The sequence below is a fragment of the Excalfactoria chinensis genome, chromosome Z, assembly GCF_039878825.1.
Source record: "Excalfactoria chinensis isolate bCotChi1 chromosome Z, bCotChi1.hap2, whole genome shotgun sequence".
Classification (NCBI taxonomy): domain Eukaryota; kingdom Metazoa; phylum Chordata; class Aves; order Galliformes; family Phasianidae; genus Excalfactoria; species Excalfactoria chinensis.
This window is the reverse complement of record NC_092857.1, coordinates 40,324,645-40,396,267: the sequence shown is the minus strand read 5'-3', so window position 1 is coordinate 40,396,267 and position 71,623 is coordinate 40,324,645. Positions and strand designations below refer to the sequence as shown.

Here is a 71,623-nt window from a genome sequence, read left to right as displayed (position 1 = left end):
CTTGCATCATATGTCATTTCTGGGAGATGCAATATACAGTTTCACATTCAAATAGTACTGACTGCTAAAAAAAGTTTGGATTTGCTTTTTTTTCTGCCTTTCTTCTTTTGTTTTTAGCTCACAATGGGCTAAAATACAAGAAAACCAAAGCAAACGTAAGTAAAGTATATTATTGATGATAATGCAGGTACAGGACTTTGATTCTATATAGAGTTCCTCATCAAGTCAAAGGTGCAGGTCTTCAGTGTTTATATGACTAAGAGGCCTTCACCGAGAAAAGAAAGGTGCTTCCAGGAAAGTCAGATAGCTTTCAGCATCAGAGACACAGCTGGAAATGCCACACTTGCAGCATGCATACACACACAGCAGTGCACAGGGCCCACCTCCCACATCCAACAAGAAAGGTCATCCTCACCAGAGTGCTGTGCACTTAACATCTGAATGTACACACTAGAATTTGACACATGGCTGTGACCCATGCTGGGGAAAACTCCTTTTATTTAAATGACTGCCAACCCTTGTCTATCAGTACCTAAGCATTACCTGAACGGGTGAGGCGCCGGTGAGCTCTGCCCACACCCGGTCTGCTCACGTGGCAACACAGCCCCTTGCCCCATAGTGGGCCGGTATTGTCACTTCAACGAAGTACTGCCTGTGAAAGTGTGATACTCACTTCCTAAATTTTAATCCAATTTCCTCAAGGGAAAGGAAGATTTCTGTATGAGCAGATAGGAAGTCCAGTGTCTTAGAAGCACACACTCTCAGACTGAAACGTTAAAAGCAGCCAAACACAGCTGTGAATCACCACAGTCCAGATGGTTAAGCTGCTCCAGCCTCTAGCCTGTCTGCTTGGTTGTTGGGGGCTGCCTCAACACAATAGACCTGGGCTTTGTTTTCAAAAATTCTCAATATTTTGTCAAGTGAGAGGAAGAGGGAATGGAGGGCAGGACAAGTAGGGATGGAGGGGACTCAGAACATGCTCTAGGTGGTGAGTACATGCAAAAATTTCAACAAACCACCTCTGTTCTGTGACATGTCGGGCTAGTAGTAATGAAGGGAAAACAGAAAAACTAAAGCAGTACACACATTGACTACACCTGAAAATTAAACCAAACTTTTATTCAAAGCAAGTATTGAAGTGACAGCACTGTTTTGTTAACACCAAACAGTAATCTTCGAGAGTTCTTCAATCACTTCTTAAAATATAAAGCAGTCTTCCACATCTCAATTTTTTAACTTGATATTTTACTAGTAACTTGTCACAACACAAAACAGCTTGAAATGTCTGAATTTTGTCTACATCTAAGTAGAATTCAGCATACTTATCATACTGAAAGAAATACTCTCCAAGTTGACCAAAGCACTACAGCTGACTGAAGGAGAAAAAAAAAAAAAAAAAAAAAAGAAGAAAAGTAATCTATTGAAGTTTTGACATGATTCTGCAACTGACTGGCAATTACAACAATTGAATGTACTATGAAATACCACAATTTTGAGTTACAAATCAGAAATCCAGGTTAACGCTGAGGGTTCATTTGGGATCAGGCTCTTTGCCGACTGAGCAATGAATATCACATTATTTAAAGAATTATAAGTCCGTATCCTGAGTTACCCATTTTACATAGGCTCAGGCACCAGGAATGACTGTGAAAAGTTACATATTTTTCAGCTCAAAAGACTTAAAATGAGCCTGATGACAGCTGAGTTTAGGAGTTGAAAATAGAAGTTAAACCATACAACTAGTATAAAACTAATTATATTCCATATGCTTTTTTAAAAAATATCCAATGACTTTTTAAGTCAAGTGAATCAACATACAATGATAAACAAACTCGGTTAAAAGGATTTTCTATCAAGAGATGAACAAAGACCATAATTCAACAGTAGCAGTTTCCCGATGTAAAGAGACCATTCTGGAAAACCTGTAGGCATCTAGTCAGTTTGTTCCTAGTGCTTGGTAACATTTTTCTCTCATTTAAACAAGAGGGAAAGTGGCTTCCCTTCTCCTCTGAATTTTCTAACCTTCAGAGGGAAGGAAGGGTTAAGAGCAAGCAGGACAGTAAATGTTTCATATCCCCTAAAGCAGTAGCTCAACTGCAAAAAGAAAAAACAAGTTCACTTTCAAAACAATACACTATTAGCATATCATGATTCTCTGGTTGTCTTCCAAGCAGAATACAGAAAAGGATTACCATGACACAATGGTATTCCCAAGTATACAACATTCAACAAGTAACAAAATATTTCACTAAACATTTTATATCAGCATTTGAGTTTACTAAGCAGCGTTCCATAACTTCATTTATTTGGGAAATATATGAAATCACACTGATAACACACTTGTAACTATCTTTGGAAGCCTATTTTCTAGTTGTATAGTGAATATTTTTATGCAGTGTTTAACTGATAGCTGTGCTAAAGTTAGTGAACACAAAATCGGCATGTTATCCTTAAGTAAAGCAATAAGGTGGCTTTATGCACAAAAGTACAGGGGCTCCTATGTGCTAATAAACATGTAAAAGCAAGACTTTAAACTTAGTGTTTGCTAATGAGAGATTTAAAATAGTTTACTACAAATCCACAACACCCTGTAAATACCCCCTTATTAACGAAAACAAGTGCCAAATCACTACAGGGTTCAAAGACATCTGAAAAAATATCACCAGTTCTTTTCCTTTGTCTAGACTTTGCAAGACTAATCATTTTCAGATAAAACCAACAATGTGCAAAAGTTCCTAACATCGTGGGTTAGGAATAACAAGTGCTACCAAGAGATTCTGCTGAGATCAAATCAGAAAATGTAAAATAACAAAGTCAAGCCTCATTCCTTGAGCAGTCACAGTGAAGACTGTGAACTATCCTACAGTTTATCTGCATGAAGCAGTTTCTTCCCCTCTACAGGTCACAGTAACTAAGCTTTGCATCCTACTTCGTGACACAAGGTTAAAAAAAATTTTTAAAATTTAAAAAAAGCACTGATATTAGAAAAATATTTTTCATTGGTGCTTACAGTATCTTCAGACCTATCACTTAATATAAATTTGCTTAAATAGTTCAGATAAATACTTTTCTTTTTGTCAGCCTTCTTTGGCCACACGTACCATACCATCCTGCTAATCATAAACACTGTTCAGAAAGTGCTTCCTGTGAAAACTGCTTCAAATGACTTAACCTTGCAAAATCTAGCTTCCCACATGAACTTTGTTAACCCTGCATTATGCAGTCTCCTATTTACAAAAATACTCAGAAACTTTACAACTATCTTTAACCTTACAAAAAGTGCAATTCTCTTACCCCATGTTATGGAGCAACAACATTCTTCATAAATTCTACAGAATAGCAGCCTATAACAAGCAAATAAGGTGCTTAGCTTATGCCCAGGATCTAACTGGTTAAGTGCCACCAGGAAATACATTTTGTATAGGCAAAATCCATTCACATCTACTGTCGCAGAGGTGCCACAGCTAGGTTGGCAAGCTCAATTAGAGCCAAGGCACCATGCATTCGTTCACGCTGTTCCTGGAGGCGGCGACGGTGAGCAGCTGAGTGAGCACTATTTTTCTCTTCATCATCTTCTTCATCGGACTGAAGATATTCCATTGGGTCCTGCTGTTCCTGATCAGCCTTCTGGATTGTTTTACTTTTCAAAGCAGGAGCACGCTGTTCTCTAGTCTCCCAGTACCTACAAAGTCAAACACAAAAAATGCTTTCTAAAATATGTTCAGCACATGCAACAACCATTCAAAACTGGCAAAACACTTGATTTTTTATTTTTATTTTTTACCTTGTATATGACAGAACAGTGCATTTAGTTTTATCTCTCAGATCTTATAATGGTAGTATTTAAGCTGTCAGAAACCTTTATTAGGCATTTTAAATGTGAAGTGTCCAAGCAACATCCGTGATATATTACGCTTTCACATGGTATCCTCAGCAGGCTACTCATGCATACCCTGTTCTTGATCCTCATATAAATGCTAGGAAGACTATAGCCACTAACTAACAACGTATTAACCCGTGTTCAAACAAAGAAACAATGAAGCAAAGAAAAAAGTCTTCTGACGAATCTTGCTTTAAACTAGATTTCACAAGTCTTAGAGGCAAGGCTGGACTGAATAACACAAGAGCAATACCAGTTCTGGTTTGTTCTTTGCTAGCTGGTTTTGTGCACGCATGTTTTTGTGTGTGTTTGGTATGTTTTTCTGCCCCTAAGAATAGAGTGCTTTCTCAAACCACTTTTGTGGTTGTCTAAAGAAACTTACTTTGCTAGCCACTCAGCCACAGCTTTATTGTCAGCAGTCTGTTTTTTATTCAGTCTGTCAGTAAGCTCTTCCCTCTTCAGTCGGGCATATGGATGTTTGGGGCAGTGGCGGTTTGCATGTGTGAATCGGCTCAAACAGCCTTAGAAAACACAAAATGACAATAAAAACGTTACAGAAAGCAGTCAACCACCATATAAGCATAGCATCTATACCATCCAGGTGCTACTGAATCCAGCCTTCTTCACTATAGAAAAAGCAAGATTTAGAAAACAGCAACTTTTATATACAAGAGTAATAAAACATGCCCAATAATTTCACATTTTATTAACAACTGACAAGAGTACTGGCAACTTATCTTAGATACATATTTGCATCATTATGCAGATTATTCTAGCTCCTCTCTTCCTTAGAATCTACCCCAAGTTAAGATCCAAAGATTTGACAGATTTCTGCAATGTGAATGTGCTTACATTTTCAGTACTAGATGGCTCTCAGTTCTGAAAGCCACAAGTTATTATCTGATGGCTCACCATTCTCTGAGCAGACAAAAGGTTTCTCCCCCGTGTGGAGACGCTGGTGAGTTTTGAGCTGCCCACTCTGAACAAAAGCTTTCCCGCAATCTGGGTAGTCACACAAATAAGGTCTTTCACCTTAAAAATAACAACAGAACAGATTTGTGAAAGCTGAATTAAAAAAGCAGAATCAATCTGAATAGAAAAGCAGAGTCAAAGTACAGTTATCACCTTCAGCTTGAGGTTTATACAACTAAGTTCTCCATTAACACACTCAGACATTGGTGTGTATTCAAAGAGCCTCAGTGCATCTGACAGCAGAACTCAGCTTTTCCCCCCACGTAGATATTCAGCACTGCTGGATAATACCTTTCCCCCAAACCCAAGGGAAAAACTGAAATGACTTCTTGTGTTGTTGTTTTGTGAGTTTTTTTTCACTCAAGCTTCTTACACAGTATTACATAAACTTTGTCCTGTGTAAACGCATGCCTACAGAGCAAGAAACATCAAGTTGTAACCACAGAAGTATTACCATTAACATGGACTTAAGCAACTGAGATTAAGAAGTTGCAGAAATATAAATAAACTACTGAGTTTAAGTAGACCACTTGAAAAAAGTTTTAATGATAAAGTGGAGGTAACACAAAAAACTTAATCCAGCTACAGAAGTTTTCTACCATGTATTAAAAATGATTTCCCCGTGCAAACTCTGATGAGAAGAACTGAGGTAAATAACAAGCATCTTCTACCTGACTGAAGAGAATATGATTGCATTCTACTATGCAAAGGAGCTCCATGCCAACACTGCTCAAAACGGATGACAAAACAAAGGTAACAATGACTAAGTCAAAAGAGTAACATCAGGGCAAGTTCAGCTCAATTAAGTCATTCATATTTAACATACAAGTTCAACAACTAATTCCAGCACGTGAAATGAAAGCCTCAAGAGGATAAGGAATCTTGCGCTTAACTTTGTAACTAGATTAGCCTTACACGCTTGAGTCAGCAAAAAAACAACAAAATAAACAAAATCCGTAGGAGCCAAGATTTTTTCTTTTTCCATTCAACTACTGATTATGTTGCTACACAGTATCATAGCTCACATTTCTTTGCAAAAGTGAAAAATTATAGCATGAAGGGGAAACAAGTACTTGCTAGATATAAAAACATTTATCTTTTGCTGCTACTTTGCCTGGGTATTGAATGAGATGATACCAGATCTTAATTTAATCACATTACTTTTAGAACATCTCTGTATGCACAGATCTGTAAATTAACAGTAATTACCTGTGCTCCAGAAAGTAGATACTAGCAGAGACAACTGTAGAGTCATTTTTCTCCAACCTTAAGCTACCCAGTACTACCCTGTAAAAGTTACCTGCCATTTTTAAATAATTCCTCCTCTTCCACTTCAGCTGACCAGTACTTGAAAAGCACACAAGCAAGAAAGAAACAGAAATCTCAGCAGAGAGAATAAGAGTAAAATAAATCCTACCAAGAACAGCATGCCAAGCATAAGAAGTGTTTTCCCTCTAAGAGAATCCGTGGAAGGAGAAGATAAAAAAATTCACAGTATGTGTTTACAGTACTATTGCCAAACTGCTGCTATACTCATCTGTCACAAAGGAAGGATTCAAAGACTTTCCCTTGCTTTCACAAACATGGAAGAGAAGCATAATTGGTTTAACCATTACACTCGCAAGCTGATGACTGAGGTGTTTATTATTTTTCCTCCCCAGCTTCTTGGTCATCTGTCCATGCCACCTGTTAACCTCCTCACTTACCAGTGTGAGTGCGCTTGTGTGCCTGCAGCGACTTCTCTCTGGGAAACACCCTGTTGCAGATGTTACATCGGATCCTGCTAGAGGAGTGCTCTCCTTCATTTATCAGCTCACGGACCGTGTCCGCTCTTGGTCGGCCACGCCGTAAGCCATCCTGTGAGAAGAGAAGCAGGATGTTGAAGGGCTGTGCTTCCCCAGAAGCCAGAAGCAAATCTAAGCGAGAAGTCGCCCTCACAGACAGCGCCTTTCTCGTAGCTATCTTAAGTTAGTGACATTGGGTAACTTAGGGACTTTATAGTTCCAACAGTTTAACTCTTAGCCACGCCCTATAAAGAACCCCATGAGGCGCCCCCAGCCCTAAGAAGTACTCTGCCTTCAGCAGAGCGGTTCCGAGAGGACAAGCACAGAAGCAAGGCCCCGCCACCCACAGCACAGGGGCTCTTCCGCAGCCCATTGGAGCACCGGTCAGGGAAGGTGGAACCAGCAATTCAGGGCAGCTCCCGCCGCGCCCGGCGCTGCGGCCGTTACTCCCGTAAGAGCGACCGTTGTGGGCGGCCCCGCCGGGCCGCGATGACCCCGCCCCCACGGGTGGCGCCCCCGCAGCGCGCGCGATGCTGCCGGAAGTGATCTCATTTTAAATCTCCGGGAGTCGGGGCGGCGGGGGAGGGGCGGCGGCCCGGGGCCACCCTTTAATTCCGCCGGCGCCCTCCCGCCTCCCGCGCCTTCTTCGTCGTCGCGGCCCTTACCTTCAGGTGCCGGTGCCGTCCACCGCCGTTCGGGCTGCCGGACTCCTCGTCGTCCCGGGTGGGATCCCCCGCCACAGCGCCGCGGGGCTGCTGGACGGGCGAGAGGACGGGGGCGGCGGCAGACCCTCCGGGGCTGAGAGTGACGTTGTGCGCGTTCTCGCCCCAGCGCCACGGGTATACCATGAAGTCGCTGAAGCCGGGACTAGTGGGGACGGCCGGGGAGGGCGCTGGCTCCTCGCCACCCCGCCGCGGGGGCGGCTTGATCGGAGTGGTCTTGATCACCGACACCAGGATGCGCTTGGGTGAGTCCTGGCAAAGGACTACTGGCGGGCCCAGCGGCCGCTCCGACATGGCCGCACGGACTGCTGCGGGAAAGGGATCGTGGGCGCGGAGAACTCTGCTCGCCCACGCCGCAGGGAAGAACGGAGAGAAACGGAGCTCCCTGCCTGGCACCGCCCGGCGGCGCCTCAGCCGCACATCGCCAACTTTCGGCACCTTCTCCCTTTCCGCGGCCACCCCCGAGCGGACCCGCGCAGTCAGCGGCGGCCCCCAGCCATCGCGAGAACCACGGCACCCCCGCACCTTTTCAAAGCGGCGCCGACCCCAATCTCAGATCGGTCCCAGCGACGCGCAAATTGGTACCGCTGCCTCCAGCGCCGCAACCCCTCCGCATCCGCAGAGCCCGGGATTTTCCCGCGTTTCATTTCGCGCCTGGGCGTAGCCAATCACGGAGCCCTTCTCCGGCGTCACCGAGCAGCAGCTCGCACCAGCCAATCGCACTGCGAGAAGCTCAACGACCCGCCCCTGGAAGGCGCGGCCCGGGCGGGACTCGGCCTCTCCTCTGTATCCTCATTGGGCCGGCGCCCGGCCCACCGGCAGAATTCGAAACTGAGTGGGCTCGCGGGCCGCTCGTCTGCCCCGCGGCGCCGCGGCTCTCTCCCTCGCTGATTGGCCCGCGGTGAGAGAGTGGGTGTGACGAAGAGTAGAAGGCGTGGCCAATCGCCGCCTTCAGTTTGGCGCGCGCTGTTGTTGTTGAGCTGCCCGCGCCGCAGCGTGCGTGCCGTTTAAAGGGGCCGCATCGCGCGGGAGTGGGGAGAGGCGCGCGCGGCGGGCGGTGCCAGCAGGGCCGGGCAGGCAGGGTAGCGCTATGTGAAAGGCGGCCGTTATGGCGGTTGGGTGCTGGCCTTTGAGGGCCGCCAGGAGCACCCTGATCCGTGGGGGTCACTTTTTTTTTTTTCTTCTTTTTTTTTTTTTTTTAATGTATTTTGTGCTTAGAGTTTCAGCAGGTTACTCGTGTTAGCACGTTAGTGTTTGTGGGTCTGTCTTGTTTCTAGTTTAATACAGCTGTTTAGGTACATTTATACCCTGTATCCCAAGACCTTTGACAGTTTTGCAACCATACACAGATAGCAGTGCCCAGACTGCAGCTGCCGGGCTGCTCCTGGCACAGCAAGCAAAGATTTGTATCCATGTGAGTAAAGAGAGTGTGTCTGAACAGTGAAAGATGTGATGATGAGGAGGAATAACCTGAAAAGTAGTGTCATGTATGCATTTTGCCTTATCTGGTAAAAGCATGTCATACAGTGTGGAGCTGTGAGATCTGAAAGCCACTATACTTCGTGTACTCAGTTCTTGACAAATCTGAATATTTGGAATAGAAAAAGGTCTTGTTTTCCCACAACAGAGTGGGTGTGTTGCACCCACAACAGAGATGACCAAAAGGGGTGTCAGGTAACCTACCAAGATCTACTCTGTTCCCCCTGAGCAGAAATAATAGCAGAACAACAAACAGTCCTCTGGGGAATGTAGTAGTTATTCTCTTCTGGGACTGGTATCCAGACCTGGAGCATTAACGCTTCAGCTTTTAATGCACTACATGATGTTATGAGGTGGAATACTGATAACCAAAAATCATAAAACCATGACATAGTCTTATGTGGCTGGGTTGTAAGTGGAAGCTGAGGATCTCCACTCAGTATTTCTGCTGAACGGAACAAATCTCTCAGTTGGAGGAGACCAACTTAAGGATTATCCAGTTACAACCCCTTACAATGGATGGGTTTACAGTTCACTAGATCAGGCTGCTCAGGGCCTCATCCAACCTAGCTTTGAATGCCTCCAGATATGGGGTACCCACCACAGTCTCTCCAGGCAGCCTGTGCCAGTGCCTTACCACTCTCAAAGCTGTGTATCTCCCTGCAGTGCTGCATCTGCAAGCTGCCCAGTGTTACTGCACACATTTGTTGAGGTGCAAGAACTGTATTGCCACTGTAGTTCCAAGTAGACGGAAGGAAGTTAGAGCCTCTACAGCACTTCTGGTCCATCATTTGCCCGCTGCTGGGGAGCACTCACTCTTCCTCCCACTCTGGAACATCCTCAAATCACAAAATACTTTCATAAAGCAATTAGCTGTGTCTTTCAGCCTCTCAAACTGCTCTGTGTAATGCTGTGCCTGCATTTCAGCCTCCTGACCTGGAAGGTTGAGATGGGTAGCAGAATAAACTCCCCAAAATTCTGGGTGGAGACAGCTAAGTGACTTACCCCATCCAAACTGCCACAAGTCCTTGGGCCAGATAAGTCCCAAGGATGCTGATGGAGCTGTTGGGGGTGACTGCCAATCCACTTCCTATCAGTGATTCTGTGAACTGGAGAGGTCCCAGATGATGGGAGATTTGCCAGTTTGACTCTTATCTACAAGAAGGGTCATAAGGAGGAACTAGAGACCTACAGGCCTGTCAGCCTGACCCTGGTGCTAGGGAAAGCTGTGAAACAGATCGTTTTGAGTGCAATGACATGGTATGTGTGGGACAACCAGGGGAGCCACCTTTCCTTGTGCCCTCTTTTTGTTCCATCTGTGTTCATTCAGAAGTGTTAATGTTGTTTTTAAGGGATCAGGGAAAAAAACAACATAAACAGTTGTTTTTTTGTTATTATTTGCTAACTTGGATCAATGTGGCAACCTCATTTGCGGTGACTTTATTTTATAAAAGTTTGTTTTTGTATTTCATGTAACAGTCAAAATTTTTACTGCTAAAAATGAAATGATCCCAGTGTGGGTTCATGAAAGGCAGGTCCTGTTTGACCAGCAAGATCTCCTTCTGTGACTGGGTGATCTATCACCTGGTGGATGAGGTAAAGATGGTGACTTAGACTTCAGTAAAGCTTTTAACACTGTCTTTCACAAAATCCTCCTAGGAAGGCTGGCAGCTCATGGCTTGGACAGATAGATACTTTTCTGGGTAGAGGGCTGGGCCCAGGGAGTGATGGTGAATGGATATATGTCCAGCTGGTGGCTGGTCATGAGTGGTACTCCCAAGGGGTCGATACCGATGCCCATCCTGTTCAGTATCTTTATTGGTGACCTGGATGAGGGGTTCGAATGCACCCCCAGTAAGTTTTCAGGTGACACCAAGCTGAGAAGAAATGTTCATCTGCTTGGGGGTAGAAGGCCCTACAGAGGGGGCTGGGCAATTTGAATCAGTGGGTTGAGGCCAATTGTACAAGGTTCAACAAGACCCAGCGCTGGATTCTGTGCTTGTGTCACAACAACTTCATGCAATGCTACAGGCTTGGGGCAGGATGGCTGGAAAGCTGTGTGGAAGTAAAGGATTCCAGACCATCAGCTGATAGCTGGCTCAACAACCAGCATTATGTCCAGGTAGCCAAGGTGGCTAATGGCATCCTGTCTTGTCTCAGAAACAGTATTGCCAGCAAGAGCAGGGAGGTGACTGTTGCTCTGTATTCAGCTCTGGTGAGGCCACACCTTGAGTGCTGCATTTTGGGCCACTCACAAAAAGAAAGACATTGAGGAGCTGGAGCTTGTCCAGAGAAGGGCAGCAAAGCAGTGAAGGATCTGGAGCACAAGTCTTATGGGGAACAGCTGAGGGAACTGGGATTGCTTAGTCTAAGGAAGAGGAGGCTCGGGGAAGACCTTATTACTGCCTACCTGAAAGGTAGTTACAGTGCAGGGCTGACCTCTTCTCCCATTTAGCAGTGATAGGACAAGAAGGAATGGTGTCATGCTTCTCAGGGGGAGGTTCAGATTGGATGTTAGAAAACATTTCTTCTCTGAAAGAGTGGTGAGGTATTGCAAAGGGCTAGCCAGGGAGGGGGTGGAGTCATTGTCCCTGGAGGTGTTCAAGAAACATATATGTATGGGACATAAACGTGTACATGAGGGACGTAGTTTAGTGGGGAAATATTAGTGCCATAGGATGGTTGGAGTAGGCATTTTTAAGCGCCTTTCCCAACCTGAATCATTCTACAATTCACCCTTCGCGCCACCTGGTCAGCGGGCAATTATTGGCTCTGCAGGTCGCTGCATTCTAATTGGCTGCAGCAGCTAACCGGATGGGGCAAGGCCGCGCAGGGATTGGTTGATCACCCTTATCATTGTCTAAGATTGGCGGCGGGCGGGGTCGGCAGCGCCGATAGGAGGCGGCTGCAAACAGCCGGTTGTTTGTTTTGTGATTGGCTGGCGGGGCTTGAAAAGGGGATGGGGAGGGCGTGCCGTAATGCTGCGGCTGTGAGGGTGGGGGGTGCGGAGCTGGCGCGGTGTCGGCGGCAGCGGCCGTGTTTACGATGAAAAGGGCGATGGGATGCGGTGCCGTTATGGAGAAGAGCTTCTACCAGCTGCTGGACGACGAGTCGACAACCTCCGCGAGGCCGACCGCTGCCAGCAGCGACGCAAAAGCCTCAACAAAGCGGTGACCCGGCGGGGCGGCCCCGGTGGCAGAGGGTGTGCCACGGGGTGGGAGCCCCAGAAGCAGCGCACGGGGCACTGCGCTGCGCAAGAGTGGCGGCCTCTCAGCGGCATGGGAACGGGTTCGAGGGGCGCCGCCTTTGCTGGTGGCGGCGGGCAGGGTGCGATCCGGATGATGCGGGCTGCGGGATCCAAGAGAGCGCTGACGGAGCGAGAGGCGTCGTGCTGCTCCGATGTGGGTCCGGACCTCTGTGCATCGGGCAGTAGGTCCCGAAGCAGGAACTTCAGAAAGAACGCGGGGGAGGAGCAGGAGGCAGCTGGCTGCCCCGGTTCTGGTTCCTCCACTCTAACACTGCAGATCTCTGGCTGCCTTAGTGTATCTCTTAGTACAGTTTCTTACTTTGTCCATTTCTCTCCAGCTTTTGATGCATCCAAGTTTGCTCTCAGCACCTGTGAGAAGTGCGGTAGTGCCGAGCCCAACCTGCTCCTGTGTTCCATCCAGTGCCTGGTGGAGCAATCTGCTGCTCAGAGCCCCACGGTCCATCTTATGCAGACAGCTCTATGGGGTGATTGTTACTGCCTGGCTGCTTGATGCAAGGTACTTTTTGGGGCATCTGAGAGCTAGCTGGTGGCTTCCCAGTACCAAGAGCCTCTGCGCTAAAGACTATGGCTTTATTCTTATAAATTCTCATTCTCCATTTTGCAGCAGATAATGAAACTTAGCATGTTAACTATTCCTAAGTTATTATTTTGTTCTTATAACAACAGCAGCCTCCCTGCACCTTAGGAGTGGGTTATCAGAACATTAATTAAATTCTTTATTAGGGAGTGTATTGACAGGACAAGGGGGCTTTAAACTAAAAGAGGGGAGACCTAGGTTGGATATTAAGAGGAAATTTTTTACTCAGAGGGCAGTGGCGCACTGGCACAGGCTGCCCAGAGAAGCTGTGGATGTTCCTTCCCTGAAAGCAGGTTGGATGGGGCCAAATGGCAGCCTGATGGCGAGTGGCAGCCCTACCCACTGTGGGGAGTTAGAGCTGAGTGGGCTTTGAGATCCCTTCCAGCCCAAACCACGATGTGAGTTTTAAACATTAGGGAAATGCATATTAATGGCATAAGAATTATTATTGCTCTATCAAGTTGTTGTTAGCATTACCACCTCTATTCCTTAAGTTTAGTCTTATGCTACTCCAGCAGCAATTATTTGCTTTTAGTGAAAAGCAGAGCAAAGCTTTGATGAAAAAGTTATTGCGTAAGTACTGTCAGGTGTCCATAGCCTGCCAGGACTGAGAAGTATGTGAAAGCCATCAGGCTTTTCTGAAGGCAGTAACAGTGCTTTGCCTGTGCTGGGGAGCTGTCAGCTGTAGGCAGGTTCCCGAGTCATCGGGGTGGAGCTGACACAGCCGGGCCGTTTAAACAGCCTGCAAACGTGTTGTTGTTGCTGGCCATTAACGTCAGCACCTGACAACAAGCTTTAAAGAGCCTCAAGGAGGGCAGAAGCCGACTTCAGCCCACAGCTTATCCCAGCTTGGTAGCCACTGTTTTTGCTCATAGTAAGCTGAGTTGTTCAGTGAGTGAGCATTGCACCTGCTGCCTGCTGGGTTGTAGGCAGTGGCTGAAGTGGTGAGGGCTATCTGCTCTTACTTGGGCTTTGTAGAACCTGTAAAGGAGTCTGAAGAGTGACAAATCAAAGTAAGCTTCAGAAATACAGTGAAAAAGAATAATCTTGCAGTGCACAACATTGCCAAAATTTTAGCCTGGGCCACTGTTCAGCTGCTTCCTGTACGGTGTTTTGGTCCTTTGCCCTTCCCTATCCAGTGCATGCGCTATGCTTACATCTCTACATAAGGATTAGTGGTGTTTTGCTGTGGAGGTCACATGCGAACACAGACATTGCCCAGGCAGAGCCTTTTCTTCACTCTTCAGCAGGCAACTAGCAAAGGAAGAAGTGGTTTAAACACTTACACAGAACTATTACATTACTAACCTGTCTCACAACGGTCTAATCCCAGCTCACATTCCCTATTAGTGAGTAAACAATCCAGTATAGAAAGGGCCACTTTACAACTGATAAACATGAAATTTTTCCAAACAAATATGAACATCCCTTTCTGGAGCAAGTGAGAGTTTACTCATCTGTCACATAGTTCTACCCCAGGTGCACACACTTTGCTTTTTCTTAAATATGTAAGGTAGGAATAAATGTTGGAGTGAAGAATATGTACCTCTCCTCCTCCTCCTTCTCTCTCTTCTCCTTCCCCTTCTCCTCCCTTCCCTTTTCATGGACTAAAATAAACTCATATAACTTAGGTACAAATAAATGATTCTAAAAAATTCTGTTTTCAGAAATTTTCATTTTCATGTCATATGTGGTATTTCATACCGATTTCCAAAAAATGAGTGCTACACAATCATACATGAAAGCAAAATAACTTAGAAGCCAGTTGTTCCAGTTTAACCATGTAGGTTTTTACTGGTTAAGAGGTCCCAACCTTCTGAATACAATTACTGTTATGTTCTGAAGTCAGTCCCCTCAAATGTAGAGCCAAAAATTGGTTTTAAAATGCAGTATTTTGAGATTTGTGCTTTCAAATTAAGAACATTTCTTAGGCGAGTGAGATTTTCATTATTTCTAAGAGCACAAAGTGGTCTGAACTATACAGTCTTGCTCTGAGTTCCTTCAGAACGCTGGAAATAAAAGCGAAGACACAAACTTCTGATTATTATTTTTAATTTTACATAATTCATGTTTACAATTCTCACTATTCAATATTTTGTATAAAACCAAATACAATATGCACTATTTTCCAATGAGCCACAAATGCATATTGAGCTATTCGATATTACAAGATAATATGAAGCTTTATCTTAAAAATACCTCCAGCAAAATAAACTCCCATTCTGTCAATCCAAGTTAAAAAAATATGATTAGAAATATACAATTTAAAAATAATCAGGATGAACAGTACAGATTAGTCGAAGACTTCTAGATCTTGATAGTCTGTACACGAGTTTACATAAGACAGTCTGCAAACTATTAATATAAAAACTGCAGTGCAACAAACTGGCAAATGTAACTTTTTCCTCCCCCCATTTTAATGCATGAGTCTCTACAAATATTGTTTTTCTTTGTTATTATTAAAGTAGCACTTATTCTGTTGTCCTGGGGCAAAAGGACGTGGTCTGATTTAACTTCTTTAACTCCCACCCCCGCCCCAACCCCCTTCATCTAAAAGTGAATTGCCTTTTTGTTTTCATTAATTATACTGATGCTGTAATGGAAGCTAGCAGTTTGACCTAAGATACCACAGCTACTGAATATGTTGCAGAGATCACAGAAGAATCCATATCATGTGTTGAAAGAGTGGAAATAATTTAACCAAAACTGCTAGTTGGTAACAGCAGAAGTAAGTTCCTTCAGCAGTTCTGTTGCACTGCCGTCATACAGCTGCTCCTTTTTGGCACGCAATACTTCACATTTCAAACAAGATTTGGAAACCAAGGATTCCCTCATCCATGGCTACTCTTCCTAATTGTACTTAAGACAGCTTTGGTATGGTGCAATAAAGATAGAAGACAAAATACTAAAAACTTGGACAGACAAAGCAAAACAATTAGATGAGACACAATGAGGTAATGGGTTAATTCACCATCTAAGATTGCTTGGAGAGTCTTCATGTTAATGTCTGAAACTCTGACACTTTGGTGCTTCCCAGCAAGATACTCAGCATTGGGTATTCATGCCAAATACAGTTTTGGTTTAGGTTGAGTTGACGTGTAGTGTGCAAATTTAAGCAAATTTGCTTCTGATTAACTTCTAAGTACTAATTACTTTGCTGATTACTTAAAAAAAAAGGAAATTCCAACTCAGAACTTTTCTGCCTGTTAAGACTTGCAAGGAAGTTCACTGATAAAATTTTCGAGATGAAAATTTTCTTCAAAAATAAAGAGATTCATATTTGCGCAACACATCACCTGTTGCAGTTTTGGCAAAGGAGGTAAAAAAAAAAAAGGAAGTACAATTTTTATCACTATCAGGTTGAGTTCTGTCCTGTTTTTTGGGTGGTTCTCACCAGGAAGAGTGGAAGAGATAGTGAAGATTAAGTGGAAAACAAGAACAAACAAACAAGACATGGTATAAGCCTCAGCGCTCCTTTTCTTGTACCATACAAACCTTTAATATTTTGTGTTCATATTCGCAAATCTGGAATATACAAACATATGTATATACTTATACACACTCATAGATGCTATCATTGTACATTTTACATCCTGCCTCCTCTCCAACTCTCAGTGCTCTTCTTTGGCCACAAAAACGTATTCAAACACAGGTGCGGTTATTCATAGAGGCACTGAGAAACCACTAGTGTAACTTCCTTTCATTTGAAAATAATTCTTTCTTCATAGAAAGAAAATCCTCCACTTTGCAAATATAATCTGGGTCTTTGAAATAAAAGTTATTATGTTGCTACAATTCCCAGCCAAATATGACTTGGAGGTACTAGTGGGTGGCAAGCTGAACATGAGCCAACACTGTGCCAATCATATCGAACTACATCGAAAAAGTGTGGCTGGCAGGGTGAATGAGGCAATCCTACCACTCTGTGCTCTGCTGGAGAGACCTCAACCTCATCCAGATGCAAAGTCCTCAGTGCAGGAGAGACACAGACCAGTTGGAACACATCCAGAGGAGGGCCACAAAAATGATCCAATGAACTGCAACACCTTCAAGTGTCTAAAGAGTAGCTACAAGAAAGAAGTGGACTGACTTTTTAGCAGGGTCTGTGGTGACAGGACAAGAGGAAATGATTTAAAACTTAAAGAGGGTAGATTTAGGTTGGATATAAGGAAAAAGTCTTTTACAGTGGGGGTAGTGAGGCACTGAGCAGGTTGCCCTGAAATGTGGTGGATGCCCCATCCCTGGAGACACTCAAGGCCAGGCTAGACCAGGCAGATCTAGCTGTGGCAACCAGATCTAGCTGTGGGTGTCCCTATTCACTGCTGGGGAGCTGGACTACATTACCTTTAAAGGTCCCTTCCACCTCTAAGGATTCTATGATCCTATGATTCCAGGACTCCTTTTCTATTCCTTTCTTCTGTAAGAGTTACAAAATGAAGAGAGAACTGTATTCTAAGTCTGCATGGCAGTAGTTCTCACCTGTGGAAAATGCAGCTATTCCAGGCAGCAAGAATGCCTCACTTCAAAGCAAGCTTTTGTACTTCATAACGTGAATACAGAAGGGAAAGAAGGTTGCCAGTGTTTGAAGACTTGTAGTGGATGAAAATTTCACTCTCTAAAAACTTCACTGCCTTTAACTGAGGTAAGCAGTAGTTTTTTAATCACTGTAATTAGATATTCCCAACTGTATCTGCTCCTGAGTTCTATTATCAATTTCAGTTGTACAGAAAGTGTATATTTCCTTTTTTAAAAAAAAATAAAAATAAAAATAAATGTGCTACACTCATTAAGTATTTTCAAGCAAAAAAAAAGCCAACAAGAACAAAAACCCAGTAACATTCATAAATTATTAAATCTACCAATGGATCCTGGGGAAAAAAGTCTTACCTTTCAGATATGGTAGTATAAAGATTTATCTAAAAGACATCTAAAAGACCTGAAGATATGAAGACACTCCACTGCTTTAAATGTTTTTCCTCCTCCTTACAATCACACCAGATTTAAAGCAATTACAAATAGGTAAAAGAGCTAGTGGTTGGGAACAACTGAAAATCTATCACAATTATAAAAAAAAAAAATCACTGAAAATAAAGCACTCTTTGGTGGACAATAATTACTTTGTATTCTCAACACTGGGACTTCATAAATAAAAAAAGTCATATAAAGCCAATTAACACAAGAGAGTACCAATTCTATAAGCACAAAGCCTCTGGTTGGGTTTCAGTCTCAAGTGGAGACCTGAGCCAAGTCTCAATGAACAACACAGATTTATATATTAAAATCTCCCACCATTTTTTCACATCTGGTGGTCAGCAGCTCTAAGTGATTGCCATCACATTTTATACACATGCATCAAATGTACAAGGGAGCCCTCTTCAAAATAGAGAGCTCAAGTATTTACACCTGAGTCTGAATTTACACATATTTTGTTGGTTTTGCTTGAGGAAGCATTAGCAATTAAGAAATTGTACACCAAGCATGTAGCCAGTTTTATTTTACGACTATGAGTAAGTTTCTTCTGTTTAAATGGAGCTGAAGATACCTTCCTAGAATTGCAATCAAGCGTCTTCAGGCTGTATCCCCTTCATGCCTGGATATCCCCTTTCAACATTGCTTGCCGATTTGGAATTTTAACGCAATACTGTTCTAGTTCTCGTGATGGACTGGCTGCTGAAATAGAACATATTTGAAGAAAAAGAAAATAAATGCGTACTCAAAAAATTATCTGAAGCTGACACTGTTGGCAAGATAAAACAACCGAACTATATTTCAAAGAAAGAAACAAGAGAAAAGTTACAGCATTTAAAAACATAGCAATATCAGGTGTAAAGAAAGCTCAGACCAGTGTGTTTGCAGACAATATGAAGAAGGCTCAGTTTCAGACAAAAAAGCAACAGAAGATTAAAAGTACCATAATTTCATTAAGTACAATTGCTGTAAAGTATTCATTTTCCTTCTCTCCCTCTGAGGTATCAGACTGCAGGAAAAGTAGAAAGAATAGTAAAGAAACATTAATATTTTTTAAGCTAGACTTAAGATTACATAGATAAGCTCTAAAATGCAGCAGGCAATTTTCAGTATATGAACGAGGGTGCAGACGGCTCCTTTTACAATTTCCAATGAAGCAAAAGCAAATGAGATTGTAAAAGCAATAATCATCTCTTGTTAAAAGAAGTAAAAGAATCTATATCAGTCTTCATACATTTTCTCCTGTCCTTCCACTTGTCTTCTTCTGTGATAACTTCACCTCCATACTCTGTTAAGCAGCTCTACCTACCAAAATTCTTTGACCTTTCATGATTTCACTTCTAACCAACTACTAGTTAGGTACATAATTCTAAGTCTCTCGTAAAACAGAGGAAACTATTTCACTTGGGCCTCACTACATTTCACTTGGTCTGAGATTTTCTTTAGTATCAATATGTTGGCCAGAATGCACAGGGTTCTTTATCCTGGAGTCAGTACAGGTTTGTTATGCATTTCTGCTAGTCCAGATATCTGTCCAAGAAGAATGCTCCTCCAGTCCTTCATGTACTCAGGGATCAAGCCTAGATAATGATTATATGTTAAGAGTTAAGATTTTGAGATTCCTCTTCCATTTCACTCACCTTTCAGCTGATATAGCACATTGTTCTATCAAAAGTGATTTGACAAGAAGAAAGTGAGGAGGGAAAAAGGAGAGGAAAATGACCTGTCTTTCCTTAAAATGATCTGGACAATGCATCCTGTTAAGATACAAACACAGACAGACTTCGTTTCCAGTAACTCGCAAATTTACACAGGATACATCCTCAGTGGAGTAAAAAAGATTAGAGCAAAGACACCCACAGAAAAAAAGGCTGTGGAGAATGCTTTAGTAATGCAGTGTCTTGCAGTTACACAACAGTGTTATTTCAGTCACAAGTTACAGTGTGTTATGTCCACCAGTACTGGTCTTTTGGCAGCTGACATCTCTAAACCTTCCACAATGGAAATGCAATGAATAATATGAGCAATATACTGAAATTCTCTTAAGATCACTATGCAAAACCAGAATAGAATATTTTAACTGCAAACAGCTATTTTGGCCGAAATATCATTCTCTCTACATTGCATTCAATTTATCTGCAAAAGGTCAGTCAATCTATTTGTGTACTGTGAGGTAATAAAACTTCATAGACTTAGCTGGGTTGTGGCAATACTTATCAATACAAGCTAGGGTATTCAAAGATAGAGCACAGTCCCACTGAAAAGGACTTGGGGATACTGGTGGATGGTAAGCAGGACACAAGCCATCAATGTATCCTTGAAGCCAAGAAAGCCAAACATATCCTGGGCTGCATCAACAGAAATGTGACCAGCAGGTCAAGGAAAAGTGATCCTGCCCCTCTACTTCGCACTGGTGAGGCCCCACTTGGAGTACTCTGCCCAAATGTGCGGTTCTCAATGCAGAAAAGACATGGCCTTGTTGGAGAGTATCCAGAGGAAGGCCACAAAAACTATCCAAGGGATGGAAAACCTTCCCTACGAAGACAGGTGGAGAGAGCTGGGGCTGTTTGACATGGAATTGCTGGAGCAGGTGCAGAGGAGGGCCACAGAAATGATCAAAGGGCTGGAGCACCTCCCCTGTTTGGAAAGCTGGGGCTCTTCAGACTGGATAAAAGATGGCTCCGTGGAGACCTTACGGCAGCCTTCCAGTACCTGAAGAGGGCCTACAGGAAAGCTGGGGATGGACTTTTTGTAAGGGCAGGTAGCAAGGGAAAATGGCTTTAAACTGGAAGAAGGAAGATTTAGTCTAGATACTAGGAAGAAATTCCTTACTGTGAGGGTGGTGAGACACTGGAACAGGTTGCCCAGTGAGGTTGAGGATACCCCCTCCCTGGAAGCATTCAAGACAAGGCTGGACGGGACTCTGAGCAACATGGTCTGGAGGGAGGTGTCTCTGCCTTTAGTAGTTGGGGTTGGAACTACATGATCTTAAAGGTCCTTCCAACCCAAACTACTTGATTGTTGTACCATTCTGTGATTAAACCCAGAGAAGATTAGGCTTCAGGGGGGCTTGACAGCAGCTTAACAATATCTACAAGAAAGAAGGGACTTTCTAGTGGGGTTTGCTCTGACAGAACAAGGGGAAATGGCTGTAAATTAAAGGAGGGAATATTTACATTGGATACAAGGAATAAGATTTTATAATAAGGATGGTTAGGCACTGGAACAGGTTGCTCAGAGAGGGTTTGCATGCTCCATTCTTGGAGACATTTGAGGCCAAGCTGGAACGGACTCTAAGCAATGTGTCCTAGCTGCAGATGTCTCTGAGAAAGCATGAAAAAAGAAAGCAAAGCTTAAAAAAAATTGAGTGAGGTTTTGCCAAACACTCTAATAAAAGTACACCTACAGGATTAATAGCAAGGTACTAAGGTAGAAATCCAGGATATGTACAGCCTTACTGAAATAGCCTTTAGAGGGATGAGTACCCAATTAATTCTCTAAGATAAAAAGATAATTAAGAACTCCAGAGCTGTGACAATAAATATTTAGGGCAACTTTGACTACACAGTCCAAACATAAACTCACTGACATTCTTCTATCTCAAATGTTAGAAGAAATAGTATATGGAATGAAGTATTTGGGGTAGAATTTTTAGAAAATAGGAAATACTTTATGAAATCTGAGATAATTTGAAACCTGATCCTTGGTCCTCTAAGTCATAAATCTGTCAACACATGTATAGCATTTCTTTCAAAATAACTGAAATCTTCATTGCTTTTAAGTCTAGGGATGCTGTTTTCTCCTATGGATAAGTAGTCTTATCTCCCACAACACAAACATCTACTAAAAGTGTGTTTTCCAGGAACTGAATATGCCTGCTCAATTACACAACTGCAAGTATATACCTATGAAAAGTTGCAAGTAAATTAAAACTCATGAAGAATAAAAACAGCTGTAGGAATTCTGTCAGTCTACTGGAGCAAAACTGACATGGCGAAAACAACATAGAATGGAGTTTCTCAGTAGAGCTGAGAAAGACTTGAGGTTTTTAGGAAAACAGATATTTCAGGAAAAATGAAGTATTCTGTTATATGAATCAAAGTATAATCCATCAAATTCATATCACTGCTGATGAAAATTCTGACTAGCACATTCCTGCAGACTGGTATTAATTAGACTACTTCCCTCACCCAGTAGAGTGGATTTTTCGTAATATCTTCAGTAAAGGGTGAGGTTGTGGAACCAAAAGCTATGTAGGGAAAAAAAACTGCACAAAATCTGGGAATTTTCAGCAAAATTTATTAAGCAACCCACATAAACTAGAATTTGTGGGTTGTGGATTTGTTGTTGTTGTTGTTATTTGCCACCTTTTTCTCTTCCTAACAAAAAAATATCTTCATCACCCAGTAGACCCATTCAAAAGTTGTTCCTTGTAAGCCCAAGACAGATTCTGTTCATCTGCAGCCACTGAATATTACTTGAAAATTCTATCCAGTTATATTCTAAAGTTCATCTTTGGTAATGTCTTGGAGAGCTACCACAGAGAGGCATGAACACATATGCCTGTAGAAGAAACATATTAGTACTGCGGCCATAGCCATATTCTTCTGCATCAAAAAACACTTTCACTCTTGCATACGTTCCTTCTAATTAAGATCTCCCTAAGCTTTTGGAACAAATTCAGGCCAGATAATCAGTGACATTCTCATTATGAAATCTCACACCAGAATACATACACATTTTATATACTTCACCTACCCATCGCTGGATTTGCCCTACAACTGCATTTCAGTCATCCACAACAAATTTACTTAGCATGCTAAATCTAACCCTTCATGCTGTGAACAACTTTTCCTCTTTTACTCCATATTAGGTTTCGTAATGACAAGATTTTTTTAAATACCAGAATCCCTTAATTCCCCCCTCTTTATCTAGTAAGGATGTATCAAGCTGTAGCCCAATATGTAGTATGAATTTGCCACCTTTTTCTCTTCCTAACAGACATTAGGAATAATAATAAAAAATTCTGTAAGTTGAAAGAGTCAGCAGCATAAACTGATCATGTAAGATGCCAAGTTCTGGATAACATAAGGCAAAAAATTGCTTCTCATTTCTCATTTTCAGAAGGAGGAATTAAATTGTGGCAAAAGCCTCTAACAGCAATGGATGCACCAGCTCAAAAGTATTTGTCTACAGAACAGTTACTGGATCTTTAAAGAGGGTAACTCTCACCTTTTTACACTTTTGTTTCTTGCTGCAGACCTGGTAGTTCTTTTAGTAATGTTTGTACTGTCAGAAATGCTAGGTTCAGAGGTTTTATTTTTCTGAACACTGGACTGCAGAATTACTCTGAAAAGAGTAGGAAAAAAGAAGAGATTATATAACCTGAAAGTTTCTAGGAAAACACAGAAAAGAGGGTATTACATTTTCAGCAAATTTAACAAGTATTAGTGGGCCTCTTATTTTGAAAAGCAGATTTTTCCACCTAAAATCAGCCATCTCCTTATAATGTTCTTGTTATCATTATGGTAATATGCAGGCCTTTTTAGGAATATAGATAGATACCTTTCAGTGTGGAAAAAAAAAAAAAAAAAATTCTAATTTTTTTAACCGAGAATAAATAATAGTTTGGAGTTTTCTTTTAGGGTTTTAGAGAACAACAACAACAAAAATCTATTACATGTTGCTACAATAACAGAGAAAATGAAGAGTGAAACTGATGTATGCAACAAAACCAAATGTCGTTTTCCAGTCTGACATAGAAGGAAGTGAAAAACAAAACAAGACAAAAAACAAAACAAACAAAAAAACTGATTTGTGAAGAAGTGAGTCTCAGTGTCCTGAAGCCAAATATGAAATATTCCCTTCAGATACAGCTGCCTGGGAAAAAAACACTGACTATGCCAGCACTCTGTTATTACAGGTAATAAGCACACCATTCTCAAATGCTGGCTGTGTTTAGCAGCTTCTCCTGAGGACTCTAGGGCAATATTCTGACTATTTCTTTAACAGGAAGAAAATCATAGTGTTGCTTATAGCATCAACACCAGTAACACAAAGTAACTGTGAAATGCAAATAATTATTTTTAGCTATCCTCCAGCTTGCTTGTAGGGAAACCACATTTTCAGTATTCCTTAGTACTTGCAGTAAAATTATGATCCTATGGGAAAAAAATAATAATAACGACAACTCACATATATCAGCAGTCTAGAGGTATATATTTAGTACAACTACTTTCTAGTCCTTCAATCTGCAAGCTTCTAACTATAAAAATACGCATCATTGTAGACATTAATGTAACTTCAGGATACATTCTTTTCTTCCTCTATTGGCATTCGCATTTCAGTTCTCAGTGGCTTCACTGAGAACTCTCTGTTAGTAGACTGCATTCAATTCGCAATCTAAGTTTCATTAAATTAAATAAGCTGCTTCCTGGTTGTTTAATATTCCAACAAACCTGCTTTCTGAGAATCCTATATATAAACATAAAACATAAGTTCTGGAGCAGAAGTGGACAAGTATTCATGGGAGAAAATATATATGAGTACTTTTGTACTCATACAACATACTTACCTGTCAAGAGCAGCTACTGAAAATATGAACAGGAAAAGAAAAACTTGTATATTTACTGTTTTATATCGGGCTTATACTAGAACTGGAATACACGAATGTACTTGAAAGGGCATAATTTCATCTAAAATCAATTCTGTAGTATATTTTTTCCATTTTACAGCAGTAAAAATGATCAGCAACCTAGCTGTAAACAAAGTTACTACTTCTATATTGTTTGGAAAATGATTCACAGTTCATGTACTTTAAATTTCTATATGAACAAGACTCTTCTAATATTTCAGACTTGCACCTTGATTTGCAGAAGTCCAAACCTGCAATACTGTAACAGCAAGGACTATTAAAATGCAATGCAAATTCCACGGTAAGCACTACAATTTTCAAGTCAAGGGAACCAGTTATATGGGAGGCTGAAAATAGAATACAAGTGCCTACAAAATCATATCACGCTGCAGCAAACAACTTGAGTTCTTCTACCAAAAATCTGTTTTCTTTGCATGTATAGGGTGAAAGGGCTCAAAACCTTAAATTTCACTTTATAATTTCTATTGTTCTGATAAAGCAACTCTAGTAAGTTCTAATATCAAAACCTAACATTCTCTTTTCAGTGTAGCTGTTGTACAACATGAACTAATTTGGAGCACTGCACTTTGAACTAAAATTTGCAAATGATGCCAACAGTGAAAAGAAGTCAACATTACATCCTTCACCTATGCCACCAGTGATTTCCAGGACTGAATTAACAGATACAAAACCTGCTTATCCTCTTGACTTTTCATCACTTAAAGTATGACTGTATCATGGCGCATGCTGGTTAACTACTTCTTATGCAGACAGACGTATGTAAAAAAAAAACATGTTTTCTCCGTAAATATATGCATACAGTGTCTCTTAGTATAGAATGCATGTAATGTACATCTAAAAGAAAGCTAATATTGGAACATTATCTAATTATTACCACTTTCTTATAGTGTCTTTTTTTCCAGACACCAAAAGCTTAGAAAAGAAGCCAGTGTATATAGATTAAACCTATATACTCATCTAGATTAAACCTATATACTCGTTTAAATATGAACTAAAATGCTGTGAAGCAATAAGATAATAATCTTTCATGAGCACATAAATGCTATCTTTCTGACATATCATAGCTAAGTCCTTACACTCCATGTGATTTTGTGTGTTCGCAAAAAAGAAAGAAAAGAAAAACTGGACTATGAATTATAAAAATATGCACCATAGATGACTCAACTTTAAGATCAAGTCAACTACAGCATCTTCCTCTTAAAACTACTGTATTTAACAAAAGGTAGGGAGAGGAGCAATCCTATGGGATCAGCTTAGAGCCAACTTAAAGCACAGAAGTTACGTCATTTTTACAGCCAAGTGATATAAAACATCATGCAGCTAGCCCAAGAGAGTAAAATCCAGTCGAAATTCCTCTTAACAAAGCTTTTGCTAAATGATCAGAGAAACAGGTTGGAATCAGACTAAAACTTTTGCCTTTGAAGGCTCAGAGCACCTCAAGGAAAACAAACAAATTCCCATTTGCACCACTGTCTGACGTGGTGTTACTAAGCACTCACTTCTGTCTTAAGACCCAGCTTTCAGCTTAGGAGCTGCATTACCTGTAATGTACAGAATTTTGATTTAATAGGTGATTAGACTGGCAGCCTCATTTGAGAACTGGTTTCATAGATGTGTTTCATAAAGAACATGATTCTCAGGGCACCTATTTACTGCTTGGTAACTATTAATGAAAAATAGCATGTCATATTGTACAGCTGAACAATTAACTTACAGAAATACCAGAAGAAAATGCATCTGACGTACAAAATATTCCTCATCTCAGTGAAATATGATTTAAAAAAAAAAGAAAAATCCTGAAGATATGCTACAAGATGCTTTAATGGCCAAGCTATTAAAATATGCATGCTATGAATTTTTCATTTCCATTAGCATCACTTGCTAATTCTGAACCTAATACATCCTCCAACATGACACTAGCTTGCATACCACTTCTCTTTAAGCTAATATACTGGTCTTCAAACAAATCAAAACCTGCTTTGATGTAATAGTGTTGGGTCAGTAACACCAACTTCTAAATAGTTCACAATTTATCATTTAAATTGAAAGAGGAGGGGATACATAACAACATGGCCATAACATAACACATTGTGTGCCCCCGGTGGCGCACGGTGTTAGAACCGCCGCTTGCAACACTGGAGGCCCAGGTTCGAATCCCCCCTGTGGCGCAAGTGGATAACTGCCGCTCTGCTACACTAGAGGGCTCGAATCCCGGGAGTTGGACTCGATGATCTCTAAGGTCCCTTCCAACTCGCACGATACTATGATACTATGGCATAAAAGTCCAACTCACAAACCCAAGCCAAACACCAGAAAATTTCAGGAAAATCGGTGCACACAAAAAGTTCACAAAAATATAATTGATTAAAATGTCCTAAGAAGGGATAAAGTGAAGAGAGACTACACCGGAACACATCTTTTCTGACCACCTGGTGGGAGTTTTACCAAGGTTACTACTTTATAAGGTCCTGATTTTGTCTGGGATAAGAGTTACTTTTGTTCACAGTAACTAGCATGTGATATGTTATGGATTTAGGATGAAAATAACACTGATAACACACTGATACTTAAGTTGTTGCTGAGCAGTGCTGCACAGAGCAAAGAACACTTCATCTCCTCCCACTGCTCTTCCAGCAAGAAGCTAGAGGTGCATAAAGAGCTGGAAGGGGACAAAAACAGGGGAGCTGACCTAAACAGGCAAAATAAGTGTCCCATAACCTATCACATCATGCTCAACTGTAAAACTGGGCCAAAGAACAAGTAACTGGGACACCTGGCATGATGGTGTTTGCTTTCCCAACTAACAGCTATGTGCAATGAGCTCTGCTGTTCTGGAAAAGGCTGAACATGTTGGCTGCTGATGGGACAAAGTGCATTATCTTGCCTTCACAAACAGCTTTTGCTTCACCTACAAAACTGTATTTCAACCCACAAGTTCTGGTACTTTTTTTACCTTTTCAATTTTCTTTCCCAGTGCTGCTGGGGTTGAGTGATTGAGAAGCTGGGCAGTGCTGAGCTGGTTGCCGGGTTAAACCATTACACTGTCAAATAGAACACTGCTTTCTCACCACCTTTTGATTTTCAGGAAGGCTGGCTTGAGATATGTAACACTCCTGTAAGTTACTGATAATTAGCTCTTCCATCTACAGGTAAACAGCTTACAGAACTGACAGACTAGCTAAAAATGATGACTGAATCATCTGACTGATAACTTGGTCTCTTAAAACATGACAGATACTAGCTGTGAAATGCAGAGAATGTTAGCTCAGCTTTTAAGGAAAATTTAAGTATTTTCTATTCTAGGACATAAAACAACACTGCATGACTGTCAATTCTGAATAGGAGGCAGTGGCACCAGTAGCTCAATTGTTAGTATAATAACATATTTACTAACATCAAATAGTCTTTTCTCCTACCTGCTACCTACTTTCTCCTTAGCAAAGGAGCTTTTACACGGAACACAGAAATATTAAAAGAAAGGAAGACAAATGAAACTGATCCTACAATACAAGAAAACAATAATAGAATGTTCCATTTCTTTGAGATGCTGTTCAAAATTTATTCTTTCAGTTTGCCTTTAGAAATCTGAGCTTCACTTCTGTAAAACACTGAGACAAGATTTAATGCTACACTGACAAATAAAACTTTCAGAATAAGCCTCATTTTAGTGTGTTCTTTGGCAAAGCTTGGTACCAATGGGAAAAAAAAAAAATAAAGAAAAAAAAGTAATTTGATCTTTAAGGGTTTGTTTTTGTTTTTCGGTTATGTTCTGTTTTGTTTCTGCAGAAGACTAGATTAAAATGACCTCAGCTAAGGCTAGTGGAAAAACAAAGTAGTCACCAATTCCCCCAGTTTTTATTTTCAGTGACTGACTTACTTAAACAAAATTATTTCTGTGCTTTTTTTCTGTGTGGCTGCAAGGCTCCTGATCTTTCTCTAAGAGCACTGAATATTCAAGCATTCACTTGAAGTAAACATTTTATTTTGGGTGTAGTAGAAGTGGTGGAGCAGTGTCATAGAGACACAGAAGCAAACAGAAAGAAGCTGTTTTGAGTTTCCTGAAAGTTCTGTGTGCAGCTGAAATTTTATTTGGCCAAAAGGTGAAAGTTGCCATTGATGAAGATATTGCACTATCTTAGTAAAAAGTGGCTGCAATCACTCTGACAAAAGCTGAGTGGAGAAAAGAGTACAAATTGTACTCAAGTAATGAATGTATTTTTAATGATTTAACTCCTGAATTTGAGTAACAGAAAGAAGGTATTAAACTATTCCTATAATACTCTATAAAAATAGATAAGAACAAAAGACGGAAATAGCTTGTTTGAGTAAATAAGTAAGCCTTGACCTAATGCTTGCAACCTGTCTCATCTTCTGTTACAAGGTCAAAAAGTGTAAAAATTTACTGTCTCTTGTGACACAATACTACAATCTGTTCAAAGAAAAACAAAACAAAAGAAAACAAAACAAAAAAAACCCTGCCACTTCTAATTCTAATTCCTGGTATTGCACATGAATAATATCATCATTTAGGAAATTAAGCACCTTTGCAAGTTTATGATTTTTTAAGTAAAAATGGAGCTAAAATCTTCACTTGCAATATGCAGTGGGGAGGATCGTATTATAAACCAGTTTTATTTTTTTTCTTTTTTCCAGATATAGTTCTACTTATTTGCAGGAGCATGCAGAGAAGAAAAGCTTCAAAATTATAAATAACCCTAATTATAAAAGCTCTGCACCTTTTGTATTGCAAGCCAGCCATAAGAATCACTCAATTATTTCAAATAATATATACAAAATTGCAACAAAGCAAGAGCAGTGGAATTTACTCTCGGAATAAAGCCAGTAAGGAATATGATGTGAAAACATGCATTTATGAGACATACTAGACAGAAAGCATGAGCTATTATAGAGAAATGGAATGGGACACTTACACAGTGGCTCTCTTTCAGGGGGTCCTGATGGTTACTATGTTCTTAAACCATCTAGACAGAATAGCAGGCTGGGAAGAAGGGAGCCACATACAATCCACCAGATGACAATGCTACACAGTGTAGACACCAGCATAGCTAGGAGCCATCTAAAAGGGGTTGGAGGGGGAGGAAAAGATGAACAAAAATTCAAAAGCAAAAGCTATTGCTGCATTTCAGCTTGTTTCAAGTTCTTCATAAAGCATACTGCTTCATAATCTTAGTCAACCATTTTCTTACTTTCCATATGAATCCATGCAGCTGTAACTTGTCAAATGTATCTGCGTGTTACAGGAAGCAAAACAAAATTTCTGAAATCCTCACTGAGGTCATCTATTCCAAAGAAAGTTGTCAATAGTTCAAAAATAAATGCATTCTAGACAATTTGTAGCCAACTCTAAAGCAGTTTGAGCTGCCTATACCAATAGATCTTACTTCACAACCACGTTTTGATACAAAAATACTAGATCAGAGCCAAAGCACTTTCTAGCAACTATTTGTGAACACTCGAGACAGCAAGGGTGCATTACATTCCTGTGTTCAGAAGTGCCAAAGCTAACTGATATTCCATTTGCCAAAGGTATAACATATTGCTCATTGGAACATACACAAAGCATCCATTCGCAAAAATCACATAAAGCTCATACAACCATCTTCAAAATGCTATACAGAAACCCCTTGTGACTCAAAGTAATGCTTCTAGCCCTCAAAAGACCAAACCTCTCAGCTTCTGGTGCTCTTATTTTGCTTGTGTTTTTTGTTGTAGCAATTATTTTGTTTTCTCTCTGAAATAAAACTACGTACAGGATTTAGAAATTTCTTTTTGTTTGCTTAGACAAAATCGATTTCTCAGTACCATTAACTAATTTTTAAGATTCTGAACTAAAACAGAAAAAGGCTCAGAGCTGTTTAGGTATGGAGGACTTCTAATTCTGGTAAGGCAGCTAAACATCCCTACTGGTATTTTGGTTTAGTAACAGTAATACTCTGTCATCACATTATCTCAGTACAAGTTGCAAACCATAAAAGCACCTCCAGCAAGAAACAGTAAAAAGGAAATTCCAATTCATTGTTAGTATACCACCTCCCTGTGCCAATATGCATGCAAAAATACTGTAAGCCCTAAATTACCCAGTCAACATTCATTCTAAGGAATACACTGTAATTGAGACTTTTCACAAACTTTATTATATGACTTCAAGTACCACATATTAAAAAACTATTAGGAAGTAGAAATAAAGGCAATATATGCCTTAGAAAATAATGTGCAAGGTAGCCATTTTTTACTGTACTGTTTGAATACACTGAGGTGGGTTTTGTGGTTTTTTTTTGTTTGTTTGTTTGTTTTGTATTGTTGTCTGACTTCTCTATTTAAAAAAAAAAAAAATCAGTTCGTACAGGCTTTTTTCTCTCTATATTGTTCATTATATGGTTGTCTGTGCAAATGATGACTGTGAATGACAGAGATTCTTTTAATCAAAACAAAAGTCAAATTCTTACACAGCAACATGTGAGGCTATCCAAAGACACTCTTCTAACTTTATCATATCTTTACTATGCACTTTTCACTTCCCTAAAAGTCTGATGACACTTTTTGGACCATAGATAGCTATGAATTTTGCCTCATAATCCCTACAGAAATATAGCATACAAAAAGCCAAGTTGCCTTTGGTCTGTAATTCCAGTAGTGTAATGTTTGCAAAAATCTACCAGCCGGAGGTCACCCTTTCTTTCATAGCAAACAAATGAGATCTCAGATATGTCTGTCACGTCTTGCATTCCCTTGCAGTTTATGTATGGGGAGACAAAGTTCTTCCATCTACAGTTGCTGCAGTCTACAACAGATGCAAACAACAGCTGCCTACAAACTTCATTTTACAGGTGGTTTTTCATGCTTATTTTAAATAAGAAGACTAACATACCAGGTTCCAAGACAGAACAGGTCTCCTTAGAGTTTATTTATTGGAATACTGCTACTACCTGCCTTCCTGTCTATCAGCCATTATCCCAAAGTCCACAGGATTTAGAGAAAGTTCTCCAAGGAGAAAGAAATGAAACTAAGCTTAAGATTTTTATTTCAACTGGCCCCAAACTGGCAAAACTAAGAACACACTATGTTTCAAGCAATCAAACACCACCAATCACTCGTATTCTTCCACTGCTATAATACCACAGGAATGAATAAGAAATTACTAGCATAGAGCATTCATAAGTACTACAGGAATTTACAGAGCACAGAGCACTGGAGTCAAAGATCAACACAGAAAGAAAGTGAATAATGCAGCTCTTCAACCAAGTTCTCCTGCTTCCTTAATGCAGTCAGCAGAACTTTTAGGACAAAGGTTAATCTCAGGCTTATTTTAAATGAGCAAAATCAGTCCTGTCAACAAATTTATGAGTGCTAAGGTAAAAATGCATAAAGAAGAGAGTAAAAGTATTTCTGGCATTTATGCGTTCACAAACTGACTTACTTTAGTGGAGATGTGGTTGTAGATTTTGCCTTTCTTTTACTTTTCAGAGCACGAAGCTTATCACCTTGTGTTATACAGTCTGTTTCATCTTCATCACTGTACTGGATAAGACGGAAAAAACCCAAGATTAAAATGTATACACTTAGAAAGAATTAACTTTACTTTAAATCATAAAGTTAGAATTATCTCCAAAAGAAAGGTTGCCAGCATAAAATTGAAAGAAATTCACTTAAATAAATACAGCTCTATTTCCCATGATGTCACGTAATTGCATGCATCAAAGTGTTCAAACATTGGAAACACATCTCAAATCACTGTTTTGGCACAATAAACACTCACTTGTCATTTCCCTCAACTATCCACCTTTTTTAAAAAGTTGCTCTTTTTTTTCTTTAAAAGTAGTCAGCTTCAAAAAGTTGTACAGAAGTTGTAATTGCTTCGAAGTTCAAAATAGTGAAAAACTTTTCATTCCTCCCCTCAAAACAAAGAACGCAATACAGTAATATAACTGGTGATCTAAAACACACTTACAGAATTTTTGACTGCAAATTTTAAGTTCCAATATTGTTTGTTCTCATATTTATCTAACTGCAAGATTCAGCTAGGATTATAATGTTCCTACTCTGCCTATGTACTGCACTTCATTTTTCAAATCATAATGCCTGTCCATAGCATTTTTATCTCCAAACGTCTTGACATAAAAAATGCAAACCATAAAGTAATATCTGCTAACATAGTTCTATTGTACCCACAGGTTTGTTTAGAATCTAAGAAATCCACAGCAGCATTCACAATTCTCACAAAAGCAAGAAATTCAGACTGTTACCAGTTCGGTGTCGTTTTGGATGGTTCTCCTGTTTCTAACACCATTAATTGAAATATGACCTACTCCTGACAGGATTCTTGTTACACCCATTTTACAGTTTCGTCTCAATTTTGCATGGAAAAGATCTCCTTCTGTCCAAAGTTCTGGCTGTTTCCTATCATGGTATAGAAAAATAACCCCATAACCAACAAATTAACAAAACAAAATTTAAGGATACAATAATAAAAGCACAAAACGTTACTAGATCTATTTTCAAAATTACTTGTAGTCAACCAACTTACTCCATCAGGAAATGTTGTTGTGGTCCAATCACTGAACCTGGTCTATTTATTCTAATCCAGGCAATAGTTTCAGCAGCTGTCATTCGATAATGCTTCATAATATAACAGGCAATAAGTGTGCCAGTTCGTCCAAGACCAGCTGTGTAAGATAAAAGGATGGCTTATATGCTTATTTTCATCTGGAGGCTGCTGCAGCTATGGACACTGTTACTCAGAGAAAAAGTTAAAAACCTATTTTATTAGTTAAGCTTGTTGATGGTAAAACTCACGAAGTGCAACCTACCTTTTAATTTTTTTCCCTTATATATATAGTTAATAACACATTAAGTGTTTTTTAGTATCTGTTAAGTATATCTATATTTACACACACACAAAAGCATATAGGTTGTTTACATAAATGGGCATGACAATGTTTTTATGTAGGTACAGGACAGATGCCTTTTCAGGAAATTCACAAAGCACTTTAATTGCAAATTGATCAAAAATTGCAATAACATCAGTTGCTCTTCTTTTTATTCCCGAGGAAAAGCAATAAGGAAGTTTGGGCACTTGCCAAAAAGAGGACTACTCTAGAAAAGTTTCCTATTTGGCCCTAGAAATGGAACCATTTACGTGGACAAATGTGAAAAGGAAAGGAATGATATGCCTGGATTTCACATCCTAGTAGGCAGTGTACATACATGTAATAGTTACGTTGTTCTGATCATGTCTACTTTACAGTATAAACATACAGCACGTGAAGATCTGGGGGAAAAAAAAAACTGAGCCTCTGAAGGTCCCAGGACCATTTAAGAAAATACCTTTCTCCTTCAATCATTATTTGGTGTGGATAACGATTCTGTGCAGAACCACAGAAATCTCTCTGCCTCAGAAAGCTACATTCAAGCTACACTGAGCATGCCCTCAGTATGCATTCCTTTCAAGTTAGACAGCCAAGGAACAGACATTCAAAGATACCCAGCACTGCTAGTATTGAGGGTTTCTGAGGGATAAAGACTTTTATGGTTCTGTAGGAACTCCAGTACTTCATGACAACTTTTCTCAAAAAGCTCCACTGATACTTTTAAAAATTTATAACTTGATGTATTTAATCACGTGTTTTCAGAAATAACTATAACCCTTGTTCTAACTTCCAGATCAAAAGTATCTTTTGAAAGTGCTAACACTTTCTAGAAGAAAGAGATGTTAATATTGGCAAGCTTACCTCCAGCAACCTCATTTGGAAAGACTATTATGGAACTTAAAAAACTAGAAGACAAAGAGTAGAAGAGAAGCACATAAAGAATGTGCACAGAAAAGCTGCTGCTTGGCAGAGCTGTCAGAAACTAGATATAATGGAATTACATAATTGTAATGGGGCTGTGGAAGGGACCACAAGTTGAGAAATATCTTAGAAACTGTAACTTGTAATATAAATTGTTTGTACACTTTACCTTTGCAATGAACGGCTATAACACCTTCAGCATTTTCACAAATATTTAGAAATGCTTTAACAATAGTATCATTAGGTATGCTTCCATCAGCAAAGAAGAGGTCAAAATGCTCAAATCCAGCATCCGTAAAACGTCTGGCATCATACATTTTTTTGTTGAGGCGTATTATAGTGGTGACCTTATGTTTCCTGAAGTATGGGAAATAAGCTTCTGGAGCATGATGGGGATAGCCTATTCAAAAAAAAAAAAAAAAAGAAAGAAAGAAAGAAAGCGCAGGGGAAGAAGAAGGATGAGGCTCAAACTGCAGAATAAATTAAGACTGAAAACCAACAGATGAAAACACTTTCAAAATAAAACTTACGATAAACACAAAGAAATACTCTAACTGAAAATGGAATTTTAAAATAACCACCTAGATGAGACGCAATTAAACCAAGCATTAAAATTTTACTGTCAGGGTTCTTATGAAAGAAACAGAGCCAAGGAAAAAACACACTATTTGAGGAACAATTTTTAAAGCTTTTTCTTACTGGTAGCAACCAACTAAGAAAGCAGTGGGCTTGTGTCCCCCACCTCCTTTTTTAAGCATACCATTTTCAATTTTACTTCTTGAATGAGGTCCACTGAAGGCAATGAATTTGTTTGGTATTATCCAGTTAAAATCTCCATTTTCTGCTCTCTGTCAAGAGAAAATGCTTGGTTTATCATTATCCCTGTATTTTCAGGCTTTTCCTTATTGTTTCAAAACACATGCTAGATAGACGTGATGTAAAATTTTTGTCAAAGAAGGTGTGTTAGTGACCTGCTTTTTGCTTCATCGGGAAGTTGTCACTTGTTCTTAATCTCACTCTTCTTGCTTGTATTTTCCCTTTTCTAAATTACAGTTTTAGAACAATGCCACTGATATGCTTTAGATGAAGAGCCATTTCCAATTCTAAAGTCTGTACAGGTATGTAACCCATGATCTTTATCTTCTTCATTATTTAAAGCATGATTTTTCAAATTGTAAGAATACCCAATTTTCTCTTTACAGATAATTAGCAGTGTTGCATTTCTGAGACTGTATATATTCAGACACTGTAGTCCTTTATCTTCATATTAATTTCCTACACTTCAAACAGAATGTTGGAGGCTTTGAGTTTCCCAGTCCTGTCTTCTTTACCTTAAAGAATGATAATATAGTTTTGCTTTGTGTTCACAAATGCACAGTTTTCCAGAAATCAGTTAGACTTGGGCCTGTCTGCCCTCAAGTTGCCTACAGTAACTGCTCATGAATATGCAAGACATTTAAAAGATGGCCAAGGAACAGATTCTCCCCCACCATCTTCCAAGGTTTTAATAAAAATATAGGAAAAAAAAGTATTTAATTCTGTGTTGTTTTCTGCTTTTCCCCACTATGTTTAAGGCTGACTATGCTTACATCTGACTCTTAATACTCTCTCTCTGATCACTCACCTATATTTAATAATCATAGTTGAAAGAGGCAAAACAGAAATGGAACGTAATACTACAAACAGATAGCACGTATTATAAACAATCATACTAATAGCAAACAAATAAGAAAACTGATACACGTACCTCATAATGCTCATATTCATTTACATCAAATTCATCAAAATCCAGAAAACCATACTGCAAAGCCTAGAATCCAGAATACAACTTTTAACAAAAACAACATCATCTCAGTGAGGACAGTTATGAATTCACACTTTGTAAGTGTACTGTCTTTTTATTACTGCTAGTAGTAAGATATGTCAAAGAGAAAAATAAGTGGCAAACATTACCTATTTCAACTATGGGTATATTCTGAAGTCTGCATTCAAAGATTACAAATATTTTTGTGTATGGATACTATTCTATAAATATTCTAATATCTTCACTAATTAAGAACTGGCTGCAGAAAGACTAAGCCCATAGTAGTAAAGAGAAATCAGTGTGGTACTTCATGCTCCTTACTGTCTACAGCCATTATATTTACTGGTAACTGGCAGTTTATCACTTATTAAATCAGAAAGAGCAAACGAAGACAATCTCAAAACACCATAGATTTTGAATATTAAATTCAAATCTCCTCTCTCACTGCACAGCCCATTGTGGTTTTCCTTGCTGTTCACCAGTATTGAAAAGATAGCAATCCACCACTCTTGGCAAAGGAGAAGCCAGTGTTGGAACACAGAAATACACCTGAAAAATCTCAAAACTACAAGACGTTGGCTCATGCAATAGAAACAGTGGTAGTTGGCAGAGACACTCATAATGGAAAAGAAGCAGTAATGGAATGGAGAGCCACAGAATTCCCCACTTTAATATTCATATAGATGAAAAAGAGCGCATTCAAATTCTCCTTGTTCTAAAATGACACATTAGTCACCAATGTACTTCAACAAGACACAAGGTTATGATAAAAAATTAAAAAAAAAAAAATCAGCTTTTAACGTTGTCACATTTACAATACTGAAGCAAAACTTCAAGTTACAACTGCATACTGAAAATGCCTAAAAAACATCAATAAAGAATTCATAACCTCTTTCAAAGGCAACAGTGGGTCATATGAAAAAACTGCCAGGAAGCTCTTATGGATCAGAGGTACAAACAAGTATCCTGAAAAGATTAACTAAATGGAAGTCAACATTTCCCCTTTATAAACTTTCCTAGTTGAGTACTTAAGTTCACTTCTAGGACTGTTCCATCCAGAAATTTTGTTACAATGCGTAATACTTAACAAGCTGCTAACAATCAGAAAATTGCAATTGTAGCTGTAACAGACTAATTAGATCCTAGCTTTCAAAGCCCCCCTTTTATGCTGGGCAGCAATTACCTCATGTCTCACACTAAAAAAAAAAATACTGTTTAACTTACTTTGTTTATTGCGTGAAAACAATCCAGCAATGTTAGGTGAAAACTGCAAGTACCAAATGAAGCGTCCCTATAACATAAGATGATCAAAACTGTAAAATTTTCCTGTTTAAATCCAATCGAATACAAAAGATATTTCTCTAAAGCAACATTAGAAGATAAATACAATTTACAGTATAGCAAAATAATTATGTCAAACTATTAATTTCCCCTCTTGTATCTTATAACAACAACACAGAAAATTCCTTACTCCAGTTATATCTTTTGTTAAATGTGACATGTTCACTGTACATGTCAACAAAGAACAGAAATATATGAAAAATAACAGAAACTCCCTATGGCTAATACTAATGCCTAAAGAGCTATCACACTGTAACATACACTCTTAAAACATTTCCATCTGAAGTTCACTTTAAAAACATCAAACCATAATACAGGGCAATCTTCTTCTTCGAATTCCATTTAAAGAAAAAAGACACTTCACAAATGCATTTAACATCTGTGAATAGTACCTACTTTAAAAAAAGAAGTCAAGATAGGTATTTGTATGGGTATGTTACAAGACTGCAAAAATAGCATGTTCTTGGTAGATAACCATTACTAGACTCCATAAGCACAGTCAAATAAGCATTCGACAAGAATACTTCAGTCATGTAAAAAATAAACAGAATCAATATCAGATTATATTTTATCTTGTCAGAACAGCTACTTCTGAAAACATGCAGCTCTTATCAGAATACAGGAAATCATTACTGTTACATAAAAGTAAAAAACAGACCATCTTCAAATGCAAACTAAAAGGAGGAAGAAGTTCTGAAGAACCTGAATGTCTGCCTCTACAATTTATTTCTATTCTTTTCTCCTTAATGACTACGTGTGAAGGTGAAAAAAAAAAATCTGCAGGAGACGGTGATAACAGAGCATATTTCAAGTAAGTGGAAAGCATTCTTTGCATGGTGTTAGCAAGTTTTCCTGTTGGTAATGACCAGAAGTACTAACTACATAACTTTCTGTTATTCTGTTGAAAGGTAATGCTTTTTGCAGAAATGAAGATGAGAGAGTGATCTGAATTCAATAGTAAGTTCTCCTGAATTCAAGAAAATGGAAACATTGCTAGCAACTTCAGCATGTTGTATGTATGATACTGGAGACTAGATGTTTTCAGAAGTCAGCTCTCAATAATTCTTGTTAAATAACATATATATATATATTTTTTTTTGTTTTGTTTTGTTTTGTTTTTCCACTGGGGCTGTCAAAGTGATCATACGGGGATTTGGGCATTGTGTATGACCTGAGTGAAAAGCTACTATCTCAGCTATCCACATATATCTTTAGGATTTTTAAAAACACAAAGGTCTTTAAAGGGGCCTTTTTATTTCTGGGAATTAAACAAAAAACAAAAAAACAAAAAAAAAATAGAAATGGGCTGATGGAAACATGAAAATAAAGATGGGTACTACTACACACTTTTACTATGAAGAAGTAAAGGAAATTCAAATCAAATTCAATTCAAATCCTTGGACAGGATCTAGAAAATACAAACAGGCAAGGACTGAATTAATCACCAGAAACCAGACAGCAAACTTGCATTCTAAAAGGTTTTTTGGCCATTCTTTTCTGCACAGAGGCAGCCAATGGAATGTTAGTTTGACCCAAATTTCAGGATCACCTCTTTGAAGAATTTATGAAATTTTTTCTATGCATGATGAATCAACTTTATTTGGTAAATTAAGCTGCACAGCATATACCAGAAAGAAAAGGCTAGAATTACATTCCCTCAGGGTCAAGCAATAACAAACCAGTGGATTTATATATTTCCTCATTGGTAAAAATAAATACTTCAAAGTTATGCTAAATATCAAGAGGCTAGGCAGAATTCTTTAGGCACAGAAGTATTCATAGGTTGCTTCACACATTTGCTAAAGGAAATAACAATGAGTACTAGAAGTATCATAAGTCTTGCGTGATTATTGGAAGGTACTCTGACTTTTAACAGTCAACTACTAGCATAAAAACAATGCCAAGTAGAAAGCAATGTAGATCAAAAAGCTCAACAAAGAGTGTGTAATTTATAGTGCAGCTTCTTCACCTTTTGCATTGTTAAACTTCAGAATCAGATGCTAGGCCCCTGCACTCAGAATCAAGCTGTATCCTTTTAAACTATAGTAAAAACAACAGCAACAATAAAGCAACAAAGCAAAATGGAAAGAAAAAAGTAGTATTGCTAAATACTATATTCTTCTTCAAAATATCGAGCTACAGAAAGTTATAACATATTATTACTCACCTGAAAGGAAGATATGAAACACTGCCAGCTAATACAAGCTTGTATACATCTTCCGGTGATTCTTTCAGATATATTATCTGTTTTTATGGGAAAAGAGGGAAAAATTATCTTATGATTCACAGAAATAAAGTCACTGTTTTTATACACAAGACATAAGTACCATGGAGCTCAAAAGCACTGGGAAAGACCTCCATGAAGAGCAAAAGAATACAAGTGTGCCATAATAAAGTCAAACAAAGCAATAAAAAATACTGGTAAACCCTGAACACATATTCTCAAGCAAAATGTACAGATTTCCCAAATTTCATTTATTTTAGACTAATGTGAAGATACCGGCAAATGTATGAATTATCTGTTCTACAAAACAGTGCACAATGCTCAAAAGATAAGATTAAAATAATAACTTCTAAATGTTTTGATTTTCCTATAGCAGTACACTTGCATTATTCTAGATCTTGAACTTCCTCCTTCATACTGTTGAAGCTGTGTTCAGTAATTAAATCCAGATGTCATAAAGGAAAAATAATAATCCATAGTTCTAGATTCTGCTTCTAGAACTATGTTTTTTATAATAATAGAACGAATACACTTGAGACTCTACAAATCAAACTTTCCACTATCAAAGCATCTCAGAAAAAGGTAAAAATCATAGAGACTACCTAACGACAGGTGTATTGATGGCCTTCCCTCATGAAACACCTGATCACTCCTATATATCCTCTAACACTAAGGTCTGCTTAGGAAATATTGCATAACTATTTTATTATGCAAATCACATCTTCCAGTAATCAAGAAATATCCCCCACATGGCCATGAGAAAATAACTGTTAATAACAAAGCAGTTACTAGCAGGTTCTATAATTTCATGCTAGTACTTTTTCGTTAGAACTGCATTAACTAAGCATTATAAAACTTCAGGAAGTTACTGTTTCATGAAATTTCCATAAATTTATTTACACCTCCTATATAAGAAGCCTTTTTTGTTACAGTTTTTCTTGTATGTAGAAATCGTAGTGAGTACTAATTAAACACCTATCTATAACTAGGATATGGGACTTGAAGGTATACTAAGTAACCTTGCAGATGACACTAAACTGGGAGGAGCTACTGAATCCCTCGAGGGAAGCAGGGAGACTTTGCCAAAGCTGAAAGCTGGACAATCACCAGTTCAACAGCAGGCACTGGATTCTGCAGCTGGGATTGGGAAATTCTAGATATATGTTCAAATTGGAATAAGAAGTTGGAGAGCAACCCCACATGAAAGAATCTGAAGATTATGGCTGACAGCAAGTTTAACATGATGCAGCAGTACACAGTAGCAGCCCAAAGGGCCAACCATACCTGGGGTGCACCAGGCCCAGCACTGTCAGCGGGCAAGGGGCTGTCTGCTCTGTGCAGCCTCACCTCCATGCTGGTTGCAGCTTTGGGTGCCACAACACAAGAAGCACACAAAACTAATGAGTGTTCAAAGGAGGGCTATGAAGACAGGGTCTGAGGGTAAGGGGTACAAGGAAGCAACTGAGGTCTCTGGATCTGTTCAGCCCAGAGCAGGCTAGGCTGAGGGGAGGCCTCATGGTGGCTGCAGCTTCTCACTGGGAGCGGAGGGGCAGCGCTGAGCTCTGCTCTCTGTGACAGCGATATGGTTAGAGAGAAAAGCATGGAGCTGTCAGGGGAGGGGCAGCTGGGAGTTAGGGACAGGTTCTGCACCACGGGGCTGGGGGCAAGGAACAGGCTGCCCAGGGCAGTGGGCACAGCCCCTGGCTGCTGGAGTTCAAGGAGTTTTTGCATACTCCTCCCAGGTATAGGGTTTTGGGTGGTGCTGTGAGGAGCCAGAGGTTGGACTCAATGGGCCTTGTGGGTTCTTCCAATTCAGGATATCCTATGACTTTATGATTCGTATTACCCACAAAATTGTACATCACTTTTGCTCCCGGTTGGCTTTATTTATTTATTTTTTAAAGTTAGCATTGTCATACAGATTTCTTTCTTCTTGCTATTGCAAAACCAGTTCGAACAAATGGCCTAATTTGTGTTGGCAACATCTTCTCCACACACCCACACACATTCCTGTGAGATGAGAATGGGAGGTGGAAGAGATGCTGTTAAAAAAATAAAAGCTTGAAAAGCTTTAGGTATCTTCAACAGACACCTAAAATACAAATGGCAACAGGTGACCTTTCCTGTTTTTCCTCTGATTTGAAAATACTAAGCATTCCTCCTATGCATTTAGCAAAACCAAAGGGGAAAAAAAAAACAACAACACAATTTTTTGTTTAAGTAATATACTATGTTAATGTAAACTGCATGTTTCTTGTGTTTTCACTGAAGTGGTATAAGCGAAGTTTATATTTCAATTTGCAAGCATATACCTAGAATTAAAAAAAAGACTTCAAAATTTTGGATAGATAGGTAGGTAGATCACTTAAGACCTGCTCCTCAGTTGCTTTCTATTCTGCAGGCATACATTATACACAATTCACTGCCTGAAGTAGACATGATGGTTATGTTAAAAAGAATTCCAAGTTGTATGTTTTGATACAGTCACATTAAATGTCTCAGAGCACAATGAACACAGACTTTCAGCTGCCACACACTTATCAGAGAAAGTGCTGCCCCAGAAAAACTTCTAAACCAGAGACATAAAATGGCACTAACAAACAGAGAGAACTGTAATTAAAGAGCAAAAACAGAGGTTGTACCCAGAAATGAGTCACTCTGTAAAGAAGCTGTGATTCAGTGCTGCCAGGCTGGGTAATACAGAGCAATACTTGTACAACAGGCAAACAGAAAGGCATATACGGTTAGTTAATCCTTGAAGCACCTGTAGCACAAAGGAAAAGGATTCCTCTCACATTTCAGCTGATCTTTTACCATCTTCTTGAATAATACAAGCTTCAACACAACAGCATGTTTGCAAATGTAACGGCAGCAAGAGGATGTTCTTGTTGCCCTAGTGGACACATCACAATAATTAAGTCTAAATTACACCACATGGTATCAAAACTGGTTAGTTCTTAGTTATGAAATGACAATACTAGTGAAGAAGCACATCTGAATGGATATTCCTTGACACAGTTACATAAGCATTCACCACAGACAAGCACATTTAAGAAAGCCAATGTGATTTCTAATGAAAAATTCTGAGCACCGGAATATCTACCATCACAGAGTACATATAAAAAACAAACAAACAAACCAAAAACAAAACAAAACAAAACCACACTGCAAGGATATAGCATTTTTAAATGCAAACAAGTTTAACTAAGCAAAAATGCACAATAGTTCCAGTGCATATGAAACAATATGTAGTACATTCACTGAAGGAAGCTCTTTAGTGGAGTTAGACTTCTTAAAATTTTCTGGAACAAAACCAGACTGTGGTACATTCTGACTGTACTGCACACATAAGATGTAACATGTGGAACAGTTTCAGAGACAACTGTGGGTGAAACTGCTGGATAAAGTTCTTGGTGAAAAGTTGTTTATAAAAACCTCAGGTTAGTAGGAGGATATCTGGGCAGGTGTGATAAAATGGTCTATTTCCAAACAAAGAATAGCATTCAGTCTTTACTGAGTGAGAAAGACTACAAATTGAAACTTCATTCATAATGAAAGTATCCCAGCAGTAACACAACACAAGAAGCCATTAAAACAGAAGTGGAAGCAAGATCTTTTCTGTCAGTTTAAGATCAGAAGAGAATCCCAGCAGGAAATCTTGGATGTGTGGAAAGCTGGACCAAGGATGAATCTCTAACTGGATTGGGGTTGCTAGTGGACAAGGTTCCAAACATACACAGGTTGTTCTGAAAGCGATGACTTCTATTTTTTTCCATGGAAACTATAACAGATCCAAAGAACACAGTAACACTATTTGATACAGTAAATTCTCATCTACAGAACTCCTTTTTTCAACACAGTCACTAACATTAGTGATGCATTTTCATCAGAGATGAATAAGAACTGCATGCCACACTTGTAAATATCTACATCTGTACTGCCACTTACTGTCACTACTGAAACACATCACCCACTGCCTCACTGTGCTCACATCCACTGTTTGGTCTCCTTGTTCAACAAGCACCGATGACTGTCAATGGTTGCTGCTTTTATAGCATGGAGAAATGACACCCCTTTGCTCCACGTGCACTTCCACATCAGATGCCATTCTGTCAGCAACCCTCTGCTGCCATCTGTCACGTAACAACAAAAAGTAATGAAATGGTGGGAAGGTTCAACCTCTACTGCCATAATATTAACACCCACCTTTGACATCGTGAGGCAACATAATCAAATAGGAAGCATTCATTTTGGAGTAGCCTTCATAGAAACTGACTGTAGGTAGGACTAAAGGAGTGAGACATGGAGCAGCCAAGAACAGGCTAACAGGAGACATCAAAGCAGCAAAGGCCACACCTGTGTTACAATGTGTGTAAACTAGCATAAATGCATCTGCAGACTGAAAGCTGGCAACAAAGTACTGACATCTATACCGTAGACTTCTGGAATTTTTATTTATTTTAACTTCATGCTAGTCCTAGTCTGATCCCGTGGACCGGACGCTCATGAGCTGTTGGGATTGCCCATACGGTGCTCCATGAAGGGATCCAAAATGCACTGACCAAGGGTTTAAGGAGAGATCCAATTTTAACAGACTCCTGATACAAACCTAAACTTTGTTAGACAAACTGACAAATACCCCATAGTTCAAGGTCAGTGGAAGCTACTTTTTCTGAAAAGGAGGTCGCTAAAACCTTAAGGATGAATTATTTCACTGGAATTATGTGAAAGGCAGTAAATGAGAGAGGAAGTAAAGATAATTAGAGTGACTTCTGAGCAGACAGGATTGTTTGAAGTAAGAAGAATTTTATAAGGTACTCAACAGAACTGAAGTTTCAGAAAAAGATGAAAATGTGAATGTTGAACTGACAAAAATGAAAACAAATACACTTACAGATATGTTTGTAAACTGATGAAGTGTGTACAAGGGGGAGGACATGAAATAGGAAGAGACATACCACTAGAAATATACAACACTTGAAACCAATTTAACTACATCCTGAATCTAAGCTTGGCTACTTACATTTCTGCAGGATTACAGGATTTTTCACACACAAAGCTCTTTTCTGAAGCTAATGCCCATAATGCAACCACCATGAAGTACAATAAAATGATATGCAAGTATAAATTCTAAGCAATTAAATTAACTGTTATTTAGTAGAAACTAACGTATTCTGGGTACTTTCGTGTATTATTGTATGTACAGAGAAAAGTTTATTCAAATTTTACAATCATATCACAAGGGCTCTCCTTCCTCAGGCCAAACATTCAAAACAAGCAACTTTTTAACAGAAACTTGAAAATTCTGCTTTGTGAAGACTGGAAAGAAAGCATGCAAAAGTACAGCTGCATTGATTTTAATGTTTTCCTACAATCTCATACAAGTGTGGACACATGCACATACAAGCCTACATTCACACACACACAAAAAAGCTTTTACAAATCCTTTTCTTAAGTATATTCAAGAAAACTATTATAATAAAGAACTGACATCTTTCACAGTAACACTGTTTTTTCACCCTGTATAATAATTTACATACTACTTCTTTAGAAATTCTTTTTCTTTATGCATGTAAAAATGATATCCTACTGAACTTCAAAATACAGCCAGAAATTTGCCATTAGGGTTGAACCATTAACATTGCTCTAATTATCCTTTTTATTTAGGACATCTAATTAAAGGACTGGATGTAGCTCTGTGAATGGTCAAGAACCTCTCATGCACTGCTCCTGTCAATACTGCCATGTAGTCCAACAGCCACTAGAATGCTCATTCAATGAAATGGGAAAGCTTGTAGGGCTAGGCTACTGAACACTCACAATCAACCACTGAATGAAAGTTCTAGCAGTAATCAAATCTTATCTGATTTATACTACTGTTTTCAAACCAGTCCTATTTTAAACACGGGTCTGCTAGATTAGTGTTGCTCCTACAGAAACACTATTTGCAATAGGATGGAAAGTATTCCTGGTAGAAATCTAAATCCCCAGAACACCAACTTTTGGTGTTCTCACCAAGAGTTACCATGTGAGAGTAATACTGCACCCAAAACAGAACACATCAAATAATAAAGATACCTGATATCATTTGTTGCTTTTTAGGGAAAATAAAGAAAGCCATACTGTTAAAAATCATATTAACTCAAGTCTGCAAATAGCCCTTTGAATTCATGTTGATGATGTGCTTAATAAGCAACTTTATTCTCCTTGTCAGCCCTTAAGTGAAATACCTACTTGAGGTTGCTACCCTCAACCACAAATCTTACCCCATTGACTTAAAAGGATGACAACAATGAGAAGATTCAATTTCAACTGCCTACAAGCACATTTTATGCAATACAATTATGTTCCAAAAATGTCACTCACTTAAAATAATCTGAACCACTGTGAACTACAAATAAATACAAATCACTCAATTCAGAACAAATACCTCTACATCAAAAGCTGGCACATATGCATAATTTTACTATAAAAGTATAAAATATGTTATGTTATTAAAACCTAAACTGAACATACTAGACAGTTAATACACTAAACTTTCTAGCAATATTTCTTCGAATAATAAGTTTTTATATGGAAGTGTACAGTACTAAAGAAATGGAAGCTTGTGTATGGAGGAGTACTGTACTAAAGAAATGCACATGTAGCTGACTACACTTTTATAACCAGAAACACAGTTTGTTAAATAGATAGAAGCCTCCAATCATTTCTAAAACAGTTGAGAGGGGCATAGCTGGAAACATCAGCACTTCATAACATCTAAGAAAGTAAGCTAATAATACTATAGTGATGAAACCCCAGAGGGCAATACTATGCAGAAATGCAGCCTGGAAAGAACGCAGTAAGGAAGAACTTAGTAGAAAAAAGCAAGAAAAACTGTTATAATGAAAACTTATGATGATTTCCAAAATGCCATTCAGATGAGATAAGTTTTTAGAGGTCTTGAACACAGAGAAAGACTTAAGGCAACTTTTGCTAGTATGAAATACCAGTATTTCTTTGTTCTTCTTCTCTCTGCCATTCAAATTACAAGCATAAACTTTCTTCACCAAAATGCAGCTGAGAGTGAACACAGTTTGCCCACCTCTAATTTGAGCACTGTACCTGTTACCCATTTACTATCACTCAGCTTGGACCACTAAACAGATTTACCTCCTTTTCTACATCTTAGCCAGAGATAACCTGCAGGTGCCACAGTAAAAGCATAACAGCTCAACATTATATGTAGGCTGGTGTTAACTGCTTCTACAACTTCCAACTCCTAAGCCACATTAGGCCCACAGTCAGGAAGGCCACCATCAAACTGGAAAGTCATAAACAGTATTATGGATCAGAATGGATGAAGGAAATGCTGCTTACCCTGAAGAAAGAAGATCAGAAAATAGACAAAGTACAGAGATGAGTCCTGGAGAAGATGACCTGAATTACAGCAGTTCATGGGGCAGTACCCCCAGAGGGTCGCCCTCCAAGTACATAATTAGTGCCAGGCCTGAGAAAAGAAACACTGTTACTAAGTTAATGCAGTTAAGGGGAGAGGGGGGATCTTGGTAACTGGGTGGTTAGTACACAGAATATATTTTCTTTCTTAATATAGAAGGAGCAATGGTAGGAGAAGCAGACTTTCCTCACCCACAGCCAAGTCCCGGTGAAAATCAAGAGAAGCCACTGTAGATATCAACTCAGAAGATCACTGCTGCTTTGGTAGAGTGATAAGGCCTGAACAACACAGACAGCTTATAAGGAAAAGCAGTTTTTCTTCAGGAGGTGAAGAACAAGTGTTTTTTCCCCCTTCCCATCTTTCCCTTCACACTATCCACCCCAAATAATTTGTGACCATTCAACTCCAACTAAACAAATGTGGCTATGCTTTGTGTGGCTGAATGTGTACACAAAATATTATTCCCATTATGCAGCATAACATACATAAAAATTAAACAAAATACAAAAATATGAGGGCTGCTCCAAAAGTAATGCCTCCAATTTGATTATGTTGGCCCACAGTGTTGGAGGCAGCTGGCAGTAGAGGCTGAACCATCTCACCTATCTTCCATTACATTTTGCTGCCAGGCAGCAGAAGCATAAACTGACAAAATGGTATCTGACACAGAAATGCATGTGAAGCAAAGAGGTGTTACTGAATTCCTCCAGACAGAAAAAAATAACACCCGCTGACATTCAATGACACTTGCTGAATGCTTAAGGAAATCAAACAGTAGATGTGAGCACAGAGAGGTGGTGGGTGGTATGTACCAGCAGTGGCAACAGCCAGATTCTAGACGACCATGCACAAATGTGACACCATGAAATGAAGAGCCACTTGCTTGACTCATCCATGCAAATCAGCAGGTTACAACGAAGGAACTGTGTAAGGAGCTGAATACCAGCTTCAATGCACTGGAAATAATGGTGGCAGAGTTGAAACATTGCCAAGTTTGGACCAGGTGGTTCCCACGAAGACTTACACGGGAACAGAAATAACACAGTATGCAAGTCTGTCAGGACCTATTTAACCAATACGAGGCTGAAAGTGACAGCTTCTAGGACTGGCATCATTACTGGTGACAAGAGGTAGCATCCCCACCAGTGTGAAAACAGTAGTCCATGCAGTGACGCAGGGAGTGAATTTCCCACTGAAGAAAAGGTTCAAGATGGAGTCCTCAGAAGGCAAAGTGATGTGGACTGCCTTTTGGGAAAGGAAGGGGTCATCCTGGATTTCTTGGAACCTGAACAAACCCGCAGTTCTGCAATACTGACTAAGCTGAAGGCTCAAATTCCAGTGTCACACCAAAGGAGACAACCTTTCTCTTACAACATGATCATGCTAGGCTCATACCAGTATGAAGTCCACAGAGCACACTGCTAGTCTTGACTAGACTGCCCTTCCATATACTCACCAGATGCTTTCATTTGGCACCTTCTGATTTCCATCTGTTCAGGATGATGAAAGATGGACTGTATAGGCAACTATATTGAAAAAGTATGCTTTGTAGTTGAGAATTTGCATGATCAAATACTGTTGTTCTGCTCCTTGAATCTGTTATAGTTTCCAGGGAAAGAAATAGAGGCATTACTTTTAGAGTGACCTGCATAGATGAAAGATGAACAATATAGGAACTAAGATCTAAACTGTTAATATTTACACTAAAATATCCTAAAAGCTACATATATAACAGTGCACTGGAAACTCTGTTCTTCCTCTTTAAGTTCGTGTTACATTGAAGAGCCCTGTAGCCTGAGTTAGGCTGTGCTGTCACATCAAAGTACACCTGGAAGAAAGCAGCAGATTCAGGAGGGGAAGGAAATAAGCGTGTAGTTTGAATGTCCCCTTCAGAAACTATCTCCACAAAAGAGGAAAGACAGACAAGCCAGATGAAGATGGGAGATGTGGGAACATTATAAAACAAGAACTGTGAGGAAGAGACTGGGAGCAGACTTTGCTTGTAAACCAGAACGCTAACATCTGCCCTTTCACTTCACCACAGTTAATGAAGACCTTTACAATTGCAGTAGTTGTCAAAATGAGCACATCTCCACACAGTTAATATACACATACATATGTATTCAGACAAAAGATGCTGAACAGTCATGCCAACATATTACAATTTCTATCAACAGAAATTAAATAACTGCTTAGGAATTTTAACTTCAGGTTGATGGGCCTTTAAAAGATAGACTTTCAAGCTGCTAAGTGTAAAAATACTGAAAGCTTATGAAAACACGCAAATGTCTTTTAACAGTTACATACAGTTCATTGTATTTTTAATGTATTCATGTGTTCAAGTGTGATTCCATTAAAAAAAATAATAATAAAAAAAAAAAGTACAAAAACCACACACACTTACTGTATCTGTGCTATTCCTAAATGCTGGTAGCCTGTTATTCCAAACAATTAGGAATTCCTGCAGAATCCAAAACTATGCATAGGCTATCAAAGGCCTTATAACATACACAGATGAGCACTATTTTTATGACTCACTCTGTGGACACTACTTCCCCATTCTACTTCCTTGCTCTTCCCACCCAGGCTCCCCCAGTATGATGCAATGCCACACAGCTCCTTGATCTAAGGAAAGCAGATACTGAACTTGAAAAAATATTCAACCCACAGAAGACAAAATACAGAATGACAATCTATCAATCTATCATTTCTACAGTATGGGATAAGAAATGATCCAATTCAGTTCAAATAATGACAAGCATTACCAAATGGTAGATCCTTCTTCATCAAAAAGCTATGCACTCTGAACTGAAGAAGAAGCATCTGGATGCTTAAACCTACATAAAAATGACCTTAATGTACTTCCTTCCAGTCAGGAATTACGATTATACACATACATTTCTCAGACATTCTGTGCAGATCCTAAGCCCCTGTGTGCTTCACAGAGAACAATACAGAAAGCAGGAACATGGGATATGTGCGTCTGAACACTACAGCACTGTTTACTGTAATTAAGCCTGCCTCTTCATGAAAGATCATCCAAGTACACCAAGGAAAAAAAGTAAGCCCTAGAGGAACAGTCTGTGATCTTCCTTCACTGGAATCCCTCCCGCATCAATCTGGGAAGAGATTATATCTCACTTCATAGAAAAGGTAGTACAGAAGCCAAAAACCATTGCATTGGAAAGAAAAACAGGATCCAACTAGAACTACCTCACCATCTATGATTCGTAATTATCCAAAGGACAACTCTTCCTACCCCCAAGGAGAAGATGAATACTAACATAGTGCTTCCCTTCATTAAAGGACAATGCTGAAAGACTGAACCTGTAAAAGGCAATACAATAAGTGCAGATTTCTGAACTCCAGAAAATTATCTGTGGCTTTGACTTGCCTCTTTCTGTCATATGTCACAGTCCTCCCATATGCACTGGCTAGTCAGTCATAATCTTTCTTCATGTCAGTGCTCGATGATGGAGGCATCTGGAGGCATGTGGTTGTAAGGTGCAGGTCTGTCCTATGCTCCGTCAGCCCCATGTAGATTGTCACCAGGTGTTGCAACACCCAATCTGACAGCAACACTGGAACACTTTGATGGCATTTTGGTCCTTCCAGCCTCTTGGTTTTAATCACCAGCAGGACTTTGTCTTCTTCTAATGCCTGGATATTATGCCTAGTTGCAGACGCTCTGTTTCTCCAAGGTCAGCTACTAATTGAGCAGCCTGCTGGACCACCACCTCTGATGCCAATAGAGGATTTAATACTGAGACCAGAGTACCATATAGGTGGGAAGCGGCCTGCTGTAAAATCAGGTCCCGCTGAGAATCTAACCATATCAGGGCTATCAAATCTTAATAGATAACTTCCCTCATACCAAATTCTTGGATATAATTTTGAAGGTCCTCCATGGAGGACCACAACCCTGTACACAGCAGTATATGCAGCTGGAAGCTGCAGCTGTTTACTTAATGTAATATCTTAACAGTGAACAAATTTAGTAACTCACGTTGCCAGTTTCTTAAGAATACAAAGATCAGCAGTAACACTCATAAGGTTCCTGTTTTACAGATAGCCGAAATAGCAGATTTTCAAGTTAAGTTCTTTATTCATATGATTATTGTAGAAAACAGATAACAAAGAAAACCTGCGAAGCAACAAACAGGACTTAGCTATGAAGTAGGGAAGCAGCAAGAAGGCTGTTAGCACAGTTACTACTGTATAGCGGCACAGCTGGTAAACCACAATGACCTAAGGCTAGATGAACTCTGATCCTTCAGATTTTCAACATCAAAAAACACAGCGGTCATCACTTTGTTTCAAAAGCAAATGAACAAGAGAGAGAGTGTGTTACAATCAAGCCATATTACAAGTCAAAACAGAACAGGAACGCAGTTCATCACATATTTCATACTTAGGCTGTTTGTACTCTATTCCTCAGCTACAGTTTTGTATACCAAGTACTGATTCTTCCAGATGTAGTTGCAATGGGAAGCCATTTTTGCAGTCAAGAACCTGACTCAGCACATCTGCAGCCCAAGCTTTATACTGGCTCTACTACACAACCTTAGCCTCCTCATAGGTTAACTGAAGAGATCATCTCAAAGTAAAAAAGAAGAAAGTGGGGAAGAAAAGACATATTTAAATGTTTGCAAAAGGAAATGATACACTGTACTTTGTCCAAGACAATATTTGTTGAAAAAAGGAAAAAGAAAATAAAAATCAATCATTTTTTTTTTTTCTAAAGGGAAAGATGCATACATATTTCGAAATTCAAAAAACTATGACAAATAATGAAACTCCAAATTTTTTTCAGAGGCGATTTTTTTTTTTTTTTTTTCCTTCTAGGAGCACAGATTGCACTACAAGGAAAAAACCAAAAAACAACAAAAAACAAAAGAAATCTATCCATATACCTGTTGGACATTACAAGTTCTAATAGAAGGTGGCAGTTTAGTGCAAGATACATTAATAACAATATTATCCAAGAGAAAAAAAGTGTTTCTATCTTGCTGTTTTAAAAAATGAGTATGAAAGAATAAATTTATTTAACCTTTTGATGTAATGGTAAAAATTTTAATACTTACTGCGTAGGAGCCTATGAGAAATGCAGCATTTGCTTGCTTTTTTCGATCAAAGCCAGTGTAATGAACTATTTTCTTCTTTATCAATGAAAATGACTGTATCAAGAAATGAACAAGATTATAATTTTGCTGTTCATGTGTTTCACATCTCCTTTCCCTGTAAGGCTCAGTTCATCTACTTTCAACCATTTGTATTGAGAAGACAGAACACATCATAGACAAATCCCTCAAAAGCCCTTGAAACTTGAATCACTGCTAAACTATCATAAAATATCTCTGTTATATAGCAGTGTTGCTCTCTCACTGCACTTAAGACAAATATAATCCAGATCACTAGCAGTAATATGTTCTCAGCAATCTTAACACCTCCCTCCAATGTAATAACCCAATATATTGAAAGAGACTATTAATTATATAAACTTCTGTTGCTTCAGAGCACCCTGTAAAACAGATGTCCAAACTGCAGCTCGGCATGGCTGGCAATACTGCTAACTTCCTGACCTGATCTATAAAGGCAGCAGCTTTTCACTGCTGCACAGAGGACCTGGGCAAGCACCCAGTCCCCAGCAACACCCAAACCATTAGCACACTGTTAACACTGTGTTGGCTGAAAGCAAGGCCTAAGGAACACAGCATTGACTCAAGTGATAGTGAATAACTGCATGTATTTTGACACACTGACTGAACTCAGTGCTCTGAACAGTAAGTAATATGCAGTTGTGCTTTCTGGTTCAATAAGGGGATTTGAAAATATGTTTCAAGATTGGGAAAAAAAAAAAATCGATTTATGTTTGAAACATCATTTTCAGCTGATATAAACACACTACCCACAGGTTTTCAAATTGAATGCATAGGGCTGCAATCAGATATTTAACTAAAAAATCTGATCACATCTCTTTATCAGACTTTTATACACCCTCTCTTACAAGAGAAATATCCTTCACTTCACAACCACACTTTGTTCATGTTGTCACTTTTTGGCAGTACACATGTTTGTAAACAACTGTCAAGGATTATGCACCAGAAGAGAAAAATTTCACCAAAAATCTCTGATGAACACCTTGCGAGCTCACTAAGAACTGCAACCATTGTCATCAAACCAGACTGATGCTTTAGTTTCACAGCAAGGGTCACATATCCCATTAGTTTTATATTTTTTGTTCCAATCCTGTATTAACGTTTTCAGGAAAAAAATTAAATAAAATAAAATGTCTTGTTACTCATAAATTAACGATATTGTCTACTTCACAGGGGCTGCTCCAAAAGTAATGCCTCCTGTTTTATTATGTTGGCAGTATGGTAGCAGAGGCTGAACCATCCCACAAATAACCCATTACATTTTGTTGCCACGTGACAGATGGCAACAGTCTGACACAACAGTGCCTGAAGTAGAAGTGTGTCACTGAATTGTTCTATGAGGAAAAAATGGTACCCACTTATATTCATTGATGCTTGCTGAATGTTCATTATGGGGATGAAACAGTATATGTGAATACAGTGAGGCAGTGGGTGGTGTGTTTCAGCAGTGGTAACAGCAGGTCATCTCTTCTGGGGCAGATTTTGATAGTGTGGCAGGCAGCTCTTGTTCACTGCTAGTAGAAATGCATAACAAGTGGTATTTTTTCAACTGTGTTGAAAAATAGTGTTCCATACATGAACTGTGCTCTTTGTATTGGTTGCAGTTTCCATGGAAATACACAGAAGGCATTACTTTTGGAGCAACTTGTGTAAATGCAGCCGAAGACAATTCCTCTGTACTTAAGGCATCCCAGAAAAGCCAAAAGGTATGACACCCATGCTGTAAACAGAAGTAAGAAAGCCTTAAATCTAAGGTAAATCTGTTCTTAGCTCTATAGTGACAATACAAGATGGATTTAAGTAAACTGATGCCATTTACAGACACCAAGTGATACCCTCTGCCAAAAAAACCCAAAACCAAATCAAACAAACAAAAAACAACAAAACCCCACTTAAACTTTGCTAAACTACTATGTTCCACGTGCTTTCCAATTTTCATAGCTCAGTGGTACTTTTAAGACCTAAACAGTTTTGAACTGGCAAATGGGGATTCACATTAATGCTAATAAGCTTTTTATCTGCCTAGCAAGTTTTATAGTCCAACTTCTGTAAAAGGTCAACTAACTTGAAGTCATTGATTTCATCAATACAGAAACTCTCTATTATAAAGACACCATGTTCTAACAAGACTCCAATTACAAAGCAACCCTATGGAAAAAAAAAAAAAGGATGCAGTGGGAACATGACAAGTCTTCTCTAGGACCATGCCAAAAATACTATCAAAAATCATTGCTTCTTACATATTGCTTCTTACAGAAGAGGTGTCAGTACCAGAAGAGGAATATAAGTTAAAAAATATATATATAAAAAAATCTACCATTACAAATCTAACTCTGCCTGTAACCATTTAGCAACTCATCTTTTAGGAGCTTAACATCTCTCTGCCACAAGAAAGTGGATTTTAAAGGCAAGTGGCTTTTTTCCTCCCTAAATGCACGTAAGGGAACACTGCATGCATGTTCAAAACATAGCTTCAATAGGAATACATGAAAGCACCTTAACAACAGAAACTTCTGGCCTATTTGCTTTTGTTCTTTAAAAAGACATGAATACTGAATACTAAAACAAGCATTACCTTTAATTTCTTATTTAGCTTGCAGCAGTATTTGTAGACCATTGCCAGATTGAGTGGTCCAAAATCTCCATAGAAGCTAGTCAGAGAAAGGGTAAATTTATTTATTTATTTATTTAGATAGATAGTTTAAGCTAGATGCACAAAGTAAGACATAGTAATATACACATGAATAATTCTGAGCGTGTAAATATCTTCTTATATGTATACTAATTTAAATGGAAAACCAGTTGTATCCTGTTTTCCACACACAGTAGAATATTCAAGATTTGAAAAAGTCCCAGTACCTTATCACTCTGGGACACCAGTTTAGAAATCCTGCTTCAAAACCAACCCAAATATCTGGTTTTAAATGAAGGCAATGATAAGTAATCAAAATATTCTGGGAATATGTCTACATATACCTAGTGTTCCTATACATTCTATGGTAAATTACCTCAATTAATTGAAGATACAGTATGCATTACTGCTAAAGAAAAGCAAACACAGAGAATAATTATTCATCAGCCCTTTTTAAAACAGTATGTTTTTGGTTAAAAACAAATCAAGAATCAGTAGTGTTCCAGATTGCATCCAAAGACATATGCTGTTCACTAGCGGGCTCATAAATCTTGAGTTAAAGTTTTGTCAGCTTTTTCACTTATTCCAGGATGTTTAGATGCTCCACTTAATATTCTGGTGACTAAAGACATCTCTTTCTGCTCAGTGGTTGAATGTAGATTTCAGAGTATACATTGCTGCAGCATGTTCCAGTGTCTTCTAACAAGTTTGGGCATACCAAAGGCTCTGAAAAGATTTTTAAGAAACCCTGATGGGAAGCCAAGAAATCATTCTAAACCTTATAAATCATCACAGCAAGTAAGTCTGAGAGGACAGACTCATATTATTAGCTCTATAATGAGAATAGTATGTTTCCCTCAGCAACATTTAAACACAGAACGTCAATTAGACTGGTTTCTCATTACTGACGTTCTGACTGATTTATTCCAGTGATCAGGGGAAAAAAACGAAAACAAACAAAAAAAGAAAGTCTGTACTTACTTCTCATACACAAGTTCATTGTCTACACAGAAATAATGGGTATCTGAAGCTGCAGCTCCACTCTTTGGCTTTTGGCAGAGAACTGCGAAATAAAGGCGATCTGAAAGGTAGGGAAACAGAGCTTTAACAAACACCCTATTTTTCTGCAGCACGTCCGCCGACAACACAAATCCAAACAGCTTCCTCCCGCCTCCTCACGGCTCCGGGCTCGCAACCCTCCGCGTGCTGCTAGTGCCCGGACATGGACAGCGGGGGTGTGCCGGCTCCTGCAGGTGACGCAGGCCAGGCCGCACGAGGGCCCTCTGAGCACGGCAGCCCTCAGCTGCGTACTAATTCCGCGGCATCGACATTAAACCGAGCAGCAAAACGTCTCCGAACCGGCCTGGGGCGCGGCGCTCCCCAGCAGAGGCTCAGAGCACAGCCAGCCCCCGCCATCCATACCGGTAGCCCCCACAGAGGCAGGCAGGAACACCCGGTGTTTGTTTTGGCGCCCCTTGCTGAACAGGTTAAAGCCACACTCGGTATTCACGTTAAAACAAAAGAAAACACCAAAACAAAACTCTCTCCAATGGCAGGGCAGCTGCAGTGAACTTTAAACATGGACTGTGCCGTGCAGTAAATTGCTGCGCCTCTAGTAACTGGTCATTTTAAACAGAGGCCTTGAAGCAACGCAGCCACACTTCTGTTCTTGCTGCCGGGGGAAAAAAAATGTATGTGCATATAACTATATAAATATACACACACACACATTACATATGTACATATACACACGTGGTGTCTCTTCACACCACAGAGTTCCCTCCCTTTCTCTGTGCAGCTATGTCCAACACCTTCAGGGGCTGCAGCAGATAACCTCGCTCACTTATAGGAGAAAGGGGAAAAAAAGAAAAAAAAAAGAAAAAAAAAAAAGGGGGGGTGGGGCTCCTTTGCATGCTTACTCCCCTATTCCCTGAAAATGAGCATTGATGGCCATAGGAAAAGGACAGAGAGCACACAAGAAAGCAAAACTGAGAATGGATAAGATATAATATCTAGGGATTGTATTTAAACTGGTGTTGCTAGATGAAATCCACGTCACACTACAGCCCTGAGCTATGATTTCACACTGTTTCTAATCTGGTTTAACAGGTAGCTGCCACGAGGTTTATTACTAGCGTGCTAGCAGTGTCAAAACACAGCCAGTAATCCCACCCCCAGTGGCACCTACTCTTTAGACTCACTCCTTTTTGACTAGGACTGAGCCCTTGGTGCACTCAAACAACATGCACACCCAGGTCTGAACAGAATGGCTGAAGTGCTTGGGCTGGCATGCTACCTTCTTGCTTGCCAACTTTTCACATAAGCTGTACATCACTTTTGAAAATATAAAAGCTCTATAGAAGAAGTAATCCCAAATCCCTGAATACTAGAGAAGGAACAAAAAAGCAAAGAAATACATTTCCATAGGTCCAAAGACCAAAATAACATAGCATTTTATTCAGAAACAGGACTTGGAGTATGTGAATCACTTGCTTCCTCAGTGCTCCAGCTTTTACTGAAAATTTTCCACAGCTTTTGCAAAAAAGTCCAACAAAAATAAGAATTCATCTCCTGAGTGAATAGAGTACTCATGGCCTTTTGAACTGCTGTAGGCATTCAATTCCACATTGGTATCTTTGGATTGCATTAATTGATGCTATTCTAAAACACCTGCAAGAATTTAGCAAGGAACCCAAGCTTAATGGCTGTAAAACCACTTCACAATAAAAGCAGCATATGTCAAATGCCAACATCCTGACAAGCTGTCCTTTCCAGCAGGCTACTAACAATTGCTCTCCATTATGTAAACAGCAGGCTCCATCTTTTTGAAAATGCTTCCTACGAGGAGATTTTAGTAATAAGCTGTGTAGAGCAGTCTTTTCCCAAAAACCTATCTGCCTTTCTACTGGCTAACCAGCCTGACAGCATACAAATGGTAAACTCCTCACTGTGTCTGTTTTTATCTATATTTTGCAAATGCATTTCCAGTTCTGTTTACAGCTACCAAGGATTACAGTGTTAATTTTTGAACATGAGTAGCCAACACGGTGAAACAAGGATTCTTCCACTATGGATATGACTGCAGGACCAGGTTCTGCAGATGAAATACATTGAAGCAATGATAAATGCATTTCAGAAGGACTCCACAACAGCTTGGGCTACTTGAGCAAAGCTTCCACTTTAACATTTTTATGCATTTTTATTTTTGTTAATATTAGCTTTTCTGTACCTCATTTACATATAATGTAATTCAGTACTTCCAGATTCTTGCAGATTTCTAATAAGAGGTCATCATAAAATTATCATAAACTACAGCAGATCCTTCTAATAGTGTCTCAGAAGAATAAAAGCAGGGCTTACTGCCTTGCAGGCTCCATCTGCACTGCAATTAGAAGATATGACTACAGTACATTAGATGTACTTCAATTATGTTTAATTTTGCTTGCCTCAAATAACAAAACAAAAATGCAGAAACATGGACAATTGCTGGCAATTAATTTTAGTAAGCAACCTATGTACAACAAAACAAGTCCTCAGACCCCTACCTGGGGGCTGTGATCTCACAGTTTTGCTACTACTAGTACTGAATTAGTGAGATTAAAGGTAGAACAAATATGTTTGCTTATACAAGCCACAATAATCACACATCTGGTTTTCATGTGCATACAGAAAGAAAAACATTTTTCTGCTCTGCAGTGTTCCATAGAAGCAGCATAGGTATACACCACTAAGAGCTACTATTTCACAACTGTGTTCACTGGCAAACAGAGATGACAAAATAATCTCCTAGCTTTACCTTCAGTGAGCCTGATGCTTCTATGAGTCCACTATGAAGGGCTTGAAGAAAGCAATTTCAGTAACTCAGGAGGCATCTAAACACTAAACAGTCACTCACTACAGGTAGGACAAGTCTGCATACAAGCAGCAAAGATTATTTCACCAAAAGAAAAACTCAGCAGTGCTACTGCTAAACAGATGCCTCAGATGAGAAATTCAGAGGAGACTGACAGTATAACAAAATATAATGTCAGTCTGTTTTGAATTATAAGGAATGAAAGTAAGTAACTCTCTACTATTCTAACAGAACTGTATTTCTAAAATCAGGGTTAGTGGATAGCACTTTGTTACATTAAGAGCTCCAAAATAACAGAAAGACACAAGAGGAAAACAAGAAGACAAATTCAGTTTCAATATTAAGATGAGAAGTAAAATTGTACAGTATTTTTGTGTTAGTCATCTTATCCTTGAAAACATTCATTCTCTCATCTTTACAATACAATTCATATTTAAGTGATAATACAGTTGAAATAGCAACAACAGCGTGGCTTTCTGAAAAAGAAAATGAAGACACACTAGAATGCTAAAGGAAATTTTTATTTACCATGAAAAAAATATTTTCAGGGCACATCATGATTGATGTGGTACTTTACTTAAACGTTGTCCTTGATCTCAACTGCTCTTGTCCAGTTTGTAAGACTACATTACAAGTGTTCGCATGCTGTCAAGCACTGGGTTGGATATTAAAAGCCTTATATTTGGCTTTAAAATTTTTTTGAGACATGCTCACCAGTGAGGTCATACCGATAAAAGATTAAATACAACTTTTGAAATGAGATGTATCTGCATAACAGAATTGAGAGTGCTGACAGTCATAGTTTCCCCAATTTTTTTTTTCATAATAATAATAATAATAAAGAACAGATTTGTTTTCTTCATAGCATAAAAAATCTGCAATATCAAACCAACAATATGGGAAAAAACAAAGCAAAACCCTTAAGTCTCCAACAAAAACACACAAGTAAAAGAACAAAAAAGCCCTCAACCTATCTATCAATTAGCATATTGAACCAGATGCTCTTTTTTAAAATATCTAAATGACAGTGTAAATGAAATGATTTCTAATTAAAGGGGGGAAAAAAAAAAAAAAAGACAGGATATATGGTACAGTTTATGACATTCTTTCTGGAGTTAATTACACACTGTAACAAACATCTTTAAAGATTCCCCATGGTGTTCTATCACTCAAAATATAATTTCATGTTTCGTTACTGTAGTTACTTCATTTTGGAATTAACTGCTGGAGCTGAGAGAGAAACACAACTTTTGTGCAAAGTTTATGCCTTATAATTCTACACTTTCTTTAAAATGTTATTTATAAAATCATAGCAATGACAACCTGGCAATGAAGGGAAGTAATGAGTTTTTAACATTCTCAGATGAAACGGTTACATTTCCTTTACATCGTATAAATTACTTCTTTCAGAGATCAGAAGAATGTGGGAATATGCTTTCAGTAAACAGAAGAAATGTATTCAGTACCAGCAAATTGAATTCATACCAGCCAGACTTACACATTAGTCAACAGAGACAAAACGGCAAGATTTTCCATGCAGCTTAACAACCAAAATAAACAGTCTTCCAGAAGCAGAGCTTCTCTGAACTACTCTTAACAGCAAACAAAAATATTTAGATTGATAAGTGCAATTCAGTAGGAAACAAAGAAACACAATAATTGCATTGAGTATAAAATCTATGCATAATAAAGCATTACCAACTCTGTTACGTATCAGCATAATGTCAGACGAGACAAAATCCATACATCTTTTTAGATATTTGGGATGGTTTGTGCTGTTGCCTTCCACGGAGAGGAAAATGAGAGTAGTCTGCTATGTTCTTAATGAGCCTGGGGCTGTTTTGTAAGCAGAGAAGGTAATGCTGGCATTCAGCCTTTATGGTTGCTAGAATATTTCCCAGTATGTCCAAGTGCAATAGTGAGGCCTGATGCTTTTAATCTGCTTCCAGTCCAGAACTATTAATTCATTCCGAATTAATTCCGAACTGCATTATGAGAAGGCAAAACTGACGGTCCAAAACCTGAAATAACTTTTAAAGCAGCCAAAGGAAAAGATGAGACTACAGGCCCATTCTCTCTCTCAAAGTTTCTCTACTGGGGAAAAAAATAAAATAAAATAAAATAAAATAAAATAAAATAAAATAAAATAAAATAAAATAAAATAATACCAATGAAATGAAGATTAGGCAGTAATTGATGTATTATTAAAAGCTTGTAAACAGCAGCCATGGTGAGCAGTATGAAAAGACTAAGGGAACATATATTATTATCAAATACAAGAACCTATTGCATTTTAATTGAGGTTGTTATGCTGCCTACTTATGTGCATGCTGAACTCCCACTGAAAAACACAAGTCAAATCCTAGGTGACAAGCTGCACTATTTGAACAAGTGAGCATTTCCTTGGAAAAGAAAACACAGTAATATGAGGGGTCAGTTCAGTGCTGGAGGTGTGCCCCAGCCCCAAGCTGATTCTGCCCATGACTGATCATAGTCTGTGGGGCTAGGCTGGGCTACACAACATTCCAGCATGGGGAGGTACTTTGATACCAAAGGGCAACACCTGTCTAATCAGAGGTTTCTACACTGAACCCTAAAATTCTGCCATTCCTGCACAAAGAGTTACAACTAAGAAGCTACACAAAAATACAGACATACAGAATTACAGTTCTGCATATAAATATTCCATTATGTCCCCGTGAAGACTAGACCCAAAAACTACATTTTAGGCTGGAGTATTCCAGTTTTATTCCATGGCTCTATTACACGTTTTTTAAAAGAGGATTCTGCTATGCTTTGGGAATTCACGTTCTTCCTACATCACTATGCCTGGTTTCCAAAACACTGACAGAATCTTAGGATTTTCTAAACATACTGCTACTTAGGAGACATAGCAGGTTTATCTAAAGACTTCTCAGCAAGCATGCAATCCATGCTTTTGTCCGTGATTGCTCTCAGTATTCCTGCTGCTCTGTTTACATACAGTTTCCCATCTGTCTTTCACAGAAATGAGGTGAGGCTTATTACTTGTTGTTATTATTTGTTTGTTTTTGTGCGTGTGTGAGTTTTTGGGTTTTTTTTAGTAAATAAGTTGTAAATAACGCAATTCCTAAATGTGATACAACACAGAAAACGTCCATTTCTGTGTTTGTTTCTATACAAACGAAGCCCAAGCACGTCTCTTAAACGCCGAACTGAGGGAATTACTTCGGCCGCACCTTCACGGCTGCCACACGGAACACCGGCTGCTATCGCAATGCCACAGCGAGCAGCACAGGGGCACGGCGCGGTGCCGGGACAAGACATAGCACAACGGCCAGTACGAGTGTCACGCCCACCAGTCGGCACGGAGGGTTACGAGCCCCCAGCGCTAACACAAACTAGGCTACTGGGCTCTGTTTCACAGACACGCGTTTCGCCGGTTTAAATACTCTTTCTCGCCGCTTTGTTCCAAGCCAAACCCCAACGTGAGGCACTGCTCGGCTCTGCCAAAGTTACTCAGCGCACATTGCGTTTATTGTTCCGAAACGCGCCCAACACCGCCGAACAAGGCGCACCCCGCTCCAGTGCCATCCACACACGGGCGTCGCGCCCCACTCCTCGCCGCCACCAACTTTCTCCCGGACCGGCCGAGACCGCCTGGCTGGAGCCCCGGCGCCGCACAGCAGAAGGCGGCGGGGAGGGGGGCGTCGCCCTACCTCACTGTCCCGGCCACGAGTTGCGGCGCCCCGCGGAGCAGCCCGCCCAGCCCAGACACGCCCCCCCCTCACCGGCGATCTGCACGCAGGTCTCGGGCCCGGTGGCGGAGGGTGCCTGCTGCCGCCGCTCGTCCTGCTCCTCAACCCCCATCGCCCTCGACGCTGCACTCCGAGTTCTTTTCAGAGCCGGCGGCGGACTGGCGCGACGCCGGGCTTCGGCCCAGCTCTTCCGCTTCATGGCGGAGGCGGCCGCGCCACTACCGTGGGTGCGGCGAGACGGCCCGCTTCTTCCCCGCCGCGCCGCTCCCCGCGGAGCTCGGGCTGCCAGGGGAGGGACCGGCAGCGGCAGCTGACGCGTCTCCGTGGACACCGCCCCCCCGCCCGGAGCCGGCGTCTCCCGGCACCCCCGCCCTCCCCCCTCTGCCGCCACTGATTGGGTCGGGGTGCTGTGGCGTCACCGGCGCGGAGCGGTGGGAACAGTGATGTCATACCGGCCGCGGTAACAGGTGGGCTGGGCCGGGCTGGCCGCGAGGCGCTACGCGCGGCCGCCGACAGCCGCCGCTGTATATACTGTGTATATGCGGCGAGTCTGGTGACGTTCCGCTGCCTGAGCCCAGAGCTCCCAACAGCAGAGGTGTCCTCGGCGGAATCCTGCTGCTTGCACCGTTCCGCTCAGGATTTGGAAAGTTTAAAGTACTGCGTTTGTGTCTAGCACGCAAGCAGCGTGTTCAGTACAGCACGTTTCGATACACCGAAATAGGTGGGGCACTCCCTGTCCTCCACTGTGTTCCGCAGCCCAGATCTTGCCATGTGCAGCCAGCGGTTGTCGCCCATGTTTTGCTGCAGAACTTTTTAAAAACGTTGTTTTTAAATAACACAAAGGGCCTGTAGCTGCCCATAGCCATTCATTGTGCACGTGGGCTCTGGCATGCAGTGGGTGTGTGATATATGCAGGGTCGATGTTTTCCTTAAAGCTGTGTTTCTGCTGAACCTCCTGTGCTGTTATTCCTCTTGTTGGCTCTCATCCTGTGATTCTATCTGAAGATTTTGCTGGAATAATGCAAAATCACATGGCCTGTTAGCACCGAGGTGCCATGAACAGGCAGCTTCATGAGCACTGGCAAATGGCAGCTTCAATTGTTCTGAGCCCCTTAGGAATGTGCAGCTGTGTCCAGTTCCTCCAATGAGTTAAAACACCACAACAAAACTGTTCCCACCGTGCACTTTTTGAGTCCCACTGAAAGCAAAACAGTTCAAGAAGTGACAAACATTTCCCTTAGAGTGGAAAGCACTGGGCACATGAATGCGAGATGACTGGAAAACAGAAGTGGAACTGGAAGTAGCATCATGACTGGGATGTCTGGTTGCATAAATGAGCATGCAAGTGCTCTGGGTGCCCTGCATCCCTTCACTTACAAAATACTTCACGCGTCCGCTCTGTCCCACTGCCCCCCATGTGTCTGTGGCACTGCTGGGACTGCGGGTAGCTGCTGTGAGACCAAGCTGGGCTCTGCTGGCTTGAGCAGTGGATCACATGGCACTTTTACATTAATAGCATCCTTCTCTTGAATATGTGCTATCACAATGTGTGGGCTAAGGGATAGTACCTCCTCATGTAATTACATTACTCAATGTCATTATTTTCCTTAAGCAAGCTTTTTATTTTTCATTGAGGAGCTTAAAGGGTGTAGAGCTCTCAGAAGTTTGTGCTGGGCATTCCAATGACCCTAATGGACAGAGGGACAAGCCTTTTAATTTTACACAGGTATAGTATTCTTGTGGTACTCCTCAGGCCAAAGACTGGTCAGATTCTGCAGAAGAGTTGTGTATGAATAGCAACAGCTTACAGGAATGGTCAAAGAACAGCAGCTGTAGAGGAGGCTATGTTCCTCAATAAATCTTGGAAAATCTCATTTTGAAAGTGCTCATGCCTCAAAAGAGGGCAAGTTCTGCTTTATTGAAAGCAATAGATTCTGAATATAAACTCTTATAGAAAAAGTTACTACAAAATCAGATGGAACCACAAACTGCAACCTCCTCACCTCAGCTGTCTATGACAGAAACAACTAAGGATTTTTTTTGAGATATACACAGAGTATTTTCTGCAAAAATTAATAGGAAAACAAGTAACCAACTGTGGTCTATTCCAAAACCAACTACCTGATCACAAATACATTTCAGACACGCCCCTCCCTGTTTTAATAGATCCACCTTCTTGTATGACACAAAATAATATCAAACAGCAGGTGACAATTTTAAAATATCTTGTTCAAAAATAGAAAATAAACATCCGCTCTTTCCAGATGCATGACAGCTTAGGTTCCACTGCTTAGAACTGTGATTTTTTTAAATGTATTTTTTTTATACAAGATTGCCATACAATGCTGGAGGTTTTAAAGCCACTGAAAAGTTTTGGATTTAAATGCAGTTTGGCTTACTGAAGGGCAAGAAACCCAAGTTCTTCCTGAGCAAAAACATTTTAGCTCAGTGCATTCTGAACAGAGATTCTTAAAATGGGTTAGCAAGATTATTATATGAGAAAGCAGTAAACTACAGAAACTTTTGCAGTAGGTCTTAGTTGCATTTTAGTTTTTATTATCTTGTACACAACGAAAACAGCATTTTAGTGTCCAGTGCCAGGTTCTTTATTCTGTGTTCTGGTATTTCAGACACAGTTTCAGATGTCCTATAAAGATGAAGAGCACTGAAGCTATTGGGAATTCACTGGAGTGTTGTTCTTGTAGACAATTAAAAAAAGAAAAAGAAAAAGACAAATTGTCTCAGTGTCATATGTCAATAATCTGGGGTTTGTTTGTGAAGTTTACTGTTTTAACACCTGCCATCTGCAAAACTGAATTAATGGGAACATGATCCAATCTGTTTCTATCATGATGCAAAAAATGAACTTCATTACCTGAAAGGGAATGAGAATAAACAAGCAATTAGTTAAATATGGTTCCTATTAAAAGGTATAAGTGAATCAAAGGAGCATTGTAACATCCTACCAGATCTTATGTGTCTTGTAAACTGCACAGTAAATCCTATTTTAAATTATGACATGGATTTTTTAAAATTAAGTTGTAGAAACAAGGGGCATTGGAGCATCTAGCTGAACTAAATCTGCTGAAGAATAGCAAGTCCTAATGACATGAGATAGCTTTGTTATGTGGTAGCCCCCTTAATGCTTTATTCCTCTATTACAAACACATTAAGGGCCTCAAATCAAACTGAAAGCAGAATATGAGTTAATACAACTCAAAAATACCTTCTGAACTTCAAGCCATCAGCTATTGATTTCTACAGAACAGATATCAGCTTTTTGCTGTCCCTGCCAGAGGTAAGACTGCACAATGACAACTCCATGGGTTCATTCTGCTAGCAGAACTGCAGAAACAGCACAGGACTGTCCTTTTCCTTACAAGTCCACAGAGACAGCAGCAGAGATGGCGGCACTAAAACAAACAACCTAAGTAGTAGCCTGTCACTTTCAGACAAAAAAAGTGAGATCACCTGGGCCTAAAATCAAAGTTCCTCCCTGTTGAGCAGGGTCTCCTTGGAAGTCAAAAGCTGGGCCAGTCATTGCTCTCCATATACTTCTAATACTGCCCAAGAGCATGCTTGATTTTACATGAGGGCTCTGCACTAAACAAAACAGCAAAGAAGTGGTCATGTAGACATACGGAAGTGCATAACAAGAATAACAAAATCAAATGGTTGCTGTGATTATTGAAGAAACCAGTGCTTTGACTAGGTACAACCTAGAGATGGTCTGATGTTAGGCTCCCTGTTCCCACTGTGATCATGCTATTATTTTCTGAGCATTCTTGTTCTGTTAGTCATATCAGTATGAGAAAATTATTCTTACCTGATACATCATTACCTTCACCTCTTTTCATGCCAAGCATTTTATAAATTTCCCTTTGTGGATCTACATACATTTCATGTGTATATCCAGTTAAACTGCAAAAGGGCTGCATAATATGTACATAAAAGAAAGGGATATTATTAAGATTAAGAAATAAATTTAGTTAGTGAAAAAAAAAAATACTGAAATGCACCCCAATTTTAAAACCTGTGACTTTGTCATGCTAAATGAAAGTAAAGGCCAAAAATTCTGGCCCTGCAGCTTTTACTAAAACAAAGCTTCTGCTGAAATCACGAGAAGATCTCCCCTTAACAAGTCTCAGTGGATTTTAATCTGAAAGCTTTCGTTTTTTGCTTTATTCAAGCATTACTATTAGAACTGCTTCATCAAAAAGGATACTGGCCTGGTTTTCTATGGCTGCTAATGACTGTCTTTCCACTCTGAGGAAAATCTCTCAATGCAGCTCATTAAGACGCTATAGAGTATACAATTTATTTAATGACTACCTTATTTACCTTGATGTGATGATATGATGACTGTCCAATAACTATAAGCCTCACATTTGCTTCCTAGAACAAATCACAGGTATTGAAATTGAGAAACTCTGCATTTCTTCATGGATTCAAAGCATTAAGCATTCTGACATTCTGAGATAATGATAATGGTGTACTGCATTAAAATTATTCAAAATTAATGTCACTGATATACTTGGAGCAAAAATGCTTTTATCTGTAACCTATTAACCTGTAACCGTTAGTAGCTACATTAATTTATTACATAGTAAATTACTTTTAAAAGGTAACTTAAGTTACGGGTATGTGAACATTTTATGTAGCAGTAGTAGCATCATCTTTCCTACTGAATGCAACCTGTTCATAATTTTGGAAATGTAAAATTTCACCACAGTTGCACCTGCATGTATGGATGCAGAATGCAAAGACTGGCACACAAACAAGTTTATCTGTGATTTCCATACACTGATGGCCCTTAGAATATGTAACTTTAATCAGTGTGTAGTGCTTTCTTTTGCAATTGCACCATTAGGCCTGAATCTAAAACACAGACCTTGTTTGTTTAGATGCTAGTAACGCAGTTAGTGAAGTATCAGGGTGTGGGTTTTTGTTTTTGGGGTTTTTTTTTGTTTGTTTTGTTTTCATTTTTTGTTTTTTTAATATTAGCACATAGCACCTGCCTATCCCAAACAGAATCATTTGTCTTGTTAGGAAAATAAGCCATCCTAAAAATAAAATAGTCATACTAAAAAAAAATTAAAAAAAAAAAAAAAGTGGAAGGATTTGACTCTCTGTATGTATTAAGCAGCCAAATTAAGAAAACGTCATTCTGAGTAACATTACTTGAGCAGTTTAGAAAAAATAACCCAGTCAACAGAGACTATTTTTAATTCAGAGCACTATTCTGATTTAGTCCCATGCACACCCAGCAGCTAGCTGTACCAGCATGGTGGAAGTGAAGTAGTCTGAGCAGACAACTGCCCAGGGCATCACTAAAACCAAGAGAAACTCCCGTCAAATGCTGTCTTAACAGCTGGAATACAGTAGAAAAAATGCCATCAAGTTAATAGTGCTGCTACAGAGTATACCAGGCAATAACTCCATGCGTCTCCTTCACAGATGCATTGTGGCAACTGTAGCAAACAAGCAAGCATTAACTTTGCTGATTCCTGGAAGCTCTCTGACTGTAAAACACGTAGGGAGGTGTGGCACCTACTTGTAAATAACTCCTAGGAACTTTTGCCAGATCTTCTACATACTCCTTACAGGTGTAACACAAGAAATTCTGCGACAGACGGACATGTAAGAAACAGACGTTATTGCACAGCAGTGAAGAAACAGACTCTGACTTCAGGCACAAACTAGTTTGGAGGTGACCAGGAAATGGGCATAAGAAAGACTGAAGTTCACTACAGTCACAAAATTTGGGTTAAGAACCCGGTTTAATTTATCTGAGCCTGAACACAGACTCCGGGCTGGAGGACTTGCTAGCCATCTATCTATAGAGGTGCCTTGTCAGCTGGGACACGGGGCAGCTGCTATGTATTTGCCTCTGCTCACCCACAGACAGCCACAGACGCCCCGCTCCCACCTTTACAGCTCGAACTCCCAAGTACAAGCGTGACTCTGCCCAACCCCTGGCAGCCAGCCCTGCCAGATGCCGCCCTCCTCACCCGCACGAACACCACGACGGCCTTCTGCCTCCTGTACAAGGCCCCGAAGGGAATCCTCCTCCCGTCCGCGTCCACCACCAAGCAGCTGGCGGCTTCCCGCAGCTCCGCGGGTTCCAAGCGCGGCGCAGCAGACACAGGTCGGACCTGCTGCACGACGGGGCACAGGGGCGGTCGGGACATGACCGCGGCTCCGGCGTTCCGCCCGGCCTTTCCGGGGGAGAGGAAAGGCGGAGTCGGTCGATGAAGTGCGCTGGCTGCGAGGAGGCGCCGAGGGAGGCTGGGAGGGTTACGTCCTGTCCCGGCCGATGGAGTCCGCCCCTAGTAGTGGCTTGCGCTGTCCTGCCGGCGGGGTAGTAAGCCAGTGACGGCCTCTGAAGGAGCAGGAAGGTCGATGTTCTGCCACAAGCGCTGCCTATCAGCCGGAATGCAGTTACTTGCAGCGGAGCCAAACGGAAGCTCCCAGAAATGATGTGTGAGCAGAAGCAGCGGTATCGTCACCAAGCCCTGGTCAGGGCTGCCTGTTCAGCGTGCCACAACTGAGTCAGAAACTGCCGTTTTCTATGAAGTGCTGAGCTGCTACACCAGAAAAAGAATAACCTGTTCCCTTTCAGGAGTGAAATAACTGCAAAGGACTTGGGCAGGTGACAAGCAGTGGATGCTGAGCAATGCAGAAGTGTGTGAGTGTAGGGTGCGCATACAGCAGTAGAGGAGCTCAATAGATCCCCTGAATATAGGAGCACCAGACATGAGCGGAATTTTAGTCTGCTGTTAGCTGACAGTTCATGAGGAGGGCAGCACCTTCCTTTTCATAGGGGGCTGTGAAAAAGAGGTATCAGAAGGAATACAGCTGGGAATGAAGTTAATTCTAGAGACTCTCCTGGCAAACTCAGTTTCTGAAATTTGGGTTAAGCCTGTTGGTTTCATGCTACTGTGGGAGACTGCATTTTCTATGCGGGTTAATCCCCTCACTCACTACTTCGATTTTTGACTATACAAATATATTGTTTCCACAATTGAGCTTTTTTTTTTTTTTTAATTTTTTTTAAAATTATTTTTTATTTTTTTTAAAACCATTCCTTTCCGCCCTCAACACAGTTCATCCCCAGCTGGGATATTCTCTAACTAATATCCTAAAGCTTGTTAAATGGTTTTCAGGGCACATCAAGTGCTGTATGACATGTTAACAATAAAGGCAAGTCAGCTCGACACAGTAAACAGCAACATGAGGGAAAGTGATCCCTGGCTGATCTTGAGTCAGATTTCCAGCACGTACCTGTGGGTAGAACTGGTATAGCCCTTTTGTTTCAGCAGTAGAAGTTTATTTCATTATATGAATCCATCTTGTAGTTTTGTCAGGTTAAATGTGGTCATCATCATAATGCTTTGCTGTGGGAGTAAATCAGTGTTCAAATGTTAGTAAAGAAGTTGTAGATTTGCTTATTGCTGTTTGCTTGAAAGACTAAACTTGTAGTCCAGTGTGACTCCACAGTGACCTCAAACTTGTACAGAATTTCTGAAAATTGTGAGACTTGCTTCCTGTTAGATAAGAGTTTGGGCAGCATTAATTCCCTGTTGCAACTGTCAGACTTCTTTTTACGTGTAACAGTTACATATAGTTTCTATGGTCAGCTGGGTCCCTTCAACCAGCAGCCCAGGAGAAAAATTTGGTTTCTGCAACACAGAGGGAATGGCCTGCCTACCCTTAACTACCACATGTAGAAAAGCAGGGAGAACTGGTGACCTTTGATATGCTTTGCTCTTTGTGAGGCTGAAGTGGGCAGTCTGGTCACATAACCTATCCATGCTATGGATGCAGCAAAGCCTCTGGGTAGTGCAGGCCTCAGTATGCAGGGCACAAGGGCATAGCAGAGCTAGGAGAAGGCCGTTATCTCTACAGCTGGAAATTAGAGCCTACAGCTGAGCTGTGGTGCTCCTGCAGTGGGTGTGCAGCCAGCTGCTCTTTGGGATGCAGGTATGGTTGGGTCTGCTGATGAGGTATTGGACAGAGGGTTGTCATGAATTTGCAGGTCACTGTCCCAGCTCAATCTATCCTCTTGTGCCTAGACTACAGAGAAGTCAGTCTCTCTTGATTGGAAGTGAAGTTTCCGAGGAGCCCACCGCATCTGTTAGAGCTGTTTTACACATTCCTGCCTAAAAGTCTGCCTGCATGCTTACCTCTTTTATGCTGTTTAGAATGCCTGAGCTGAGAAAGCATGTCACTAACAGCTGGTGTCAACAGTGTATGCTGATAAGTAGCATCTTGTTCCCAAGGGTATCTTCCGGAATATTCTCTGAAGCTCCTCAAACAGTGTGGTCCCCATTTTTGATAGTGCTCTGTGGAATTGTAAGTAGCACAAAATGCTCCTTACAGTGGAACACTGCCATGTTCCCTGAGTTTCTTTACACTTCTTAAATACAGAGATGCTCATAACATAAACAACATAGTCATCAGAGCATCATCTTTGTTTTATTGGCTTAAGGAGAATTAATTAGTATATTGTCATATTAATCACGATGTAGCATTCAGGATGCAAGTTACTTTCTTCACAGCAGTGCAATTTACTGTTGCAAAAAGAAACTTAGCCAAATATTTAAAAGGCTAAGAGCTGGTTTACTTTTTGTTGTATAGGAAATTTGAATTCCTACCATTTCAAGGGGAAGAAAACACAAACAGATGTGAAATAATTTCCTCTGTATTGGCTAATGAAACAAAATGCCAGCTGTAACTATGCAACCTGAAGCCTTTTATTTAGAGTAACCAAATAAAATATCTGACAAGAGTGATGTGTCCTATATAAGTAGTATGCCACAATGTTTAGAGTAAGTAGTGTGTACTTGTAAAATACCATATTATCTTTTCTGCAAGATGCCCTATTTTTTTAGTACTGTAATATTTCTTTTGTTTGTGTTTATCTAAGTATCATTTAGCTAGAGGTATTGTGGTTATTAATTATCAGCTGAAATAAATGAATGTTTAAAATTCTAGAGTAAAAGTGTTTTGTTAAGTGTTAACTAAGAATGAGTTGTTTTCAAACTGTTGTAATTAAAAAGCAATAAAATGTATATTGCGCCGTAGATAAGAGGCTTTTTTCCCTTGTGGCTGCTTTTCACTGTTTTTGATAGTGTAATGAGGCTAGGTTATACTAGACTTCATGTCATGGGGTTGTGGAACTGTTTATTTCAATCAGCCAGAAAATAACTTGCAGTTTTGAAGTTGTATTTCAAGTATCTTCATCTCTATTTATTTATTTATTTATTCTACCTGGAGTGTATTAGTGTATTCACTATCTCATCATGTCATTTCTCTTTT

The 71,623-nt window shown here is 39.8% G+C and overlaps 3 protein-coding genes across 8 annotated transcripts; all 3 read right to left on the bottom strand.

The window, feature by feature from the left end:
* Positions 1-1,094: 1,094 nt before the first annotated feature.
* Positions 1,095-7,987, bottom strand: ZNF367 (zinc finger protein 367). 3 transcript variants are annotated; one of them, XM_072359879.1, is made up of 6 exons: positions 7,884-7,987; positions 7,302-7,663; positions 6,559-6,709; positions 4,793-4,912; positions 4,263-4,401; positions 1,095-3,682 (listed from the first exon to the last, which is right to left on the bottom strand). In XM_072359879.1, exons 2-6 carry the CDS (start codon positions 7,650-7,652, stop codon positions 3,442-3,444), a joined length of 1,002 nt encoding a protein of 333 aa, XP_072215980.1. In that variant the 5' UTR covers positions 7,653-7,663; positions 7,884-7,987; the 3' UTR covers positions 1,095-3,441. The 3 variants fall into 3 exon arrangements, with proteins under 3 accessions (XP_072215980.1, XP_072215979.1, XP_072215978.1); XM_072359878.1 differs by having other exon boundaries at positions 7,302-7,666; positions 7,884-7,960; XM_072359877.1 differs by having other exon boundaries at positions 7,302-7,981.
* A 6,782-nt stretch (positions 7,988-14,769) lies between these two features.
* Positions 14,770-62,599, bottom strand: CDC14B (cell division cycle 14B). Its single transcript, XM_072359430.1, has 14 exons — positions 62,336-62,599; positions 55,694-55,793; positions 54,656-54,731; positions 52,006-52,098; positions 39,427-39,503; positions 37,143-37,209; positions 35,862-35,924; positions 34,875-34,962; positions 34,284-34,514; positions 32,851-32,989; positions 32,570-32,723; positions 31,744-31,844; positions 22,883-22,999; positions 14,770-18,352 (listed from the first exon to the last, which is right to left on the bottom strand). The coding sequence occupies exons 1-14, from the start codon at positions 62,499-62,501 to the stop codon at positions 18,313-18,315; spliced, it is 1,512 nt and encodes a 503-aa protein (XP_072215531.1). The 5' UTR covers positions 62,502-62,599; the 3' UTR covers positions 14,770-18,312.
* Positions 62,600-63,907: 1,308 nt separating this feature from the next.
* Positions 63,908-68,853, bottom strand: PRXL2C (peroxiredoxin like 2C). Of its 4 annotated transcripts, XM_072359746.1 has the most exons (6): positions 68,314-68,853; positions 67,857-67,925; positions 66,644-66,697; positions 66,129-66,234; positions 65,774-65,905; positions 63,908-65,177 (listed from the first exon to the last, which is right to left on the bottom strand). In XM_072359746.1, the coding sequence occupies exons 1-6, from the start codon at positions 68,491-68,493 to the stop codon at positions 65,050-65,052; spliced, it is 669 nt and encodes a 222-aa protein (XP_072215847.1). In that variant the 5' UTR covers positions 68,494-68,853; the 3' UTR covers positions 63,908-65,049. The 4 variants fall into 4 exon arrangements, with proteins under 4 accessions (XP_072215847.1, XP_072215851.1, XP_072215849.1 ...); XM_072359750.1 differs by lacking the exon at positions 65,774-65,905 and having other exon boundaries at positions 64,833-65,177; XM_072359748.1 differs by lacking the exon at positions 66,129-66,234 and having other exon boundaries at positions 64,833-65,177; positions 65,774-65,900.
* Between the last annotated feature and the right edge of the window lie 2,770 nt (positions 68,854-71,623).

Bases quoted from the DNA above. Each gene is read 5' to 3' on its own strand.
- PRXL2C (XM_072359746.1), bottom strand. From the start codon at position 68,493: ATGTCCCGACCGCCCCTGTGCCCCGTCGTGCAGCAGGTCCGACCTGTG. The intron at 66,698-67,856 runs GTAGGTGCCACA...GATTTGTTCTAG, and splicing joins TTCCTAGGAGTTATTTACAA to GAAGCAAATGTGAGGCTTAT. The intron at 66,235-66,643 runs GTAAATAAGGTA...CATATTATGCAG, and splicing joins CATCATATCATCACATCAAG to CCCTTTTGCAGTTTAACTGG.
- CDC14B (XM_072359430.1), bottom strand. From the start codon at position 62,501: ATGAAGCGGAAGAGCTGGGCCGAAGCCCGGCGTCGCGCCAGTCCGCCG. The intron at 35,925-37,142 runs GTAAGTTAAACA...TCTGGATTCTAG, and splicing joins GTTTTCACGCAATAAACAAA to GCTTTGCAGTATGGTTTTCT. The intron at 18,353-22,882 runs GTGAGAGTTACC...GTTCTATTTCAG, and splicing joins AGAAACAAAAGTGTAAAAAG to CAGCCAGTCCATCACGAGAA.
- ZNF367 (XM_072359879.1), bottom strand. From the start codon at position 7,652: ATGTCGGAGCGGCCGCTGGGCCCGCCAGTAGTCCTTTGCCAGGACTCA. The intron at 4,402-4,792 runs GTGAGCCATCAG...GTGTTTTCTAAG, and splicing joins TTTTGTCTGCTCAGAGAATG to GCTGTTTGAGCCGATTCACA. The intron at 3,683-4,262 runs GTAAGTTTCTTT...TTGACTTTGTAG, and splicing joins GTGGCTGAGTGGCTAGCAAA to GTACTGGGAGACTAGAGAAC.